The sequence below is a fragment of the Mercenaria mercenaria genome, chromosome 5 (assembly GCF_021730395.1).
Source record: "Mercenaria mercenaria strain notata chromosome 5, MADL_Memer_1, whole genome shotgun sequence".
Classification (NCBI taxonomy): domain Eukaryota; kingdom Metazoa; phylum Mollusca; class Bivalvia; order Venerida; family Veneridae; genus Mercenaria; species Mercenaria mercenaria.
The window spans coordinates 95,976,016-96,048,104 of NC_069365.1; the positions used below are offsets into that span (position 1 = coordinate 95,976,016).

A 72,089-nucleotide genomic window follows, 5' to 3' on the forward strand; every position below is an offset into this window, starting at 1 on the left:
TCAGAATTTGTTTTTATAACATTTAACTGAAACAAACTTATTTTATTCTTAACTTTATCCAGACGACTGATGCAGGTAGGTGTTTGACGCTGCCTAACAAACAGAGTATCTAGAGTATATCAAACGCCAAATGAAAACTCACACTGGTATTGATCCATCCAACATCCACCGTCAAAAGCCAAAATGTACGCACCATGAACTGACACGTGCCCTGTGGAAACAAAGACATGAAAGTTTTCAGGTACAATATCAAATCAGTTATTTTTTACTAATATAGGCGCATTTTTAGCTTGGCATCCTTTAGTGTTTTAGTGTTTCAGGATTTCCTCTTAACAGTTTGATCAATACGTTGAAATTTTATATTTTTAGCCATTGTAACAATTTCAATTACTAGAATGTTTTATAATATATAAATAATTCACCGCTATCTGCATCTCTTTTTTAGGGGATGAAGATCCAATCTATTTCTCTGTCGTCATCAGAACACCTGTTGTCAAGTATCAATCGTTTCTCCATGATCAAATCAAATTGGAAAAAAAAAGCTTAACAATTTGATACAAGCAACAGTAGCAACGCAGATCTACCTGAGCTTTGGTTCGGAAAGCGTATAAGAAGCACCTCTGGCTAAAAAAGGACATGTCAAAAGATACTGGAAAAAGGCGTTCATGAAACTCATGCCTTTTATGTGACAGAACACAGAAATGTAAATTCTCCAAATAACCGTTCCTGCTCTCTCTAATGTCCAACAGAAATCAGGTTCAAATCTGTTCGCAACGTTTCCAACAATTAGTGTCCAGGCTATCACTGCTGTTAATTCAAGCAATCAAAATGTCTCAAACTGCATAAAAATATTCATTTAGTCCGTTTTCTAACACAACTATTACCGGAGGCACTTTCAACATATCACTGACACGATAAATCCTCGAATAAAAGTTTTGTTGTTTCTTGTTCACAAATATGAAGACAATTAGGTCATGTCATGTGACCTATGTTAAATTTGTTTTCAAATAATTTGTTAGTCTTTAAAGGAGTTTTTATTGTACAGCTCAGAACGTTCTTCCGTCAAATGAGTTTTCCAACTAAATTGGAAATAAAGTGATTAATTTCTTGGAATAATTGGGGAATTAATCTCAAGGGTGCAACGTTATCAAAGACTAATTTCAACATCTTCAAATATATAACAAATATTTCCCTATTTTGTGTCGCATCGCTATTACTTTTCCATGACAAAATAATTGTGACGTACAAACAGAGCATTTGTTGCAAAATAACACACAGTGTTCAGTCTGGAAATATTTGTTTTTACTGTTGTTTATTTTGTCCGAGTTCATAATGCTATCCTGTGTGTCTTATCTAACCTTTTAAGAAGGTGCCCTTGTTCTCAAACATGTGTTTGTGTAAACTGATAAATAAGTGTTGTTTTGGGAGGCTGCGTTTTTAGAACGTGGCTTTCCCTGTTAGATATTCTTCCTTGTTTTTATAATATACCCAATTATATTATTAAACGACGGGATCTTGTAATTTTGCAAAAGTCAAAAGAGTGCACAATAAACTGTTAGTTTCACGCCACATGACAAACCAATAACCAGATATCAAGTTCTCAATTAACAATAACACTACTTCATTGGTTATTGTCACTCCCAAATGGGCATTTTATGTTGAGTTCTGAAAATTACCACTGAGGGCATGTCATTACCATTTGATAATTACATAATAAAGCTGTGATATATGTAATTGCACACATAGAATTGGTAATATTTTCTGTGATAGGGAAAACTGTTAGTGATTACCCAGCTTCTCATAAGTTCTTATGCCATAGTGACATACTCTTCAAGAACATTAAATAGTCTCGGACACGACTTGTGATCTATTACATTTGCCAGTATTTTTGAAGCGTTTATTTATAATGAACACCAACTGAATTCAATTCAGTCAGGCTGATACCGAGATTGTTGTAATGGTTTGGTAAAATATCAGAATAATATTTGTGTTAACACTGCTAAGAATGCATACTTACTAGTCGGAAGAGATGAAAATGTGTTTGCTTGCCTTGCGTTTCACAACTGTTTTACAACATTATTTCAGTTATTTAATGGCGGTCAGTTAACCTATTCACGCAAGTAACTGCAAATATCTCCATATCAGTAAGAAGTGGTGGCCAAAATAAATTCATAATCTCGTTGATCAGTTCGTCGCGGAGAACATGACCTAGCCCAGATTTCAAACTCACGTCTTCAAGATCCATAGATTTGTGCTCTCCAACTTGAGCTGAGGAGTCGGACGAAAATACGTTCAAAAATGGTGAGGTAAAAATATGATATACATGTCGCAATAGCCTTTGTTTATGATAAATGTCATTATCTTATTTAACGCCAATACGCTGTTATGTTTGGGAAAACTGTGTCATTTATTTAGACAAGTTATGTCAGACTTTGCGTGCGCGCGTGTGTGTATGCTTATTGTTCGTCTTGTCCTTATATGTTGGCTTTTGGTGTGTGTGTGTGTGTGTGTGTGTTGTTCGTTTTGTCCTGATGTGTAAGCTTTGAGTGTGTGTGTGGTGCACGCGTTTGCGTGCTGGGGGTTCGTTTTGAGGAGGCTGCGCTTTTGGTGCGTGGCACTCCCTGTTTGATATTTTTCTTTGTTTTTACCAGACGGTATCTTACACAGAACAGTCTTGACTGAATAATCCTTTCTGACAATAAACCATCAGACAGTTTTGAAAAGGGTTTTATGTACCTAATGTAATTACCTGTTGATATAGCACTGCTTTCTGAGATAAGAAACAGACAGATGGTGAAGTGACAGCAGCACGGTGTACCAGTCACATTAATTCCTGTATTTTATGGATATTTCTCCAGACAAAGCTATATTGCTTGTACAGGTCAAAGTCCTTTCGTGTATGTATTGTTTCTAATGCTTACTCAGTTCACTGTATTTTCCTCTTACACTACAAAAATCCTCTACATTTCTAATTGTTGTCATTGACAAGAAGTCCTGATACCTGATCAAATACACACAGTTATTGTGGGATCAATTATAAGAAAACATAGAATAGATGTTTGAGTTAAAGTCAAAATTGTCAAAATACCAAATATATTAGTTTTCGAACTTCAACCTGACAAAATCTTTGTTTTACAATGCTAAGTTGGTATAAATAGCGGATTGATTTGTTCTAAGTCATTCTGTCTCAAACTTGATATCAATTTGAAACTAGAAAAGTGCAGGCCTGTGTCGATATTCACGTTCATTAGTCATATTGCAAACGTAGTAGATGCTTCTAGAGTAGCATTTAAATTAAACAGACTGCATGAAGGAAGGTCAGAAAGACATTTTGAAGTATGTTGATCAAAATTGTGACGCTTTATATGTCTGCTTCTTTTGGCACTATCAATCACCAGATATTATTACATTGCCTCAAACACCATTTCAGATTCGCATACAAAGCACATGCATGGATTTAGACAAACTGATGTAACTGCTATCAGAAAATGAGCGTTTATGAATGATGAACAACAGTGTGGCTGAGCAATTATATTACAACCGTAGAGAATGAGCTCCATTTGTTACCAGTGAAATAAAGAGTACGCACGCCTCTTTTCTTGCACTGCCAGCACGTTTCGGACCTCTCTTTTCAGCTGATACCCGTAAATTGAACCGCTTACATGCGATTACATGCTTTATTGATGTCGGAATGAATTTGTTCGCCATTCTATTTACTATCAAATTATGTATCAATTATGAGATCACTGACTTTCAGAAATCCTAGTATTTCCTTTGATGTAATAAGCCTGTAGTAAATGAAAGATTTTCCACACATATCACTTTGGGAGTAGACTGAGTACCCTGATACCTAGAACTCACCTTATCTGTACGCTTACTGTTTACGTTCTGGTATTTTGATACAAATGCTATTTACACTGTCTCGTTAAACTTGTTGACTATATTGAAAGTGTGAGGTTGACATGCCCATACGCGTTTACACTGCCAGTTTCCCTTATAACGGTTACACACTGTACTGTTCCAAGGCGGTACCCCTATTTTTAACACGCTTTTATCCATTTTATATTTCATGTAAATTATATATTTAGAACATTCCACTGTCATTTACAGAGAAAACTGATTACAGCAGTATGTATAAAATGGGTGATCAAATATTCTTCACGTCTTAAAATTATACAAATCAATTTCATAGAAGAACGAGTATAAAAGTGAAATAAAAATTGTTGTTGTTTTTCCAGTATTATTGCAGATGTTCAATCCATCCTTACTCTCTGCAAGCTCCCCGAAGATAGGACGCATTGTGCATTGATCTGATTGTATGTGAAACCCATGCATTCATCCTTCTGACTGCATTCAACTGTACACTGCAAATCAGACATCATTGTGAACTAGTACGGCAGTATTTTATTGTGAAAAGTCTTTGGTATTTGTACGATTGTTCAATAGCTGTCAAAAGATAGTTAAACGTAATTAATGGAAAATATGCATTTGAAATTAAGAAAAGAAATGCTATCATTTCAAACACTTCGAAATTAGGTTTGTAGCCTCACTGTTGGAAATATCAGATAAGAATTTTAATTTCTTAATATTGAAAGTAATATGAATAATTGATAACCGTGCTGATTTTAACATCTGCGTTTAATGTTCAACTCCAGATGGAGCAGCGCTTTCGTAACACCGTAAGGTATAGCTTTGTATAAATGCATAGTGAGAAAATGCGAAAACTTGCCGTCATTACGAATTTTTTTATCGATTATCAGAGAATATGGAGTTAAATAGACAGTTTTGCGATGTGAATGCATGACAAAGACTATCCGCCATAAGTTCAAGAAGGTACAACATTTTATACAGCCCTATGGTCATGTTTCTAAGAAATGTACCCAATGTTCTGAAGGAAATACTGCAATCGACTTCCTGTTTGATCCCATTCAGGTTCTGTTTCTTTTTTGCCCGCCTGCTTAGCTCAATAGGGAGAGCACAAATCTATGGATCGCGAAGTGTATGTTCTCCGTGACTCTTTGACAAAAGACATTGTGTCTTAAACAATTCATCCTCCATCTTTGATTCATGTGGGGAAGTTGGCAGTTACTTTCGGAGACTGTGTACAGGTATAAAATCAAGGAACACTGGTTAGGTTAACTGCCAGGCCGTAACGTAACTGAAACTGAAATGCTGTTGTAACGGCATTAAACTAAAAACAAAAAAAAAAAAAAAAAAAAAACAAATTCATGATTTCCCCCTTTTCTTCCTGATGTGTTTGTTTATACCGCATGTTTGGTGTTTAATCCTTTTACAATTGCTTTCTTGTTTGATTGTGTCTGGTGAAACAGGTCGAGGACTCCATCGGTTTTCTGTTTAGCCGAGCACTTAATGGTGTTTTTTCTTAATACTATTTCTTTTGCAAAGGTACTGAATAAAGGTTTAATGTTCTTTAGAGTAATCTTTTATGTTAATTTATATGAGTAGTTTTGAGGTTTACATGCGACTGTTACTTTAATTTACACTGGAACATGTAGGATGATAAAAGTGTGTTTGAATGCGCACCATAAACCGGTTTAAGCTCCAAGTGAGGTTTTAGCCACTTTTCTAGAACGGGGTGCCCTTCTGTGCTCTTTTAATTGTTCGTTTCGTCCCCGTTGTCTGTGTATTGATTTGCTCATGTCTTTGCGTGCACGTGTGCCTACATGCGTGCGTGTGTGCGTGATGGTCGTGCGCGTATACATGCTTGCGATGCTGTTGATTGCACTTTAAAAAGTTGCGGTCTAAAAACTATCTTTTCCTGTTGGATAATTTTAGTTGTTTTCTAACGCAACACTGCGTGTCTCGCCGATATCTTGCTCTTTTCGTGAGGTACATTTCTGAAATTTGGCATTCGTTTACTACAATTATAATTTTGACATGTTATTCTCAGTGTTGCGTATGTGTAAATTCACTTAATACCTGAATTATTGATAACTATAAGTACATATAATTAATCTAATATTTTTACAGCCGTTGTTTTTTAATGATGGCAATGTGCAATAAAGCAAATACATATTAAAACATTTTATTGGCGGGTATGAATTATGTACAAATCCAACATCTAAATACAGGCTTTTAACAACTGTCATTGCGCAGTCAGAGAACATTTATCACCTTAGCATTTCTCATTACTTTTTATTTATTATACTCAAGTTTCTTTAAACCCATCATATACTGAAGTCCCTGTTTAATTAATTTTTGTTAATCTCCAGACGGCTGGTATTGCATAAAAGTGTATGTTATTTCAGTAGGTAGTGTTACAATCAGAGTTATTTCTAAAGATCACAAGAGCTGTCGGAGGGCAGCAATGTTCGACTATTCAACAGACTTGTCAATTGAATGAAAACAGAAGTGAAAAAAGGGGCATGGTTTTGTCAGAATGCAAAATAGAGAGTTATTGAACCTGTACAGCGTATGTATGATCGTCACCTTGAACAAGTGTGTGAAGTTTCAATCCATTCCCATTAAGTTGGTAACGAGATACCAGCTTACATACAAACACTTAACCAAAAATTGCTAAGCCGGAAAAGGGGCATTATTTAGTAAAAGGCAAAGTAGAGTTATGGAACCAGTGTATTGAAAGTCAGTTCATCACAGTTAATAAGTTTGTGAAGTGTCAATCTGTTCATATAAGTGGTTACTTAGATACTAGCCTACATACTAAAACTTATCAAAATTGGGACGCCAACGACGGCGAGTGGGCGAGCCCAACAGCAATACCCATTATTCGTATAGTCAAGTTAAAAAGACATGTAGCAACTATAAACTGTTGGAAGTTTCTTTTTTATTTGCATATGACAAAACCATTCTCAAAAAGTAGTGTACTTGTATAATTGTAGTGTGTGTAGGTTTGTGTGTTGAAATCACTACCCCAGATGATAGAGAGGGTCAGATCCGTAGATTGTGCTATAGGCCAACCAATAGTCAAGTGAAACTATTCCGGTCTACGAATGAACTTTTGAAACTGCTCAATGTAACTGTAAACCTTGCTCAGAAAAAAAGAAAAAAAAAGAATAGATATCAAAACGTTCCAAAGCTTGGAAAAATTTTAAACAAGCCGGAGCGCGGTTCTTTTATACACAGTCCTAAGTCATTCATTTACGTAATTACGGCATTTAAAACTAATCAAATCACGTGATTATACTAAAACGGTATGAACTGTCAAACACAATTTGTCCATACCATAGAAACATAATGTCCAATGAATCATTAGGTTTATCAACTTATATTTCAGATATTTTCTAATACTATTAATAAAATGTGTTTCCTACTAAAACTCAAACCAATATTTATAAAATTATTTTCCGGTGAATATTATTATTAAAAAACATCTACGCACGTATAATTAATTACGTGCGCGCGTATTAGTAGATCTATATCTCATTTTCTGCGCAAGGATTAATTAATACGTACGCAGATGCTTTTTATACTATTACGTGCGCACTTACTAATATGTGCGCTGATGTTTTATGATAATCATGCTAATTAGTGCGCACGTATAAAACATCGTCATTAATTTTGATTGCATACTTTTTAACTAGTTTATTTTTCCAATACATGTAGTACATTAACAAGGGCCAATCTTTGTATGTCGCCGAAGGTGCCTATACTCATTATACTATTGTATGTACAGCAATGCATGTGTTTAATATTTTCACAATAATTCAACTCGACTTGCAGACAAAAATGTATTTTTGAGTTAAGTTTCCTGTCCTATTGTTAGCATGTCACATTATCAATGGTGGAGTCAGTATGTCACACAGTCTGTCATAGGGTTAGCATGCCACATAGTCTATCGTTGGGGTTAGTATGTCACATTTAACATGTCACATAGTCTATCGTAGGGGGTTGGCATGTCACAAGGTCTATCGTAGGATTAGCATGTCACATAATATATCGTAGGGCTATCATGTCATATAGTCTATAATTTGATAAGCATGTCATGTTGTCTGTCGTAGAGTTAGCAGGTCACATAGCCTATTGGAGGTTTAGCTTGTCACTTAGTCTTGTGAATCCTTGAGAAATCTTATCTACTTGTTTAGTGCAATATACAAAGCCCGTTGTACAATAGGTTTGTCAAGTGAAAATGATCTCAATAAAGAAAGATAGACTACGGCTTCTGGCCACTTATTAGCATAATTGAACAAAAAGTTTGTACCAGATGCTGAAACATTAGTTCTATACAAATGTTTTCATAAGAATGTTTTGTGTTAGTGGATGTTCATAGTCAAGAGACATTTAAAAGTATACAATTTTCAAATCCTACATTACATGCTGCAATAAACAGTAGTTCTATGCGAAAAAGGAGTCAAATTACAAGAGGGCCAAGATGGCCCTAGGTCGCTCACCTAAGAAACACACCATAACAGTGTAAAACATGTCTGACCTAGTGATTTCATGGAAACAAATATTCTGACCAATTTTCATTAAGATTGGACCAAAAAATTGGCCTCTTGGGATTAAACAAGCATTTTCTTAGATATGATCTAGTGACCTAATTTTTGACCCTAGATGACCCATGTTCAAATTTGACCTAGATTTTATCAAGGCAATCATTCTGACCAAAATTCATGAAGATCAATTGAAAAATACAGCCTCTATCACATACACAAGGTTTTTCTTTGATTTGATCAAATGACCTAGTTTCTGACCCCAAATGACCCATATTCAAAGTCGACCTAGATTCAATAAGGCAATCATCCTAACCAAATTTCATAAAAATCGATTGAAAAATACAGTCTCTATTGCATACACAAGATTTTTCTTTACTTTGACCTAGTGACCTAGTTTTTTACCCTAGATGACCCATGTTAAAACTCGACCTAGATTTTATCAAGGCAATCATTCTGACCAAATTTAATGAAGATCAATTGAAAAATACAGCCTCTATCGCATACACAAGGTTTTTCTTTAATTTGACCTAGTGACCTAGTTTTTGATCTCAGATAACCATATTCACACTCGATCTAGATTTCATCAAGGCAATCACTCTGAACAAATTTCATGAAGAGCAATTGAAAAATACAGCCTCTACTGCATACACAATGTTTTTCTTCGATTTGACCTAGTGACCTAGTTTTTGACTCTAGATGACCCATTTTCAAATTCTGCCTAGATTTTATCAATGTAATTATTCTGACTAAATTTCATGAAGATCAGTTGAAAAATACAGCCTCTTTCGCATACACAAGGTTTTTCTTTGATTTGACCTAGTGACCTAGATTTTAACCCCAGATGACCCATTTTCGAACTCGGCCTAGATTCCATCAAGGTTATCATTCTGGCTAAAATTCATAAAGATCAATTGAAAAATGCAGCCTTTATCGCATACACAAGGTTTTTCCTTGATTTGACCTAGTGACCTAGTTTTTGACCTCAGATGACCCATTTTCGAACTCGTCCTAGATTTTATCAAAGTTATCATTCTGACCAAATTTCATGAAGATCAACTGAAAAATACAGCCTCTATCGCATACACAAGGTTTTTCCTTGATTTGACCTAGTGACCTAGTTTTTGATCCCAGATGACTTATTTTCGAAATCGGCCTAGATTTTATTAAGGTAATCATTCTGACCAAATTTTATGAAGATCAGTTGAAAAATACAGCCTCTATCGCATACACAAAGTTTTTCCTTGATTTGACCTAGTGACCTAGTTTTTGACCCCAGATAACCCATTTTCAAACTCGGCCTGGATTTTATCAAGATTATCATTCTGACCAAATTTCATGAAGATCAGTTGAAAAATACAGCCTCTATCGCATACACAAGCTGTATGTTGACGGACGACAGACAGACGACAGACGGACGACAGACAGACGACAGACGACGGACGCCGGACATCGAGCGATCAGAAAAATTTACCTGAGCATTGCTCAGGTGAGCTAAAAAGCGATAAGTTTACGTACTGTCCTTTATTTATTTATTTTTTTTTTTTTTTTGACTATTTATTTTTTGTTTATAGCCTATAATTACTATCATTAGCATAGCTGGACTAAAGTGTTTTGTGCACACTTGCATATGTATGAAAATATATATCACGAAAGTACGGAACAATTTGGCTTCTGTTGCATTTTTGGGTCTAGATTTTGAGAAATATTATTCCTTTGCTATAGTTGTGTGCAATCTCGATGTGTATAGGCCACTTCTTAGCCCGCTGTGTTCTAGCCATCCGGTCACCGGACGCTTAGCCTGTCCTATTAAATGGGGTTTTCTAAACGTCCGGTAATCAATTTATTTATCATTTAAAATATTGTATTAGATACTATTTCAAAGTTAATAAGTTTCTAAGCTGCACGTACATCCGGTCAATATTCTGTGTTAAATACGCTGCTACTCCTGAAGTTACAGCGTTCTGATGATGTTGTTGTTGTTGTTGTACGTTTCAAAGATAACGTAAAATCAAGTTTCGTTAGAAAATTAGCTACGTACACTGAAAGTAATGAGAAATGTCCTTTTAAAATGCTAATGACATGCCCTAAACATGATTTTAAAAATAAGACCTCCAGCAAATTACTACAATATTTATTCAACTACGCATTTTCATAGAAGATATTATTTAAAAAATCGCGTATTTTGTCTACAAATATTTATCAAACCAATTATTTGTATAAATGTAGTTTCAGTTTATTAAAATATTCACGGGACAAGTCAGATAATTTATTTATACATTTAAATCTTTCACCAGTAGATCTATTAGATTTGTAACACTTCCGCTTTCTTTTAAACTTATATTCTAAATCAGTTTTAGGTTTGTATTTGTGTGCAGGTAAATATTGCTATCTTGGCCAAATCAAATTAAATTCATAACACTATTCCTAAAAGCTACCGGACGCCTAGAAAAACCTTAGTAAGTTGGTGCGAAATAGCCTAGAATCTGATAATAAAATCTGTAAGAATATCATTTGGAAGCATAGACTGCAACCAAGCAAATTAAGAACAGACTAGGTTTGATTGAGTATGTTATCAGAAATAATGAAAAATGAAACACCCCTTACGCCAACTAGCATCGACTTAATAAAGTCCTGTAACCGGACAGCTAGACACTTCTAAAAGCTGCATCGCTGATTATATTGCAAACGACAAAAATGTAAGAGTAAAATCACTGGAACCATTAGCACAGCAAACACAAAAGCGGCTGTGTCATCATTTTATCAATAGAACGTGTCGTCACTATTTTCGTCAGGGCGTCAATATGAACGCACTACACTGGTGTACACAATGATTGTGCCATATGGTAGCATGTCTATCTTACCAGTTTTTTAGTTATTAAGTGTCCAGTACAGACATGTTCTCCGCGAGTCTAACTGTCAACTTCCCCACATGTATGAATCAGAGGCCTCGCCGCAGGATCGAAATTACGACACCGCGATCCGTAGATCTGCGCTCTCCCTTTTGAACTAAGCAGGCGGGCTGCTAAAAATGAATTCAGCATTTTTCATGTTGTCCTTTAACTTTAATTATAAAATTTTATTGCGCAGTTCTTCCCTAGGGAAAATTTTTCTACAGGAATTCCCATGGGAGACTCTTCCCATGGGAACAATTTCCTATGGGATTCCAAAAGGAATTCTTTCCCATGGGAAAACTAAATAATCTTTTTAAACAAAAAAAACTAGCATGTACCCTAAATGTATTTTTAAGACAGCTGTTATGTTTTCTGATAGTTTAAATGAAAATGAAAAAGTAAGTATTTCCAATGGGAAAGTTTTCCCAAATGTTTCCCATGGGAAAACACAGTTCCATAGGAAAGCCATTTTCCAATAGGAAATCGGCAATTTCCCATGGGAAACGTAATATTAGAATAGCAATATCTACCAAAATAATAAAACTAGAATAGTGAAAGTTGTTGGTTGGTATATGGTACGTATGGGCTATCATTCAGTACCATTTCTAAGTTCAAAGACTTTGTAGAAGTACTAGGCGTTTTTGCCAAATATTGTCCGTGCAAATTAAAATTGGCGGTCATTTATAAAAGAATTTACTTCCCACTCATGAACGATGCTGACCAACCCACATCACACCAACACTTGGTTACGTCCATCATGTTAGTACAACAACAAGTTGCAGCACCATTCCAAATTTAGTATTACCTTAGCAACTGTGCATCATTGCCAGATTCCCTATGAATCATGTAATCTTGCTTACATAAGATCTAACCTTGAATTTTTATCTTTTATATTCAGTTCTCTTTTGTTTTTTAGGCAAACTTATTCATTAGCTTGGTTCCTAGATAAGAATTTTCTACGTTTGCTTCTTTTTGTCTTTATGATACCTTTTGTATTGTAACCTTATTCTAAACACATTTCAAAGTAATACATATTATTTTAATAAGCAGTCAGAATATATTTAACAAAATATATATTTAATGTTAAACAAGTAGTTTTGTTCTGGGCTTCAAAGTCACTGACAACTGACAACACATCAACTATTTGAAATTCAAGTTCAATGTATTATTAAGATTTTTTTACCTTTCTCCCATTTGTTGCGAACTCTGAATACTAAACCTTTATGACAAAGGAACGAAACAAAACAATCGCAAAAACTTGGAGCATTTCAAATCAAATGAAGCTATGTTTCACTATACTTTTTAAAATGTCTGCCTGTCCACTCCCTATGTAAAATAATCTCCAAACTCTTGACAACATACTGACCGCACTCTGTCAATGTCCTAGCTATACTAGTAATAGTCTCTTAACCTGTCATTAGTGGTTGGCAACACACTGACAATGAATTTGCAATACACTGACAACTGACAACACATCAACAATAAAATAGCTGTTTTCATTTAGAAGTCAGACCGCTTCATGTATGTTTCAGGTTAATGGTTTTGTCATTTTGAAGTCCGGAGTATTTTTCTTGTCATTTTAAAACCATATCTTTGTCATAGTCATGTTAGATGTCAAATTTATTACCAGCAGTAGTACAGAGTGTTGCCAGTGTGAATCCAGTGTGATGTCATAAGAATATGGCATAGATCTAGCGTTATACGCTAGTTTGGTACTTCAAGACAATTGCGTATATTTTTGTGATGACTAAATTTATATACTGGCAGAGTTTGATTCTGTTGAAACTTTATTGTCAGCAGATCTTCATAGAATACGCTAAATTTCAGAAATGTTCTTTTAGTAATTTTTAAGATATGGCCAACATGACAAATGGCTGGTAAGCATGTTGTTTGCAACATTACCAAGCAATTAATGCACCCGCTGTGTCTTTAATATACACCAGCATATCATTATCAAGTCCTTGAAATGTCAACTCATGGTGCAGTATTAAACTTTATGAATACTCGTCTTACTTTAAGTATTAAGAATCGTGTTAGTTAAAGACCCATGATGTTAAAAGTTTCTCCTTACATTGTACTACAAGACTGTTCCCTGCACTCATCTTGGCGCAATTATCTTACATCCACAAAAAGTAAGTAGCACGTTAAGAACACACACGCATGCAAAATATTATCATGTTAAAAGGAAATTGCTCTGTTTGTTTTTTCTATTCATTTATGAAGTCACAATGTCTATCACGAATGTATGAGGGTTGTTAATACAGTTCTAGAAGTGGAAATAATAAATGGTTGAAAGTAAACACACGTGTCTAGAACCATAGTAGCACTACAAACCTAGTCTGTTTATTTGAAGTAATAAATGTATAACACTACTTACGTCTTCCACAACAACTTAAGCGTCACTCAATTTAACAGGCTTATAAAGAATTCAAAAAGTGTGTTTAGATATCAATATGCAATGTATTTTGTTTAGTACTGTTAGAGTATTTACTTTCTCCATTTGATATTTTCAGAGGCTTATTAGAATTTAAAAACCTCACAAATGAACGTTATTAATTCCAACAGTGAAATTTTCACAATATAAATCAACGGGTATGGAACTACTCTTGAACACGGAAGAATATGAATTACAAATCACTGAAAATTCTTACCAAAAATATACTCCAATAAAAACGCAATATACTATTGAGAATATAAAAAGATACATCAATTATGTTAAATATGATTTTCTTTTATAAATCTCATAAAATATGATCATTCTGGCATCCAGACGTTTTGTATGACGTTTGGTGGTTCGCTAGACGTTGCATTGCTGTACTGGGTGACATTTTGTAAAAACCATTAAATAGACTTGAAATAAAAAAAAAACTGTGTGTACTTTACAATTTTTCACTCGTGAAATTATTCCATTAGGTGTCCACGCGGAGAAAGATATTCCGTTCGTACAATTCACACAAATAATATGTAGTTCTAGCTTCTCGTCACATATTGTCCTTTTAAAATATAGATATTTAAAATATTCTTGTGACCTGGCAAGCAGATCTGACTACCACCTTAAAGTAGTTTTTAGATAGTTTGGAAATAATTTCGTCATCGTGCCATGTTATTATAATTAAAGGCATCATAATACATTTACATGATTATAACAGAAGTATAAATGTATAGAGCACCCCTTATTTGCTAATTATTTTCCAGCTGTAACTGAACGTGTTTTTTCTCTGTAGCCTGGAACATATATCAAGATACTATAAAACGTTTATGACAGGACCAACTAAAAGACAGGAGGTAAAACAATTAACTAAAGTCATAAAACCGAAAATGTATACTACAGAACTAAAATAATCAGTCACCGTTAAGGTTGTCGCTAATTCACTTCTGTCTTTGTTATCAAAAAGAACTGTTCCAGATTTGTAACGGCTAAACTCATGCTGTAGTCAGATTTCATGTATAGTATTATAATCAATATTTCTTTACCTAGGTTTTCTAGATAGTGTCTTTATTTCGCTTACCAGATGCTGAATTTTTTTTTTGACAGTAGTGTCTAAGAAAGCTTATTTTGATATCCACTGAATGCTATCAATTAAGGCGGGGGCCGAGGCATACAGTATATCTCCGAATGTTAATAATTGTTTATTGTTCAACGAAAATCTATTTGATATTTGTTTTAAAATTATCATACCAAAAGAATAGAAAGAACATTTCAAACATAAATTGAGAAACCACCACAGAAAAAGTAGACTATAGACATGCACAACGATAACTTAGCCGTTCTATATTTAAAAAAATATCCTGCAAATCGTACACAATTCTCAGTATCTCTGACAGGCGTTAAAAGTATTAATTTTGCTTCTTAATCTTCGGGATCGATCCCTCTGCGGTAACATGCGATATACCGAATGAGATATATACTATCGAGTTGAAAAACGTGCACTTCCGGCACGTGCACAGAGCGTCTGACTTCGGATTTTTTCGAATAATACGCTTTTTCCTTGTGTCTAATAAGCGTCCACATAACTTGTCCGAACCGCAACGTCTTGCACATCAGTACAAATATGGATATACGGTATATATACACGAAGTGTGCATTTGTAAATAAAATCACCTAGTAAGCACAGTTCATATATTAAATAAATATACCTCCCCGGAGGAAGCGCCTATCCATGAGGTGGAAATTACATGTAATACAACACAATATAGGCAGTGTTGTTTTTATTCCAAAGTCTACCTTTAAATTGATAGGGAATCGATCCTACACGTAGCGACGAAAATCGTGATCGATCCCTCTACGGTAACATGCGATATACCGAATGAGATATTTACTATCGAATTAAGAAATGTGTCCTTCCGTGCTGTCATTAGACAGTTCTTTTCAAATGTTATGAGATGATTTGAAGTCGAATCGATTCCCAATTGAGGCAGTGCCTTATTTCATATTAGAAATAGTTAGAATATCTTAAATTTGTTATATGGGAGATTTGAATTAGAAATAGAAATGCGGTATGATAATACCGAATATTTAGTCGGCCTTGCTGTGTCAAATGAAACGTAACATGATTTAAAATGTATGTAAATTATCTTTATAGCTTGAATGTCTAAAATTCAGCTTTACGATTAGTTTCTCTAATAAGATAAGATATGTAAAATGTCATTTAATGCTATCTATCTATCGATCGACCGATAGATAGATAGATTTCAATGTATGTTAAAACAAACGTCGAACAAACAAGTGCAATCAAAGCATGAACAGTAAGACAATAGCATACAAAATTAACTGATCTATGAAATTATTAATATCAAAATGTTACAACATATATGCGATATTTAATTTAACAAGCAAATATGGTCGTTCTTAATTCTAAACAGTGTAAGATTTACAGGTTCAGAAACTTTCCCAAGCTGTATTACATTTGCTCGGGAGAACCTAACAGTAAAGATGCATTTCTTTCTCTTTCCAACAATGTTGATAATTATAATGGCTACGATTGGGCAGTCATGTTTGATGGTAGCTGCAAATGAACCAGTATGTTCAAGATTTGACTATGAGGAAAAATTATTAGAAAAAATGGTTAGATCGGAGATAAAAGTTGAACAAATGGTAGAAGAGATGAAGAAAACAAAAGAAAGTGTAGCGACCATAGCGACAGACATTAAGCAAAGAGTTGAAAACGTGGAAAGTAATTCCATTCGATTGCAAGGACTTATTAACGAGACTTTGACAAGGTTCGGCGAAGATATATCGGAAGAGAAGAACAAACTAACAGCACTTTTTAACGAGGCTTTGACAAGGTTCACTGAGGATATAGCAGAGGAAAAGAACAAACTAACAGCATTAGCAGAGAGTAAGTATATTATAGATATATAAAATAAGTTTATTACCTTACAAATTACCTATATAACTCAATGTAACATAATCTTTTCAAGACAGTTAGTGAAGAGAATATGCTTTAGAAATAATGCATTCAAATGATATGGTTTTTCACTTATGACCGGAGTTCTAGTTATAGCCCGGCTTATAAGTCATTCGATCTTGCACTTTTTAGTAGAGACAAGTCATGAACATAAAATGATTGAAGGTTATGTCAAATAGAAATCTGGATATGGAACACTGATTTTTCGCACCTTCTCTTGTCAGGGGTAGACAACTCATATTAAGGATATTTTCAGCAAATTTCTTTATAAATCGTCATATTTCGCTCAATTTTTAATAAAACGTTAAGATTTTTGGGATTTGGGTGTTTTATGTTAGTATCGTTCTATTTATAGTTTTAAAAGCAGGTTTACTCTTAAGTTGATTCATGCGCAACGACTTCCGTTATTTTGATAAAAAAGCTCTTAGTAGTTATAACTTTTAATGAATCCTGATAAAATTGTTATATAATTTATCTTTATAGGAATGCAAAATTGAAATAATAATAAAAAAAAATTATATTTCAGAAAAAGACAAAAATATTCACTGTGGTTTATAAACAGCTATCGGTCCTTCTTTTTTTTATCAAAATAACCGTAAAATGTTTGCAATATGATATTCATTTTTCAATACAAAACACTTAAGAAAACTCTTTTTACACTTTTGTGACATTATCCGCAATCAAATGTATTATTTTCCTGAAAAAAGTCAGTTAACGCAATTAAAAGGGAGGTAATAGGTAAATGGAAATAGATTGTGCATATTTGTTGCATTACCGTGATTAATGTGTTATATAATTGGTTAGTTACAAGTAACCAGACACTTTTATATGTATTTAGATTAATAAAAGGTTTGTGGTCTCAAAAAAAAATAATTGAGTGGAATCATTCATGGTGATTTACCCGATGATTAAATAAATTGCACATTTTGACATTACTTGGATTTGGTTACAAGTTAAACAAAGAAGAAAGTAGCCAGTCTCTGTATATTTAGAAAAAAAGGATTGATATCATGGAGCGTAGTTCGAGCGATATAAAAATACGCATCAGAACGACAAAAAATGAAGAGCAAAGCACTAAATCAGATTAATATAATATCTGTCTTGTAAGATAGAAATATCCGTCCCGGGGCACCTGCGCATTGGGCGGTAATGAGGCTTGCCGAATTACCGCCCATGCGCTGGTGGCCGAGGGACGGATATTTTCCATCCGATTGGTAAATACATGACTGATATTTTTCTTGCATACCATATACATGTTAGCATTTTATTCTGGCAGATTATTTTTCTTGCATGCCGTATTTTACAAATAACCGGTAGAAAAATACTTTCTTTGTAACACTCTTTCTTATAGTAGAGAGCGAGAAATTAACGTCCGTAAGCAGAAGTGACGTCATGAAGTTTTGCGTTACGCACAATAACAAAGTTCCACTTTAGTTTTATCGTTTGTAGCGTAACGTCATGTTCTTATGGTAAACCAACGTATTTTGAATCAAGAACTATACTATAAGGAACGGACAGAAACTATCAAGGTACCTGCTTTTTTCGTATTTTTACATAAACAATATATTATCAGTGCATGAACCACTAGGTTTCATATACAGCACGAGAGTCATCTGGCATTGGGGTGCCAGATGGGTTTTGCCAGCATGGGTAAAATCACCGGAAACGCCAGTCCGGTGTGCAAGAAATATCATCTCGATTCTAACACGTTACGAAGGACTTTAAAGTACATCCTTGACGACATCCATCAAATGATAGTATATCTATTTGCCTATTTTATGTTGATTTCTTTTCCTGCGCGACTGTATGCCGTCTAACGCTTTCACGTAATAATTGTGATGTCAGGAAAATGTATTGATATAAAATAATACACCATAATCAGCTAGGAAAATGAATTCGATTGTATTAGAAACTGCGATAATCAACGGTTGATGCGCGGACCGGTAAGACAGCATTATGAAGTCCATTATGACGTAAAATAGTGGCATGACGTCCGGTTTATTACTACTTGGATGATTGAAGCCCAGAAAATTTTTTTATCATAACGTTTCAATGACCATGTAAGAATAAAAATAAAGAAGGCCGTAGAGTGTTTGTTCATCTGATTTATTATAGTTCAGGGCTCACATGCGCAGGAATAGAACCAAAATGTTTTTAATATATCTAATCAAAATGCGATACTTTTAACAATGTGATTTTTGAAGTGAAATGTTTCTATAAATTTAACAAAGCTGATCTACTCTTTGTAACGGCATGATGTGTGTATCATTCTGTATAATTTTGCAAACTAACGTAATAAAAGATATACTCAAATGAACAGTACGAAGTCGCGATTTATTTTTTACGTTAATCAAACTGTATTTATATCTGATATATGAATATTTTTAGATTAAAAGAAAATTGACATCAGAACACAATTTAATCACACAAAGCATGAAAAAGTCTTTCAGAGAAATTATCTATGGCCATAGAGTAAAATAAAAATCAGCTCTGAAAAAAAACAACATATTCGTGTTTTAAATGTAAAGTACATACCAAAATGGAAACCGCAAATTTGCTATTTATATTAGCTTTATAAGTACATTTTTATTTGTCTTTCTTTAACACTTTGTTTACACTGATTCAGTTTTGCAGTACTTAAACATTTTTTATAGATAAACTTTTCAACTTGCGGCATATTTTTATACTAGCATGCATCATCATGAAAGTGTCTTATGACTGTCCAGTGTAATCACAAAAGAATGACGACGCGACGTCTGTAAGCATCATCCAAACGTTCTGATATTTGTAGCCCCGTTTTGGAAAGCCACTGATTAATTTCGGTAGAACTATTTATTTCATTTCATTTCATCAAATGCAATTGTACTAGAGTACTAAGTTGTGTAAAAATGCTTGCTTATGTTCATCTTACATTCCCTTTCATTAAGAAATAGACTGTGGTTTAGTGGTTCACATATGGGTATGAAACATATGGACGTGTTTAGTTTATAGAGGCCGGTAGTCTTCACCCGCGCTTTAAATGAAACTCAAACTTCATACCAAAATATAAATTTCTAAACCTCGATAGTAATGTAATGTGTATCTTATAACTACTACTTGACATGTCAGATTGTATATATTTTAGAGTTATATTTCTCGGGAACCATACAGCAAATGTATTAATGTGGTGTCACAATGCAGTTTTCCCATTGGTCACATCCGATAACATACACATTTTCAATACCGCAATTGTTCCATCTTTACGTAAAGTCGTAGTAATGGTACATAGGTTCATCGTTTATAATGCAGAAGCAATTTTAACATAAACACTAATGAGGTAGCCTGTCCAAATTGTAATGTACTTCTTTGACTTGGAAACAAATGTAAAAGTACATTTATAAAAATGTTTGTCTACAGTCATACGACAGACTAGCACAGTGTATCATCTCACAGGAGAAATACAGTTTGATATAAATATGTTAGGTCAAAGTTGCCACACTATAAGAAAAACATTTAAGCAATCATACATTTTTTCTCATTGATTTATATAATAGAATAATGTATCTCTGACATGTAAAAACACCTCAGAAATGAAATTTAGTAAGGAAATTGTTTCAAACATGCGCAAGTGTTAATTTTTATCCATCAGTTAAAAAGTATATTCGGATGAGTACCCCCCTATCTCTCTCCCCACTCCCCTCCCCCACACACACACATTCTTTCCGGATATTTTACCTTACCGGGATCAACTTGCATTAGTTCGTGTCAAAACATTATCTCACATGCCACTTTTAAAAATGGAGTTCTAAAAGATGTTTTAAATGACTACAATAAACAATGAAATATGAGCTAGATACTTAAATAAATATATTATGTTTTTTTTTTTTTGGTTTTTATTGAGCCGCTTCTAAATGGGTTAAAGCATTGATCAAAATAAAAGTATATGATATTGCTTATGTCAATTAGCTGTAATTTTTACAATTTACTAACAATATACTTTTCTAAATGAGTAAACATATGTGCATGTAGTAGTTTGAAAGGTATTTGAAAAAGTCAAAGTATTACGCTAGAAAATTTGGTACGTGCATGTTTTCATACAGTTTACACCTATATGCAACATCGCGGTACAAATAAAATTTCTCTGTAATATCCCAACAGGTATTATTTATGGGAATATTTCTTCTTTCAGTTTTATATACCTTCCTTGATTTTTTAACAATTAGAAAGGGTCTGTTTTTCTTAGAATTTTTATGTCATTCCTTACCCTAGCTCTGTTGCGAAATAGTCATGGAATTAACAACTCTACATTGTTCTTCATTATGCTATATCAAGTAATATATCGCTGCAAAAGTATTTAATTTGAATTAAGATCTACGTATGAACTGATTATTATATAGTTACGAGGTGTAGTTCGTATCCACAAGAAAGAAATATACAACATTTAGAATGAGCAAAATATGCGGCTTCTCTCCCGTATGTGTGGACAAGTTTAAAATGACCCAAAAAGGCATTTATAGTCAGAAGAATTCTAAAGCGATACAATCTAATTATGATCACATGCTTCCTCATTTTTATAACACTGTTTCATAAAAAGTTTGTCTTTGTTTGAAAACAGGAGGTAAAGTTTACGATTTGTGATACGTCGTTTTAGATCATTTATCCCTGTTCATACAAATTATTCCAAAAGTAACCTTTCTTTGAAATTTGTTAAAATAATGTAACTTTGAGATGCTCTACATAGCCCAATTCTTTTGTCACCAGATTATTAGAAACTTCGAAAAGGGTGATAAAATTTTATATGTTGCTGAACATGATCAAATTATTTTTACGAATTCAATTGTCCTAATGATGACGTCATAAAACAGTTTACCCAGGCTTTCATGGTTGACTGATTCGAGTGTTCCATATCCAAAATTTATCTTCTGATATTGTTCTTTAAGAAATGTATTATCTTAAGTCTCTACTAAAATGTGCAAGGTTCGGCCATATTTTAGAATTTATAAGCCGGACTATTACTTGGGTTGGCTGTATAACTGTGTCATGTTATATGAAATACACTGAACTGCTTTGAAAATGCACAGTTTCTAAGGGTGTGCCAAAACGTATTGGGAATATCAAGGCATACGGTAACACTATTTATATACACAGTATTGTACATGTCAAGGAAATTTTATTGAAAAAAAAAACAGGAGCTGCCCGAGAAAATGGAAATATAAATTATTGTATTGGAAAGTTTTAACTGATCAAATGTATGTATACATAATATGATACTGCACTGTATGTATACAAACTAATTCCATATAAACATACACGGCTACCCTAAGCAACCCTTATTTCTACAATGAAAAAATCAATATGAATAATCAGCCTAAGGTCAACCATCGCTGTCAATTGCCTGATTTACTGAGAAAATTACGTTTCTCGATTTACGTTGAATAATTTGTAATACTAGTATGTAAAGTAAAAATTATGAAAGCTACTTTTCATACAACTGCCGGATTGAAAACAATCATTTCACAGATATTTTATTAATGTCAACATTTTTCAAAATCAAGGCACTATTAGAAATAAATGACGTAGCAATCATTCAAATGGGCCAATTATGTATACATTTCACATGTTTAGAACGATACAATAAGCATTTGTTTTGTTCTATGAAATTGTTTAAAAAGTCCTGTAATTAAATCCTCTTTCACTAAACTGATATAACAAATCAGGTTCCGTGACAGCTCTTTGATTCACATCTAAACTTCAAAATTAATATGCACCATATAGGCTGCCTGCAGTGACACTAACACAGGTATCAAATATTATAAGATAAAACATTTTGACTATAGGCAAAGTAAAATATATTTAAAGTTTTTGCTTCAAGCTGGAGTTATACACAGCTATGTTAGATTAGATGTGCGTTTTCAAAGCTGTTCAGTTTATGATAAAAATAATACCATTATCACTAGTAGTAATGTAAAATAAGGGTGCGAAAACAGTATGACCTCACTTGACCCCATATCCCTATTTTATAAGTGGACTTTAACCTTACCCTAAACTTAAAATACAACTTGGTACCTGAAAATTTTTTAAATCTTTATTTAAAACCGAATGAAAACCTCTGATTTAACTAAAGATTGATTTAAAATGAAGAAACATATATTTTTATTCAAAATATTTTCCCACTTAAAAACTTTAAACACTACACCGAGAGATTAAAATGTAAAATGGGTTTTGGGCCCTTTAATATAACATACAGGAAGTGAAATATAGTGTGGTTGAATTTAGACCACTTTTTATTTTCTGTTTAATCACTCTTCTATTTCCCTTTGTTTTGTAATCCTTCTACATAGATAAAACAACTGTTAAAGACATTAGAAATGACACAAAATGTACACAGTTCCAATAATACATTAATAATTTCCATGAAACAAGAAAATTTCAAACTAAAAATAAAAACAGACCGGGAAAACCAAATTGCTAAATATAACAATTATTAACAAGGTCGGTTATTTACAAATCTATCTCCCTTTAATTAATTGAATTAAAAAAAACAAAAAAATATCTCTCTTTGATAACTGAAATTCATAAATTATCTTAATTAAAATTTCAAGAATAAAATTACTTAAGGAGGTTGTTATTATTTAAAAAAAAAAAAAGTAATTGAAAAAATTATAACACATGAAAAATAAAATTATGATAATTTCAAAACCATAACATTATTATAATAAAGAAATACACTATATAAAACCGGTTTCAACTTTTATATCATTTTAGTCGAGTTGTGTTCGGTTACGCTTAGTTCCGGAAGTTTATCTGACGTTTCCTTGTCGTTTAAAGGTAGCTTGCAGTATGGTTTGTTTACTGGGTCGTCTTGTCTGTTAAAGGTTACGGCCTGCTGTTATGACATTTACTGCTTGTGCACATAAAGAATTCTTCCGTCAATGTCGTAATAGCACTGAATTGCCTTACTTCGTTCTTGTCTCTATTTTTGAAGGTTTCGAGAGGCAACGAACAATGGGGTTGAAGGTGATTCTGGCTGCAAAACCGGGCAGGTTTGATGATTTTGGAAAAACCGCTGTATGGTGAGCCTACAGATGAGGTCTCTTAGGAAAGACTAATGGTTCCCCCGGCGTCGGGTGTGCACGTAATAAATTCTACCTGGCGTCGGGGTTAAAATAAATGTACACAACCCCCCTTTTGAAATTTTTTTAATAAATATGTTAACCGGGCGTATGCCATGCCATACTAAAAGGGTTGGGAGTTTTTTCCCGTTGTTTTTTTAAAACTTTTTAGAAAATAGTTTTTAAGGGTTAAAAAACATAAGGGTTTAAGGGTATAGAGATTTAGGTATTATCATTATTCTGTGTTAATCACAATTTTAGGAGGGTGTAGGTTCGAGTCCTCCCGGGAAACCCTTTTTTTTAGAAAAATGCTTTTAAAAAATTTTAAATACATATAATATAAATAATCAAAAAAAAAAATTTAATTGTGTAAAAAAAAGGGGAAATTTTAAGATAGTATAAAACCTTTCCAATATGTTACATAAAAAAAGGGTTTTAGACTTATTTTTTAAGAGTCAGTGGGGATCCTGTGGTAATATAAAAACACAATTTTTTAAAAAGGGTTTCTGGGGGTTTTGGGCAATTGATTTCCCACAAAGAAATTTTAACCTTTATTACCAAAAAAGAGGGGTTAAAAATTCCCGGGGTTTTTCGTTATTGGGGGCGGGGGGAAAACCCGCTTTAGTAATGGACCCCCTGTCAATGAACTGGATGCGGGTAGGTATGGACCATGACTTTTGCTATGCCCAGGGGTTTTTTTAAAAAAAGGGTAAATGCGACAAAAAAATTTTTTCCAAAAAAAAATAAACCAAAATCAAAAAAATTTGGGGGGAAAAAATTGAAAAAACATTTAGTTGTGAAACCTTTTTTTTAAAAACGAAATACAAACTTGGGTTTGGGAAACGGGAAAAAAACAGCCCCCCCTTAGGGGTTTAACCCCCGCCCAAAAGTAAAAAAAACGGGAAAAGGGGGGGTGGGAGTATACCCGGAAAACTTTTCCAAGTTTACCGCGGGGAGCGATGAATTACCCGAAAAAAAATTACAAAAACCAATTAAAAAAAAATTTAGTAAAAGAAGAGGGGATAGTTAAGGGACTTGGTGATACTTGGTCAGCTGATTTCGTTGCCCATGAAAGCTTTTTCAAAATAAAAAAAAAGGGTAAAGTACTTGTTAACCGCTATTGATTTTTTTGGGAAATAGGTTTGGGGTTTATTCCATTAAAAAATAAACTGGGAATCTTTACAGAAGCATTTAAAAAAATAATTTCTGAAGTTTAAAATTTCAGGGACGAAAGTCCCAGAAGATTTGAAAGGTTCCAAAAATTTTTTGGGGTGATAAAGGAAAAATTTTATAAAAAAAAAGGTTTGAATCTTTTTTTAAAAAAATAAAAGTTTAAAATTTGTTCAAAACATTTAATAAAGGGAAAGGGTAGTTTTTTGAAAGTTTTAATAGAATTTTAAAAAAATTAATGGGGAAAATTTTTTTTACAAAAATTTAATACTTTTATTTATTTAGAAAAAAATTTGAGGTTATGGTTGAAAAAAATTTAACAAAACAAAACATTTCTGGGGGAAAAAAATTAAAAATGACACCAACCGAAGCTAGAAAAAAGTTAAATAAAGGTACTGTTTATTTTAATTTAATGGTCTTTTAAATGATACCAAAGGGGTTTAAAAGCAAAATTTAAAAGGGGTTGATCGAGTTCGTTAAGTAAATTTAAAAAAAGGGACATTTTAAAAAAAGGAAAAATACCCAAACTGGAAGGGGAAATATTTAAAATTTTATGGAATTAAAAAATTACAAACCCCAGAACATACACTTTTTAAAGTTTTTTTAAATTTGATGAAATAATTCAAGGTTTTCATTTTTTTGAACAAAAATTTTTCCCTCCCACAAAGGGGGGTTTTTAAAAATTGGGAAAAAGTTATTAGAGAGACTTAAAAAAAAACAAAAGCTTTAGTAAAATGGAAAGGTTACAAAAAAAATTTTTTAAAGTTGGGAAACCTTTGGGGGAAATTTGGAAAAATTTTTAAATTTTAAAAAAAATTTTAAATTTTAATTTATTTAAATGAGAAATTAAAAATCAAATTTTATAAAAATAAGGAATGGGAAACAATAGATCAATTAATTTTTCCCAATTAAAAAACTAGCGCTGTTTAACAAAAAAAAGTTTTAAAATTTTGTGGTAGAGTAAGTACGGGGTTTATTTATTAAAACCCCCCGGGTATTTTTTTTTTTGCTCATTTTGCATTAGAAACTTTTTTCCACCCTATTCCTTTTATTTGGGAAGTTGCCGGCGTTTGTTAAAAAATAATTACCATATTTACTAATGGGGACTAAAAACTTGACGAAAAAAAAAATTTTAAATTTTTTAAAAAAACCCCCATTTCAAAAAATTTAAAAACAACTTATAACAAAAGCAGGTTTCGCAGTTTTAGTTTTCATGACCCTAATGACCCGGGAAAAAAATTTAAAAAAAAAAAAAAAGGAAAAAAAAGAAAAAAAAGTTATTAAGGTTTAGTTTTTTTATACTATTAGAAATGCAGAAAAAAAAAAAAAATTTATTCAAAACCTCTTAAAATGCTATAAAGGGAAATTTAAAATTTAAAACGATAAAAAAGAAAAAAAAGAAAAAAGAGTTGTTTTAAAAGGTTTAATAAAGATTATTAAAGAATAAAAGTTTTTATTAAAGTTTTTATTAAAGTTTTGCTTTAAGTATTTTATAAAATGAAAAAAAATTATATAAGTTGAAAAGGGGTAAATTGGGGTTTCATCAGGAAAAAAAAAACTTTTTTTGGATTTTTATTAAAGAATTTTAATTTCCTAATTTTAATTAATTCCAGAAACCAATTCACAAATTTGGCAAAATGTTAGGGACTCGATTATAATTCATAAAACCCTTTTTGAACTTGCTGCTCAAAAAACCTTTTAAAATATTTTTTTCCCTTTTTTCAGTTTAAAAAATTTTAAAAACAGAAATAAAAAAACCTTATCTTCTGAAAACAGTTTGATGGTGTTTTGCCTTTGGGAACGTTTTTATTTAACTAACAGAAAACTTTTTTACAAAAAAACATCACAAAAACCGGTGTTAAAAATTGCCCCCCGAGGGGGGCAGTATAAAATCTTTTCTTAACGGATCATTTTCATAAAACCATACGGGGGGAAAACCCCTTTGATGGATTTTTTTATGTTAAAAACCGACCCAAAAATATGCCCTTAAAAAAGCCCCCCCCCCCAAAAAAAAAAACGGAAAAAGAAAAAAAAGAAAAATAATTTGGGTTTTTTAGATTTTAAAAAAAAACTCAAAAATTTTAACGAAGAAGGGTTTAAAAACAAAAGGGTCTCAAAAAGGGTATTACAATTTTAACAGTTGATAACAATTTAAAAAAAAATTTGATTTTTTCAAATCTTTATTCAAAAAATACAGTTTAATAAAAAAAAATTTTAAATAAATTTAAAATTTCATTAGGTGGTTTTTAAAGATTTTTTTTCTTTAAGTATATTATAATAGATTGTTAATAAAAAGATAGTTTAGAATGATTATCCCAAAAAATTATCTGATTTAGGAGAAATAAGGAATCAGACAAAAATTTCATATAAAAAAGTTCTTAAAGAAAAAAAAATTTTATTAAATAAAACAAAACAAATAGTTAGCGGATGAATATAAAAATAAATGTCATTGAAAAATTAAAAAAATTTTTATGGGTTCCTTACTTTTAAAAAATTTTTATTTGAAGGGAAAACTGTGGGTTCCCCTAAAATGAAGAAGAAAATTGTGAAAGATTATGTGATTGCCCAAGCCCAAAATAAAAAAATTTCGAAAAAACCCCAAAAAAAATTTTTTTGGAAACCCCAATTTGGGATACAAGGGAAGAAAAAAAAATTTTAAAAGAAACCTTATGCAGCTTTCCAAAGCCCTTTAATATTAATTCGGGTTTTTAAAAAACAATGTGCTGCAAAGGAAAAAAACCAAAGGGGTTAAATGGTGGAATAAAAACCAGTAGAAAAAGTTTAAAAATTTTAAATTTTTTAAATTTCATCTTAAATTTTATTTTTTTTATTTTTTTTTAAATTTCCTTTTTTTCCCTTAGTGATTTTTTTTAAATAAAATTTTATAGATGGAAAATTGGTTTTTAAAAAAATTCAATTTTAAAAAAATTTAAAATTTAAAATTACATATAACAAGATCCAAAAAATCAATTTTTTTAACTATAAAAAAAAAATTAAACGTTTTTTTAAAAATTAACTTTTGTAAAAGGGTTTTGCAACTTTTAAAATTTAATTAAACCCGCTTATTTTCAATAAAAGGGTTTTTTTTAGAAAATAATTAATAAAAACAAAAAAAAAAAACCCTTTAAAATAAAACCCTTTGATGAAAAAATAAATAAAATTGGAAAGGGGATTCTGGGGAAAAGTGGCGGGAAAGTTTAGATTTCAGTTGAGGCTCATTATAAAAATAGTATAAGTTAGCCCAATTGGCGCTTCAATTTATTTAGAATTACCAAAACCTTTAAAAAATTTAAATTTGAAAGGATTGATATATAAAAGAAGGGATGATAACGAATGTTTTAGAGGGTTTTGCCCTTTTAGCTTATAAATTTCCGTTAAAAAAACCCCTCATAAGTTTAAAAATATAAAAAAAATATAAAACTTTTGATTATTGGAAAAATTTTTCCCGGGTTACTTAAATCAAATACTAAAATAGAATTTTTAAATGAAATTTTTTTTAATAAAATTTGGTTTTTTAAAAACCCCTCAGGTTTTTATCCATTTTTACATAAAAAATTTAATCAACAAAGGGAACACGGTGACATGTGCAAATTACAAAGGATAGAAAAATGATGATGTTTGTAAAGGGGGTTTTTAATTTTTGCCACTGTAGGCCAAAAATTATGTTTGGAAAAAAAGATTTTAAATGTTTTAATGTTTAAAAAAACAAAATGTAAAAACAAAAAACATTTTTCCCAAATCATGTTTAAAAAATTTTTTCAAAAAGGGAAGAAAAAATAAATTTTTAAAATTTAAAATTTTCCCAAAAACTTTTTACCCTTATTAATGGTCTCAAGGTTTAAAAATCCCAAAAAGGGGGCCCTTTTAAAGAAACAATTTAAAAATTATCATAAAGGTTTAGCAGTCCCCTTTTGAAATTTATGCTGTTTTTGGAATCAATAAAAAAAAAAAAAGTTTTAAAACTGCTTTACCATAAACTGAATCTTCTTTTACTGAACCATTAAAAAGCATAAAGATTGGGGTTTAGGGGTTTAAAAAGTTTTTTGTTGTTTTTGAAAACCCATTTATACTAAAAAAAACCCAGTTTTAATGGGGGTTTCCAATGCAGTTTATAAGTTTATTAAAAAAATTGTTGGGGGAGGGAAAATATTGTAAAAAAATATTTAAAGAACATTTTAACAAGTTTTGAGAATTTTCAAAAAAAAGTTTAAAAAAGGGGAATTTAAAAAAAAAAGTTTGTCCATTTTTCTGTGGTTGAAAAAAAATATTGGGTGAAAGTTCCATTTACGTATTCATTCTTTAAACAAAAAACCCAAAAAGGAATTTCCCCCTCCTCAAAATTTGTAATAAAATTTAAAATAAACACACAAAAATTCCCTGTTTTTTTTCTTTAAATTTAAGAGGTTATGATGGTTTTATTATGAAAACAAATAGGAAATTCAAAAAAAAAATTTTAAAGTTATTTCCCAAAATATGGAAAGATAATGGGATTTTTTGATTTCCGACTTTTGGGCTTTATTGATTCATTCCAATTTTTGTCCAATATTTGGGGTAACTTAGTAAAAAATAACCAGAATTTTAAAAACCATCAAAGGGAATTTTTGATTTAAAAAAATTGGAATTTTTAAAAAGTAAAGGTGTTTTTTCCATATGATTACAAGGGGTTCATTTAAAAAAATTTTAAAAAAAAAAAAAATTACCTTTTTAAAGAAGATTTTTATTTAAATTTTTAAAAGAAACCACAAAACTGACAACGAATATGAAAATGGGTAAAAAAAAGTTTGGAATAAAATTTTTAAAATTTTAAAAAAAGGGGGGGAATTTTCATTTATCTATATTTAAAAAAAGACGTATTAATTTTTATGATTTTATTCGAAAATTTTTGGGGAAAAATTTTTTTTTGGGGTCCCCACAAATTAGATCCATGTCATTATTTAGTAGCCCTGGTTTTGTTGGGGTGCAATGTTTAAAAAAGACTGGAATTAAGTTAGGGTTTTAAAAAATGAATTGATATGTATCTTTTATTTAAAAAGGGGCTGAGGGGAGGAAAAGTTATATTTCAAACAGGTTTCAGTAAAGCAAAAAATTAAAAAATAGGAAAAAGGGTTTTGATCCTAAAATTTACAGAAATAAAATTTTTGTACCTCGGAGCCCCAAAAACCTTTACGGTTGGGCCAGGGGTCAACCCTTTGCCTTGGAAAACTTTAAATTTATATCCCAAAAAACAATTCAAGAAATTAATTTCAAAAGGTTTAAAAAGGAAAATTTATTGTTTAATGGATCTTGAATATCCAAAAAAAATTAATACTGTACATAATGATTAAACCTTTAAAACCCCACTAAAAAAAATTTTAAAAAAACCAGATCAAGGTTTTCCCAAATTTTAGTAAAATAAATTTAAAAAAGAATTTGAAATAGGAAAAAAATGTAAAAAATTGTTCCAACTTTTATTTAAAAAGCAAAAAATTTTTGTAGTTCATTTTAAAAATTTTTGAACAATTTCACAGTTAGGGTTAAAAGTAACAAAAATACACCCAAAAAATTTAAACCCTTTTCCCAAAATCCTTTGGTTAAAAAAAAATTTTTTATTTTAAAACCCAAAAAAAATCTAAAGCAAAAAATTCTTTTTAAAAGGGGCTTTTTTAAATTAAAGAAACAAATCTGGTTTTGGTTTAAAACGATTTGGAAAAATTTTCGCAAAAAAAGGGTTTTTATTAAAAAACTCCCTGATGAAAAAATTTTATTTAAAAAATATAGCAAAAAACCCTTAAATTTTTAGTTAAAAGATGTTTAACAAGAATTTTTTTTGGGGATTCTTTGAAAAAAAAAGGGAAAATTTGTTATTAAACAGGGCCTTTTTATGTTTTGGGAAAGTGCATTCTAGTTTATCAAAAAAAATTTAATGTAGGGTTTTTATTTAATTACATTATGGAAAAATACGAGGGAATTGTAAATTACATTTTACTGAAAACCGGGTTCTTTTGTTTTGAAATAAAAAGCAAGAGATTTGAGGATTTATATAAGGACAAAAATTTATTTGTTTTTTTTGTTACGATTTAAAAACCCCAAAATTTTTTTCGGGCCCAAAATAAAAAAGTAATTTGGGAAAAATTTAAAAAAAATTTAAGCTTGGCCCGGGATTCCCATTGTTGAAAATTTTTTTGGGTTAAGAAGGGAAATGTATTTATTTTTTATTAGGGAAAAAGAAGTAAAGTTTTAAAAGGAAAATTTTAAAAAAATTTTTTTTTAAAGGGGGAAAAAATAGTTTTTAAAAATTAAAAAAATACTTTTTTTTTAAATTTTAACCCAAAAAAAACACACCTTTTAAAATTAAATTTGGGTTTTCATTTTTAAAACCCCAATCTTTCCAGGGTTTTGTTATAAATAAAAAAACCCCTTTTTCTTTTTATGACGATAAAAGATTTTATTTTGATTAAAGGTTTGATAATTAGCTTTTTCTTAAATTTTTTTTTTTAAATTAATTCTTAAAAATTAAAATCTTAAATTAATTTTTAAATAACTCTTTAAAATTTTAGAACCATAAATTGTTAAAGAAATTCATAAGTTTAAAAAATTTTTTTTAAATTAAATTCATTTTTTTTAAATTAATTAGCATTTTTTTTTTTTAATAGAAATGATTCATTTTTTCTGTTATTTTTTACATTGAAACTTTGAAGAATTACATTTTCTTTAATTTTTTTTGTTGTAATGTACCTTCTCCCTTTTTCTTTTAATTTCATCAAAAAAGAATAATTAAAATGCAATTAAAAAAAATTCTTAATTTTTGCTTTTTTAACTAAACCAGGAAATAGCATTTACAGTTTTCCATTTTAAAAAAAATCCCCCTACCGGTTTCTTGGTAAACATGGGTTTGAAAAACAATGGAGGTTTTTTTTTAATTGTCTTTTATTTTTTTTTTATTTGTTTTTTTTATTTTTTTTATTTTTTCATTTATATTATTAAATTTTTCCCATTATTTAAAAAAAATTTCCGTTAAAAAAAAAAAAAACGTAATTTTAAAAAAAATAAAGATAACTCAAAGTTTGTTTCCATCATAAAATCAATTCATTTGATTGTAGGAAAATTTATTTAATATCCGTTTTAAAAGCGTAAAATTTATTTCTGTAGAGGGGTGAAATGTCATTAAGGTTTAATGTCAAAAAATTGGGCCCCTTTTTTTAGAAAATTTTAAATTTTTTTTATAAATTTTGATATTGTTTTTTCCGAAACCAATGGGCAAAGTCCTCGGCTACTATATTTTTCATTTTGGTAAATTTTACTAAAAAAAAAAGAATCAAAACCAGCATTCCAACCCCCCAAATATAAAATTTTCGATATTGGGTTTTTTCCCAAATTTATCTTTAAAACCCGGGGCCCCCGCTAATAAAATCTTAAATCTATTTTATAAATTCCGGCTTTTTTTTGATTTTAAACCACACCTTTTAAAAATATATCTGGTACAGCTATTTTTTTTTTTTGGTTTATTTTCGTTTTTAAAATCTTTATAATCATGATATTTCCAAATCCTAAAATGAAATGAAATTTTGATAGTTTCAGGGCCGGTCATATTTCATACGTTTTAAGGGTTTAAAAGGGACCCAGACGGGGCAAAAACTTTTTTATTTTTTTGGTTTTTAAGAGGGGTGTATTTTAAAAATTGGGTCTGTTTCATAAAACTGTTATATTAAAAAAAAGAAACACTTCAAGTTTTTCTTTTTCTATTCCCTTTTCCAATTTTCTCTATCTTTTTTATATTTTTTTTTAGTCTAAAAATTATTTCAGTAAATCATCAAGTGTTTTTTTTGGGAGCAACTTCAAAAGCAGATAAAATATAAAAAACACCCTTTTTTTCTAGCTAATTTTGTTTCTTGTTTTTGAAAAACATTTTTTTCTTTTTTTTAAATTTTTTGGGGGGGTTTGTAGGGAAAATTTTTGGTATTGAAATAATTGATTCCCTTGTTTTGTTGATATTTCAACTACAGAGTCCAGATAAATTTTTTTACTTTTTTTTAAAATTTTTTTATTATATTCGGTGTAAACTTTTTCTAACTTTTTGGAAGCCTACTTTAATTTCCAAGTACTTTAAAAAATTTTGACGCGTTTTAAAAAGTTAAACAAATTCAAGTTGGTTTCTTAAAAATTTTTAAATTTATTAAATTAAAATTTTGTTAATTGCTTTAGCTTAGCTTTAATTTTTTCTCCTTGTTTAACTGATTTTTCAAATACAAAGTCCCCTTCATTTTTTTGTTTTTAAAATTTAGCATTAAAAACATTAATTCTTTTTGTAATTTTTTTTTTAAATTACTTAAGTCTGCCCCCCTTTTAAATTTTGACGGTTTTCAACAGGACTAAACCAAATTGAAATTTTTTTTTTTAAAATCATTTTTTAGAAATTTAGTCTTTTTTCAGGTTATCTTTTTGCTGTGTCATGGTTAAAACCTTTTGGGGAAGCGGCCTTTTTCCCGTTCAGATTTATTTTTCTGCAAGTTTATTTGGGAAAAAGTTTTCGAGTAAATCTTTATTTCTTTTTCCATTTTCAGTAAATTTTGTTTTTTTACTTCCCGTTTTGATTTTTAACTGATTCAGTTTTGTAACTTTTTCTTTAGCTTCAAAAATCTTGTCTTTTTGTTCTTCATGTTTAATCATACTGTCCCTTTGTTTTTTATTTTACCCTGAACTATAGCAATGTTTTGCTTAAAAATTTATTTTTTGGGTCATTTTTTTGTGTCAGATTTTTTCCTAAGTTTTTTTAATTTTTTTATCTTAAAAATTTCCATTTTTTTTTCAATTTTTTTTGGAGTGAAATTATTACCCTTTGGGTTTCTTTTTAAAATCTTTTAATAATTCTTCAATATTTTTTAAATTGTGCTTTTTTTGTGGGCTGGTTTTATCTTTTTAAAATCTTCAAGATTATAGGGCATTATTACCTTTTGGGAACCCTTTTTTTTTACATTAAAAAAGTCTTGAAACTGCATTTGTTGGGTTTATCTTTGGGTCTCCTAGGTTGGTTCATTAAACCCCCCATATCTAATGCCTGTTATTGTGGGTTTTCAAGTTCCCTTTTTTCGGGGAAGTTATGATTTCCCTTTCCTTTTTTTAAATTTTGAATTGGGTTTTTAGTAGCATAATCATTAAAAAATTAAAAATTTAACTTTACAAAACTGTTTAGGTTCACTTATTTGTTCTATATTATTAAAAACTCCCATTATTAATTATTATATATTACAGTAAAGTTTTTCAAAAAAAACTTCCTTGGTTTGTCAATATATTAAGAAATCTTTATTTTTGATTTGTTGCATTAGAAAAAGATTTAGGGTTAATATTTTTTCATTACAAATCATATCATTTCTCGTTTACCTGGACTTTCAAATAAAAATATAATGTGAACAGTTAATTCAAATTTATCTTTTGGTGTTTTTAGGTAAGACTGACTTAAAAAAATTTAACACAACATTTTTTTGGACGTCCTTGAATAAGTATTTTGTTATTTCAATTTTGAACCTTTTTACTTCACATACAAAATCATCAATATTACTACTTTTTGTTTTTCTGATTCAAGATTCTCACAAGGTTCAATTTGGTTGGAATCAGCCGAATATTCAAGAATTTCATTTGGATCAATTTTTAATTTTTTTTTGCAATTTGACTTAAGTGGTTAATTAAATCTTGATATTTATTGTTCTAGGTTTTTTACATATAAGTATAATTTATCATAATATAAAAGAGGTTTTCGAAGTATATGCATTAATGTATTTGTTTTTCCGATCCAGAAGATCCACATATTAATTTTTCTAAAACATGAATCGGGAAATTAAAGGAAATGTTGTTTAAAGTTATTAAATTTTCATTTTTTGTATCATAATTTGGAATTTCCATTTATATATAATAATACATTTGCTTACATTATTTTACATTATATTACATTATTTTACATTATTTTACATTATCTTACATTATTATATAAATGCAATCAAAACTTAATGAAGTAAGAATAAGAAAAAACTTAGTCGGGCAAAAGATGAGAGCTCTTAGAGAAAGAAATAATGAGAGAAAAAATTAAGAAAGCTACAAATCGGGACATGTACACTGAAATTTATAAGCCAATAACTGAAGGAATAGAAAGTCAAAAAGAAAAAATATCAAGTCAGTTAAAAGCATTACCTGCAATAAAACAACAATTAGAGTCATTTGGTGATGAAATAAAAGATATACAAACATATCAGGGTTTATCACAGCTATTCCAAGAACCAATACGATTATTACCACCGAAAGATCATATGGGTTTGGATGATGAAGATGATGAGTTTGAAGACACTAAAGAATTTCCTGAAGAATCAGAAGAATTAGAAGAATAATTGGGAGCAAGACCAAAAGAAAAGAAAATACCTAGAGTAGACTGAGATGCTTTTCTGGATGATTATGTTTTAAATAAATATGGATATTACAAACCGTCTAAAATGTTTGGCATTTTAACTGCAGATAAATCTAATCCAGATAAAATAGATAAAGACGGACTTAAAAATACAATAAATGATGTTACTACGGATATCAAAAAATTTAATGGTCCAATAACAAGTAAATCAAGATCAAAAGATTCAAATAAACAAAAAGAAGCAAAAGAATTAAAACATGCCCAAGGCGAATTATTAAAGTACAAAGACCGGTAAAATCATATTCTTGGTATGTCTTCTACATATGGACAAGGAATAAAACATCATAACCCATATAAAGTGTCACCAAATTGTCAATATGGAAATTTAATTATTCATTTAAATAAACTTTATGGTCAAAACAAATTAATTGCTAAAGATAGAATAACTGGAAAAGAAGTAATAAACACTAAAGTAGATAATGATTTGATTGATTTGATTAATGAAAGATATAACAATAATAAAAAACATTCAATTCATTCTAGAAAAATATTTAAAGAATTAACAGAAAAATCAGGATTACCTATAAATAAAAGATCTATGGAATTTAAAAAAGTAATTAGAGGACAAGGTTATGACGTTTGTCCATGTAATCCAGAAGAATTGATTAATGACTTGGAGTTAATTTGTGGTTCGATTGATGCTGGAAATAATAATGAAGAACTAACAAATGAAGGTATTAGCATAATTGATAAACTATTAAAAATGAATTCACTCTTACCAAAAGAACATGAAATGTTATATAAAAATTATTTTTCTTGAATTTAAATTTTAATTATATATAAATGGAATAAAAAATAGTATTAAGTTCTGAAGCAGTTAAAGATAATAACAAAAATACTTTTTAAGTAAGTTTTAAAGTAAATAAGCTTGCTAACGGTAATAATTATGCTGATGGAGATCAAATTGCTTTAATTAATAATGCAGCTTCATTAATTGATCAGTTAGTGGTTAAACAAAATGGAAAAATTGTTTATGATTGTAATAATTTATACAAAGTAACAAATGTAAGGAGTTTGGTTGAACTATCTGAAGATTATGCAAGAACAACTGGATCAAACGAATATATTCACTTAGATACTACTGATACTGCTGCCGCTGATAATAATTCAGGTTTCAAATTTAGAAAGGAATTAATCCAAAGTGGTAAAGAGGTAAATGCTAAAATTCCATTAAATAATTATTCATTTTTTCAGGGTTTAGAAACTAATATTATACCTCCAAGTCAAATTCAAATAACACTGCAGCTGACAGATGATGATGAATTAAGTTTTAGAGCTAATGCTGCTGATGCTGGTAGAGTAATTGTAACAAAATTAATCCTATGGGTTCCACGTTTGGTTTTTAATGAATCTGGACTTAATTTAATTTCTGCAAGATTTACAAAAGCAAGATGGTCATACCTACGGGAAATGGTGACGCAATCAACTGATACACAACAGATTAATACAACTTTTAGAATAACGGCTGGTGTAACAAAACCACAACATGTATTTGTTTATTTACAACGACCTGATAAAAGTAATTCACAAGAACATTACCCACATTTATTAGATACATTTAAAGTTAATGCAGTAGGTAATGGTTGCACTTTGAGTTCTTGTCGTCTTGAAGTTGGTAATGGTGTTTTTTATCCAGAAACAGAATACACAAGTATATCAAGAATATATGACGATGTAATTAATTATTATTATAAACAAAATAACAAAACTACTGGAAGTCTCTTAAATAGATTTAATTTTCAAAGTTTGTATGGATTTGTTCATTTTAACTTGGAATATAAAAAGGAAGTAATAACAGAAGATCCTAAACAAATTACATTAACAATTAAATTAAATACACTTCCCACTGCAAGATATCGTATCTACGCAATTGTATTGTATGAGGAAACAGTTGAAATAAATACTATTGGAAAGGAACTTGTTATTGTTTAAATAAAATAAATATAAATTATATATAATGACATCAACTTATATTGAATATAAAGTTAACCTAACAGATGGACAAAAGAAAAATTTAGCACAAGCCTATAAAAATAAAATTCCACATACTTTTAGATGAAAACATGAACAATTACATGGAAACTTCCCTTTACTATTAACAAAAACACAAATTAATCAAATTAAAAAAGCTGTTGCAAATAAGAAGGGATTAGAAATTAAAATTTCAAAAAAATCAAATGTCCAGTCAAGGTCAAAATGGTGGATTTTTAGGAGCTTTGGCTGGTTTGTTAGGAAAAACAATTCTTCCAATGGCAGCGAAAATAGTTCCAAAAATATTAGCCCCTCTAGGCATCGGAGCCCTTTCCGGACTGGCCAGTACTGGTGTTAGTAAAATACTTGGAAATGGTATGATTTCAGTAGCTAATGATAAGAGAAATATAATATCACCATATCTTACACCTAATCAAAGAAAGCAACTAGTAGGATCTGGAGTGATTAAATTAACACAAAAACAGAAACAAAATGGCGGTTTCCTGGGTATGTTGGCTGCTAGTCTAGGAATACCTTTGATTACATCTTTGTTAAGTGGTAAGGGACATGGCCAGGGTATACAGATTGATTCTCAGAGAAGGCCTTACAGACGAATTCCTATAGTAAAAAAAAAATAAAATTTATAAACAAACCTATTTCTAACTTTGAAATTGAACAATGGGTAAAACAATTAAAAATTAAAAACTTTAGGGGTGTATTTAGTAGAAATAATTTACCAAGAGTGAAACTCTCGGAGACCACAGGTTTACCAAAAACGAAAGTAAAGGACGAGTGTGGAATTATAAATTTGGACGACTCTGTTGGTCCTGGAACACATTGGGTTTGTTACTTAAATAATATGTACTTTGATTCATTTGGACTTCCTCCACCAAAGGAAGTAATTAATTATATACCTGGGGTTAAGTATAACAACATACAATATCAAGACAAAACAAGTACACTCTGTGGTTATTATTGTTTATTTTTCATAAAAATGTTACAAGATAAAATACCGTTGTATGATTTATTGTATAAAATACTAAAAATTAATAATGTAAAACAAAATGAACAAACTATTAAACTTTATTATAAATTATTTTAATAAATAAGGACAAAACTATTAAACTTTATTGTAAATTGTTTTTAGTGTGGAGTATAAATATAGAATCTCTGATACTCTTAAAGTTTCTTTTTTTTTTTTTTTTTCATTTTTAAATATAAATTATGCTTTCTTCATTTTAAATCATCTTTAGTTAAATCAGAGGTTTTCATTCGGTTTAACTAAAGATTTAAAAGATTTTCAGGGTACCAAGTTAGTATTTTAAGTTTAGGGTAAGGTTAAAGTCCACTTATAAAATAGGGATATGGGGTCAAATGAGGTCATACTGTTTTCACACCCTTATTTTACATTACTACTATCACTAGTAACCAAACCCATCATGATATTGTATGATATTTAAGAAATTATTTATAGCAAAAGAGTATTTTAACACTACATTGTATTTATGCACGATGGGCGGTTATAAGTCGGTGATAATTTTTTCACGAGGGCTCAGCCCGAGTGAAATTATTTGTACGACCTATATTCGCCTGAGTGTATAAATAGTATTAAAACACTCTTTTGCTCTTTTTAAATTATTTCGATTCTAATATGCCCTTAATCTGAAACAGTAGATAAAATATAGTAGAGCTCTTTCTTGATCGCAACAAAAATTTTCTCGTCACCGAAAGTTAACATGACTTCATTCTAGCGTAAGAGTGTTTTAACAGAGACAAGCATATTAGAATACGTATTCAAATATGACTAACAATGCTTTAATCATCACAACGATATTATGTTGACGTCACGTCGATCGACGTGAAATTTGGCCCCATGTACACATCGAGAAATAGCGCTTTAAAATTGGATCAAATATTTTACTTCAAAACATGTTTAAAACGAAATATCACATAGCATAACTATCTTAAGTAATTCACACACTCACGGAGTTTGTTATTAGCTGTGCAGAATAACATTCGCCATCTTTGACGCCCTAATGGAACTATTCCGCAAGATGTAATATAATGATCAGTCACTGCTTTTAGATCCAGGTGGGAAACTGTTTTTCTGTTGGCGGTAACTAGGCTCTGCCTTATTTTGTGATTTATATAACATTTGTAGCGGATATATTATTATTCAAATTATGATCGACGTCGAACAACCCTTGTATTTACGTATTTACTTAATATCAGCGTTAAACTACATTATAGTTTTTTTTTGCCTTTTTGATGGACATACACCAGTGTTATTCTCCTGTTAGAAATAAAGTTTTTGTTGTTTATATACAATAAGCTTTGTCACAAACTTTTGGAAGTTTAAAATGATGTTCATTGAAGGATTAGTGTGATCGCTCCAATTAAAATAAATAATACCTAAGTTCAAATTCTTTTTCAAAATAATGGAAAATTGAAACAATAACGAAGTTAAGAACTGAAAAGATAGATTAATACTTAACAGCTTCCTTATTTCCTGAAATGAAATGGTCAACTCTTGCATTCAATTTCAAAGAATACAAAGATTCAACAACGATCGTTGAAAGACAATTGAATAAACAAACCCAAGAAAAATCATAATCACCGTATTTTACGAACTAACCTGATGAATATGCCTTTTTTAAACATACCTTTGAATGTTTCATGTAAATTTTGGAAAGATCGAATTATTGAAGACGATAAAAACATGTTTTACATTTAGACCAACTTATTTTATTTTAGAAATGACACCTGTTCCTGTCGTGGCATTCCACGCTCGTCGCTCGTCTTCTGCCACAGTGAGCACTGGTGGAACTCTCGTTTTTGATACCGTCTTAATAAATGAAGGTGAAGGTTACGACAGGGCTACAGGTATATTCACTGCACCATACAATGGACTTTATTACTTTGCAGCTCATGTATGTAATCCCGCGTATTATGCTGTACATTACGCAATAGTTGTCGATAATAATCAGATAGCATCTAGCACACAGTACGATAGTGATAATGTGTACAGCTGTAGCTCTGTAAACGCCGTCGTGATGATGAAGTCTGCAGACCGTGCGTGGATCAAATGTACGATTGGTTCAACCTTTTACCATGACAGTTCCAGATGGAATTCATTTACTGGAACACTTTTAAACAGATAAATCGTAGATCTTTCGTCAAAGAAATGTGTTTATAGTGCTTTCTTTATATCCGAGCGCTTGAACTGAAGCTGAAATGGCATTGACCTATATAGCTATCAGTCTGAGAGTGTATTAAAAAATCCATCTTTCAAATTTATATTAACAAGTACAGTATAAGTTTATACTAGATGCTGAACGTTTAGCTTCTGCAGACTTTTGGATGGATAGTTACAAATGCAATTCAGTCATGGATGCTCTACTGAACAGAAAAACGCTAAAGCCCAAGAACTAAGTAGAGACAATTTTTATACGGATTGTTAAAAAAACTAACATAGCATTCAAACAAATTCACCCTTGTAATTGAAACAAAATAACGCCCTTATGTTAATCATTCGCATTAACCAAATGTTTCAACATTTATCACTTTTTTACGTTTTAATAAATGAATATTGTCATTATGCTAGGAATTATAAAAAGCGCAAATGTCGATTCTTTGTCACGTGATATTAGCTATATATATTATTAATAGCGGACAATCCTACAGTACATTAAGGGCCATTAAGTGGTACGAATATACTGTTACATGAGCGTAAATGTGAACACCAACATTGGAAGAAAGACTTTCCCAGCTTAGGAGATACAAACTTTTGGTGAAAATAATATGCCGCCATGTTAAAAAGAGATTTCTGATATGTATACAATACAGAAAGTTTAAAGGTTGAAAAATTAGTCTTTAATTGTCATAACGTTTTTTTTCATGCATAGACAAATTAGATTTTCAAGAATTTTGTAAATTAAGATTACTTATATATAAAATAATTCTTTTTGATTTCATCTTACGTATTCATTGATGCAGGACTGATTTTGTGTATTTTAGATATTCTCCTGTTGCAGTATAATGAAGCTATTTCAGTTTTTTAAAAGGCATGCGTGAAACATGTTAAAATATATTTTACAATGTTCGCTTTAGTTTTTGCAATTATGACAGTGTGCAGCATGAGTAAAATCTTTATGCACTAACTAGTTTGATTTTATTGTCACACAGACACAGTTACAGAAGAAAAAGGTAAGGGTAGATTTCCCGGAAGCACAGAGCGCTCCAAACACAGCCACAAGGCCATATGGCGACGTTGCAGCTTCTGATGGTTGGGGAAAACCCAGGTGCCCCTCCCTGCATTATTTCATCACTTGACCTTTTGTGATAGTATCACTACATTAAACTAGAAACTATTAAAAACTTACCAATTCTGCATTTAAAGCTGCTATATTCAATCTTTTTAAAATTAATTCTCTGAAAGGACCAAATAATTTAAGGAGGGCCGGAAACTAATAATCACAAAATTATTTCATATTTGCACCCTTTTTGTTTATTGTTTTTTGCACTGGTATCAACGTAAATTTGTGTAATTTTCAGATTTACTGTCCCTTGCCCCCGTTAATATACAGGGATAACAAATGGGTACTTATATTATATAGTACTTATCCCTACTCTATGTAGGTGTCATAAGTTTGGATAATGCCTACAGTGTTCTTCTCTTGTTTTCCATTAAAAAATATATAGACTTTAAAATGCAACACTTTATGCCAGTGTTGATGACAAACACAATGCTGATAAAATTCTTCTAAAACATGCAACATTGTTTCGAGGTCGTTTCTGTGTATGTTTAATATCACGTACGAACAACCAGGATTTGTTCGTACGTACGAACAAAATTCCAAATTGCATTTAAAAATGTGAGAAATGAACAAGAATTTGTAAATTTTATTTGGAATTTTGTTCGTACGTACGAACAAATTTTGATTTTCTGTTGCTGTGGTCTGCGATTTCTTCCATTTTTGCTGTGATTTTCACCGGTAAAAACTCCATATAGCGGCAAAAAAGAGGGACAGACCGGAAGATCCTTTTTTATTCCGGAAGCAGATTAATGTATATTACCTGATATATTGGTGGTATTACTTTCCTTAAACCCTCCCAAACTCCACTTTAACGCCCCTCTCCTTTTTACTATGGGTGTTGTAAGGTTCTCATATTTCGTGTTGTTTTGTAAAACTCTTCGACTGAAGATATTCAAATCATGTAAGATTGTTTTGAAAAACACTTGTGACAACAGACTATAAAGCCAAAAAGTTCGTTAATAAACTTATGATATGATTGCGCACAATAGAGGCAGGCATGATTTATATAAATACGTTGTTAAATAACGTTTGAATGTGTTACATTTTTAAACTCTTTACTAGTCTAGAACTTTTATCCAATCTGTCATATTCCAAACGTAAATTTATACCAAAAACATTCGTATAATGCTCCTTACATTATGCGGGAATTCATTTATGTCTTCTGCGTATTTGTGTTGTGATTAAGCCTGTAAATAAAACTGTTTACGTGTGATTACATGATCTATCATTGTCTGAAATCTTATCTACTATCTGACCTATTATCGTCGACAAAGACTACTTTTAAATTGATCAAGGGTGGACAAAACGGTCAGGTTTTACTGTAAATAATGACAGTACCAGAAAAATGTTTTCAGACTTGCTGCCAAGTATTTCATTTTGTCTCTAAAGTAAGAGTACATTAAACAACATAATAGTCTTTCCTATAAATCTAGAATTTATTCATTATTATGGGATGTGTTAGCAGAGGGTAAATAATGGCGAGCGTTAAGTCTAACGAAAAGATTTTTTCTCAAAAATACCGTACTATAAAAGATAAAATCCAATAACATATATATATTTTATTTGTGAGCTATCGAATTATTTTGTCTTCTGATATTAGTACATTTGATTCAAGACATTATTGAAAAATTACCATAGTAACCATTTAGAGATTCATATTAGTGTTCGCACATGCTGGATGTGGTTCATGTTTCGCTTCTTTGAAAATTACTGTTTAAGTCATAAATTTCATGTAATTGTCCGTTACAGTTAGTGAAGCCTAGATAATATTGTACTTTGCACTATGCAAACAAAACACATATTTAGTAAGTTTAGTATATAAATTGTATACTGACGAATTAAAGTCATATCTGAAAATTTCGAAAAACACAAGTTTATGCTAATCAATTTGGCTCGGTTGTGAAGCAATTTCTACAGCTTATATAAATCACTCTTGGCACCTCATTTCTGATGAAATTTATCGCCACGAGTGTAAGAGAAGGGAAGTCAGTCTCCCTGTGATGCTAAATGCCAATCAAGGGAGCTGTTGGTTACATTTTTTCACGTCTTTTATATGACGCTGTTGTCAATCGAACCCAGTATCTCCCACACTCTAAGCAGACGCTATGCCACAAGGCTGTCGGTGCAGTGCAACGCTGTTTATATGTTATATCTATGACTGAGATCAGTATTACATATGAGCCGTGCTATGAGAAAACCATCATAGTGCATTGCAACCGCATGGATCCAGACCAGCCAGCGCATCCGCGCAGTCTGGCCAGAATCCATGCTGTTCGCTTTCAAAGCCTATTGCAATTAGAGAAATTGTTTGCGAACAGCATTGATCCTGACCAGACTGCGACTGCGCGGATGCGCAGGCTGGTCTTGATCCATGCTAGTTACAATCACTCTATGCTGGTTTTCTCATGGTGCGGCTCATATGTATGTTTTATAATACTGATATTTTACTGTCTTACATTTTATATGCATTAATTCATTAGAATGATCAACCATCTGAAAACAAAATAACTTCAGTTCGACAAGTCTATTCCGCCGTTGAACATAAAACCAGAACTCTGGAGATGTTTTATCATCAATTTTATATACACGCTGGTGTAGGTAGGAACAATAAACATCAATAAAAACAAATTTAATGTATTACTTTTAGCATAAATAACGATATCTATTTCAAATTATTTTAATTGCAAATTGTTCCGAATGTGTTACTTTGTTCTTGATTTTTTATGCATAGTTAGGGTGGGCAGATAAGATAAAAGATGTTACATGTTTATCTTAGTTTTATTGAACATCATACACGCTTAGAATTTCCGGCAGGTAATTTGTACTCCAATGTAAATTACTACGCATATACCTTGATAATGTTATGATGAACCTTTTCCAAATACACAGGAGCATATTATATTACTACATTTAGAAATATATCTCATCGGATGATATTCTCTGCATGAGTAATCCGGTTTTTTTTTGTTCCAGTCGTGGATACTTCTTCTGAACGGTCATTCAAATTGATTTGTGGAAACTACTGAATCGGATTTGGTTGCATTTGCAAATAAAAAACTGTTTTAATGTTTTATACAGAACAGGACAGAACATACACTTTAATAGAGATAAGACACAAATTACAAAATAAAAGTATTATGTAATAACATGTGAACAGAACAAAATGACAAAAATATACAATTATATTCATAGCTGGATTCTAGAAGATTTTGTCTGAAAGAATAGCATAAATAAATGACAAAATATTCAGTCAATAGTATATCATGTAAAACTCTGGTTTACTTCCTTGAATTGTCATCATTTCGATATGAAACAATATACGGCTTGTCGACAAAGCATTGTTTTATTTGAACAGATGTATCTTGGTAAAAAATGGTAGCTTCGTTCTGATTTCGATTGATGGTTTAAAAGAACCTGCAACATTTTCATTTATGTCGTGTTGGGCGACCTGTGGTGTTCCACTTTTTTTATTTTAATTCATTGATTCATCTTAGTCTAACGTAAAGTGAGTGCTTGGAAACAATTATATTTATAGAATTATTGCAGTGTTTAATGAGCGACGTGATACATAACCAATGTTACAGTAATTATAATTGGCGTCTGTCAATAGAACGACCATCTCTGTAAACAAAGGCGAGCTGAGGTATTTGAATCTGTGGTTAGCTTTAAGTCATTGAGTGATTGGAATCAAATTAGAGCCGGTTGTAGGGTAATAAAGAACCTTGCAAATATCCACAGACTTGGAATCAGTGTTGTTAGTTTTAATCCTTCAGGTTAACAGGGAACATTCAATTGTTCTATAATGAAAGTGTTGGTTGGAAGGGTTGGTGCTTGGGGCGCGAGGGGTTTTGCACATTTCGTAGCTTTTCATGAAATGGCCCATTCAAACGGAGTCTGCTATAGTGTTGCCATGTTGCGCGTTCTATGCTTCCTAAAGATCTTTTTTTACAGATATTATTTCTGAACAATAACATAGCAAGGGAGCCTTTAGTGTTTTAAAATAAGGTGCTCGTTTAGAATGACTATACATAATACATTTTGAGTTACAAATGTGATGCATTAAATTGAAATCTAACGTTCAAACAAGTAAACAAATGAACAAAATATACAAAAACAATTTTTTTATGTAAGCGCCTTGTTAAAAATAATGTGAAAAGCAACGTCTATCAGCATTAATAAGACTTGGATGTTTATCTTTAGTTTTGCATAAATAGTATTTAAGAGCCTTTGATTTTTTGCAGACATATTCATGAGAAAAAACTGTTAAAAATAGATAATCATAATGTGAATACCTCTTATTTGTAAACATCACACCGGTTTAAAGTGTTGGCATGTCGACTTTCACAAGGTCGGAAGAAGCAAAGAAAAAGCCACTTGTGACATCTACATTTATGTATTGATGTGTCCGATACTTGTTAATTTGATCTTCCTTTAATACCAGCTATAATGTTAAATTGTTTTGCACGCTTCCTCGCTATCCAAGACATAGTAAAATATCTATTTATTAGAGCAACTTCTGATCTTTAACAATTATCGTAACGGCTTTTATAGTTTACTCAAACGCTATACAAGGAGGTGCATTGCAATAACATGTAAATCAACACAATGGAATAACGATATGTTTGTGTGCAAAGAAACCATATCTAAAAATATAAAAGCTTGCACTGTTGACATAAAATGAAATTTTATATAAACGAACTGAAGCTTAGTTATTTATTCTAAAAAATCTTTAGCTTTCAAAACGGTTAAAAATTGTTTTGTAATACCTGACAAATGACCCTTCAACTTTTGCCAATCACATTATACTACAGATATTAAATCTATTAAATGTATTGAATAAAGCATCATATTAACTTCAACAGTTTGTTTCAAGTGATAAGATTTTTTGATCTACCTAGATCCTGAAGGAAATGAATACGATACGATAAAAATGCAATTACTACGTTATTGGTTTATACGAAGGCGATACCACTCCTTTGTATAGCCCAGTACATCTTTTATTTGAAATTGACTGTTGAGCTTTAGAGGTCATTCGTCAATCAACCATACTTATATTCTGATGCCCAGTACCCTTAACGCGTCCAGACAGTGATTAAGCCATAAGTTATGCATAATCAATATAAACACAGTGCACGCTAGTATTGTCAAAACCACGTTGCGTAACAACTTATTTTCCCGTAAGGCCTAAAACAATCTCATCGATAACATGCTAAAACAAATTAGGGTTGGTAGGTCGGAATTTTTTTTTTTCGGATTTTTTTTTTGTGTCAAAAAATGAATACAAATAAGGGGGCTATGTCTTTAGAACATCACTAAGTTGATTCATAACATCACTGGCCAAGTTTAAAGCATTAAAAGTGCAATTATTCTCCAAGGCCATAAAAATATTTAGGGTCGGGCCAAAAATTTAGGGTAGGTGGGGATACCGGAAACAAACAATTTTTTTACGCCTAATGAATAATCTATTGACCCGCTAAATCTAAAGGCTGTCACTAGAGAAGGAGGTAATTTTCAAATTGCGATCAATTGGTTTGGTACTCTTCGCTCGAAAAATTTTGTACAGAGAATTTTGCATTAATATAGACTAGAGACTTACCTTAACTCACTTTCTTTGAAGGAAACAACCCCTGTTTAAAGGTAAATATTTGAGTTAACATCGCTTGTTCACATTAACCATATCAATTCTATTTCAAAGTAATAATGTACTTGCACTACAGAACAAAGAATAAATAAAATAAAAATAACATTATCAAAACAGTACTCTTTGATTTTTTCATATTTGTAGTGTTTTATTCCAAAGTTTGTCAAGATATTTCATATACGTTTAGCTTTTTTAAACCAATTGTCTGTCGATAAATGTCACTGCAGAATATGTTACAATGTAGACTTTGCGCAAATCAATATGCATTAACTATGCATTCCTTTGCCATACCTAGAGGTAAAAAGAACAATATTATGTAGGAAATGAAAATAACGTACGCAGCCGCCAAGTTTTTGTGGTGTTGTTTTAATTTGTCTCAAATATTTTACCCACGATAATTTTTCGGCTCAAATAACTCTTAATGTTAAGAAAATGATCCTTTTTGTTTCAGATTATGAATACTGAACATAGTAAATACACATATATCTAAAATAATTATGTAGTGTCTACTTTGTTTTTTCAGTTCCAGTGTCAGTACAATTCTATCATTTGTTAAGATGAAAATACGATGTATCATGTCTATTGAGATAATCGTCAGACAAAAGTTAGAGAAAATGTTTCTTTTGAAGCTGGGTTTAAATTTCTATCACCCGTATATTTACCAACATCCTTAAACATGCACTAAGACACGAATTGACGCAAACGTTGGTTTAGTTTTAATTTAGATTAAATAAACTGAAACCTGCAGTATAATTTAAGGTGTAACAAGAAATACTTGTATTGCAGGTTCAATCTAACACATAAAACAGGTTTAAGTAATCTGTTGTCCCTAAAACATAAAATACACAAACATGAAGCAGCTATAAATATAAGAATGGCCAGATATTTAATATGCGTAAAGAGAAGATGTCTAATATTTCTCCTGGTCATGGGAAGTATAAACAGCAATTCTGACACGGAATGTAGTAACATTATTTTCGAGAACATCTCTAGTCCCTTTCCTTAGTTCCAAATGTGCGGTGTGTGTTTCTTATTTTATATGACATGAACGGGCGGCGTGACGTAAACTGTAACGACATTACACATTAACACTGTAAACGGAAATATATGTAATGCATTTGCAACATTTAGGCTTGCATGAATTAGATGGTTATATTTAAGTTATTTCCTATGTCAATTAACATTGAATATCAGCAAAATCGGTAACAACAAGGAACTATTTATTTGATTTTTTTTCATTTCAAATATGCATGCCGTTCGACTTCTAATAACATTTTTCAATATCTGAACCTTACAATAGGTATCTCATTTAACGTTTAACATGTACAAAACCCACATGAGGTGAGAGGCAAGTGAGTTAACCACTCAACCCAGGAGGCACTCTTTTATTTAAGTTCTAGACAATAAAGATTCATTAAGGAGCTCTATAAGTTCTCTTTTTCTATATTTACAGTAAGGCATATGAACACAAAATGAAACGTTTTAAATCCGAAATCATTATATTTATTTTAACCAAGTGCCCGCATGTGATGCACGGAGGGGCACCTGGATTTTTCTACACCGTCAAAGCTGGAAATATGACCATATTACCTGAATTGTGTCGTTGCTACGTTCAAACTAACAAAATCAAACACGCTTGACTGTAACTGAGCTAGATCTACATAAAATTCTGTTTTCTCTTTATTTTTGTGTATTACTAAATTCTCCCCATTCCAAGACCTTATAATGTTTTCGTTCTTTTCGAGACTGTGTTTGCCGGAGGAAATTATATAGACCGAGAAATTATCTTGCAGCAGAAATACTCAATCATCTACAGCGGTGACATTCATTAATTGTGACATTATGAAATATTCATGCAGGTACCATGTTGTTACGCACTGGAGTGTCCGACAAGTAAGATAGATCCTGAAATAGATCGTTTTAACGAAAGATATGATGAAATTTGCTGTAAACGGTTCTCAATGTAAATATGTGTCCCCAGGGAGCACATTTTGAAGTAAACATCCGTTTATGCTGCATGACAAATCAGTTTAAATAAAAGACATTGTAAGGATATTGCATTTCTAGTGACGTTTCTGTTTAAAACCAAAATGTTTTGTTGGTGAACAAGACGGATAATGAAGCAGGAGAAAATGACTGAAGGAAATGTAGTTTTGGTGTCACATACTTATTACTGTAAAAATGATTTTAAAAATGGTTCCTCCCCTTCCCTTTACCATAGCCCTCCCTTACCCTTAACCTGGAACAGAATGGAATGCCCTTGGTGTATACGATTCATCCGCACCAATTTTGTTAAGAAAAATCACTAAGCTATGATACAAATTTAATTTATCGTTGACTCTTCTTAGAATATTTTATGTCCAAAGAATTGTTTTAAATATTTTATTTGTTCTTTGTATTAGCTCAACGTAATTCAGTCTGGCTGAAATCAATATTAAATCGTTAGTCAAAATATCAGAATTATCCTTGCCAAATTTCTGCTAAGACTGCTAAGAATACAAACGTACTAAAAAAAATATCTATTTACGTGTAGCGACGCGTCTCTACATTATTTCAGTATGTAAGGCGGACAGTTAACCTGAAGAGGGTTTCTAAATTCTGTACCAGTACTTAACTGTTCCCCGCTAATAACTGCCAACCTCTTGATATGAGTCCGAAAAGGAGCACGCAATGATTTCAGACAAGTCATAATGTCGTTTGTCAAATTGTCGCGGAGAACATACATAGGCCTATCGCCAAACGCACGGTCCCAAGATACGTGGAGATGTGCTCTCTCATTTGAGCTATGCGGTCGGGCAAGAAATGCATTCAAAATGGTGGAAAAACAATATGCTAGCATTTGTTATGATAAATATTATTAATCTAAATAATCAAGACCTTCAAGTGGTTTGTCGGCTGATACACTAGATCAGAGTTCAGATGCGCAGAAACTAAACCCGAGTGGTTAGGTATCTTATGCATCTAAATGACGAACCGTAATAAATTAGTCGATATAAAAACTGTTTTCGTATTAACGTGGTCATTGATATATTTTAATAAAATATTCACTGGGCTTTATTTATCCAAGTAGTAATACACCGGACGTCATGCGGCAATTTGACGTCATAACTGACGTCATATTACTTTCTTACTTTTCCGCACACCAACCGTTGTTGACTGCAGAATATATAGGGCTTGATATGACTTTCTTCTTTGTTTAAACGGCAATAACATCGAACCGTGTTAGAATGTTATATTTTACACCAGTACACTGTTATATTTTTGAAAACACTGTTGTTTATTTAGAATTTACTATGTCTAGTAGACGGTATGATATAAAGGACAATCTTGAATAATACAATCTGACAATATGCCGTCAGACTATGTTGATCAGAGCTTTATGTGATTACTTGTTGATATAGTATTGCTTTTTTAGATAAGAAACAGACAAGGGATAAAACGACAATAGCACGATCTGACTGCAGAAATGTGCAAATCACATTGAATTGTGTATCATACAGATATTTCTCCAGACAAAGCTATATAACTAAGCATATCTCTTCTTTAAATATTGCTTCTGTTGCTTACTCTGTTCAATGTATTTTCATCTCACTGTAGAATAAGAAATACTTTTAAAAAAGCGTTCGGTGCAGTTTAAAACAAGTGACCGAGTATTGCAGTGGCAATGCATAAGTCCCCTACCGGTGGAAAACTTTGTTAGTGGTCATCCCTTGTTGTTGCTGTAAAAACAAACATTCATAATGCGAATACCGTTTTCACCTCAAACACAAAATACCGATTGCGCGAATGCGCCCTTGGATATTCATCCTAACCATTACAATTTTAATAGCTAAATAATGTTTCTTTCCCGGGTAAACAAAATTCTAGAATAATTAAATGAAACTAAAAATCGATATTTTCGCTTACAATTATTTGCTTGTGAGATGTGTATTTACTGTTTACATTCTGTAGCGAGTAAGATATGGAACAAAAAATGGCAAAGATGTTCCCCTTTGTGAAGAAAGCACCAAAGTTTGCATGAAATTACTTTAAGGTATCCCAAATCCTACAAAAGGAGGAGACACGCTATATCTGCCCTGGAACCTCCTTTTAAATCAGTTTAAAAAAGGGAGGTAAAAATGTCTTGAAAATAATAATATTTTTTCCTTTAAATTGAAATTTATCTATAAAGTAATGTTTCATATGATCTAAACATGGATAATATATCACTAGCATAGCCAAACAACCATTTGGTATTGACAATATACAAAGTTTACTACAAAATACTTTTATTTCTCAAGATACATACTAAAAAGGGAGGCAATCAGATTTTACTGTATGTTTAATTTCAAAACTGCATGTGAAAAGATGTTTCTTATGAAGAAAGAATGAAAGTTGTATTATAAAGTGCTATAAAGTATACTGGATCAGAAATGGACTACATATACGATTTGTTGGCTTGAATAGACCAAAACATGAGGCCCCAAAGGGGAACTACCTTTTATTTATTTCAATTAAATATTTCAAACGATTAAACGATTTCAAAATTTCAATTCATTACCTTAACCAATTATAACCCTTGACACAAAATGTATTCAATTACATTTTATACACACTCAATATACATGACTCAGGAAAAATAATATGAGGTCCTTAAAGGGGAAATAGTTAAAACATCACATTTTAAGGGCAAATTGTTTTATTTCAATCGTTGAAATATCATATTTCTGAACTTAACATAAGTAAAAAAAAAAACAGAATTCATGGATCAAATGTATAACATATAAAAAAAAGTAAAAAATATTCACATGTTTAGGTCCATGAGTTAACCTATATATCTGTATTTTTATTAGGGCAATAGATTTATATAAAAAGAGAGGCCCTTCAATGGATCATTTTTGTATGTTACATAACAGTATAGTATGACATAATCATGTTTTCAAATCAAATGACTCATCCAAACACCAAAATAAAAGAAACTGATATTTACACCCATTCAATAGATATCTAAGAGTTGTAACAGGTTTCCCAGTACTTCTCTAATACATTTGTTTGACAAATTTATATTTCTTATACATGAATGTGTTATTGCACTGGCATTTAATTGGTTCTATGAAGTGTACATAGTAATGAAAGTCAAGTGTCATTACTGGTCAATCCAGATTCAACAGAATTAAGCAATGCAAGGGTCACAATTAAGGTATACAGACACTAAACAGAAAACTGGCACGGAAAAAGTCATGGTAGTTGCAAAATGGCGTATTCAAAAAATCCTCCTTCTTTGCTCTGTAGAGCTTTTTTTCTTCCTTTTTTACATTTTGTTTGCTGAAATCACATAACAGATCTATACTTGACAAGAAGGAAGCCTTTTTGCAATAATATGATAGCATGACAGATTAATTATGGAAATGTAGGTCATACAATTTGGGGTATCATTTTTAGTTGATATTGTAGTTTGTTTGACTGAAGTACATGACTCCCATTTGATGTTTTTTACAGCACTGACAATATTCTTTAAGAAAATGTAATCAAAGCCTTGAAATGTCTGATGGTTGCGGGTTTTTGGTAGATTTATTTTCTGTTTAAATGCCAGTCTATGAATATACATGAATGAGAAATAAATACAAATTTAATGTGCCTCATATCTAAGATGAACTCTGCCTGACCCAGCTTGTGATGTAACCATGGGCTGGAATACCTTATCATTGATAGATCTTATATAATCTAAACGGTCAGTGTGAGTGGATACAGGTTGAATAAGAACTATTTGTTCATTGATAATTCATCCGCATTGTTCATGAATGGGACTATTTTGTTTAGCATATGAACATCCTTTGGATGTGATTCGGAATAAAATAAAGATGCTATGATTGTCAGAATGTAAGCTACAGACATTTAAAACAGGTCCTGCTCTGTGCTGTAGTCATTTGAAATTTGTCAATTTTATCTAGAATAAAGATATTTAGTATGTCCATACCTTAAAGTCTCTCAACAAACCTGGCTTCATATATAAATATTAGAAATATGAACATCAGGTAATTTAGATGTTTTCATGGTGTCTTTTTCCTTTAGGAACTAGAATTTTATCTGGCACCATTTACTGACTTGTATTGTTCTATAAGTTTGAAGTCACAACATACGGTGCACTAACTGTTATGCAAAATGGTACACATTTGTTTGCCGTAAATGCATAAAAACAAAACCACAAAGGCATAATGTTACGAGCAACCAACACTGATACACACTGTTACTTTCTATAGTAAAACAGTTTGCTAGTTGTTAGATGTAGCTTCATTTGGCCGCTTCAAACAGTTCTGGTACATGCTGACTAATTCCGTAGTAAGCCGTCTTTTTGGCATAAAAACAAAAATCCAACAGGAAAAGACACATGAAAGAACATAGACTTAAAGCTAACATTCTTTATAATGCATTATCTGGTTGTGATACTGTCTCAATACGTTTGCAGAAATATCAAAATGAAGCCAGAGAATATATTTTCTTAAGCAATTAGACGTATTGAAAGCACCCCCTGAGAGATGTTCACGTATGTAGCAAATATCATTGTATCAAGCAGGTTGTAGACAGGCATTTATAGTAAACATTGACATTGCTAATCCTGTCAACTAGAAATGGTCAAAAGAACTGGTACTTTGCTTTAATTATGTAATACACTTCATAATTAGCTGCTATAGGTTGGAGGAAACTCATCAATGTAACTACAATAATACATACAAAGGCAGATATAAATGTATCAAGCCAATCCTGTGTACTTAGACATTTTGAAGACATATGTGCTAGAGAGTGAAATACTGGCTAACCTATTACAGTTTTAGTTAAATATTGAAAGGGTTGTTACGCCCAAAATTAAAAGTTGTTTGTTTAAGGTAACCTGATTTCAACTTTTGTAAGTTCACTAAAAATGCTTGGGACATTACCCTAAACAAGCAATTATTCTAGGGCTTATACCTGCGCTACTGAGAGGTATTCCTAACATTGTACTGGACAAAGAGCACATATCAGCTATGATTATAACTAGGACGGCTAGTATATTTTAAGGAGACATTGTTTATAAACTAATTGATTAATCTTTACCTTAAAAAATTTACATCTAACTCTATTTGGTATAACCCTCTTTATTTCTGTATCATATTTTCATCTTAAACCATTTTATATGTAACTATTTGCGTTCTTGGGGTATCTGCTGTAAATCACTGCACTTTAGGAATGTTTATAGTTACAAGCTCTGTGGAGGGGTTCAGTGAGAGAGACCGTCTAGTGGTAAAGGTGTTGTCAGATCAATAGGAAGGTCATTGGTTCAAACCGTACAAAGGTTAATCTATCATACAATATCAGTGCTATTTTCAAGAAAGCGGAATTTATACTGATTCTAAAACTTGAAATCTTTATCTAACTCAAATAAATTAGTATTGAATATAGTATAAATTAATAATAAATACAACAATACATTTAGTTCACATTCCATTTTCTTTTGTTCTAAAGAAAGCATTAGGATGATCATATGCTTTAGCTTGAAGTCATTAATTGTCTTGAAAAACATATAAATTATGTTTTGTATAATACGTTTTACATGAATTTAAATTAGATATAGAATTACAAGAAAAACACAAAATAAGCCCTTCTGTAGCTGCTCTTTTGAATGCTTAATAATATGCATCGGGAAATCAAACTATCGGTACCCCATGTAAGTATAAGTACTGTAAAATCGATTATATAAATTACAGTATGTAGTACTATGTATATGTGAACTTGTTTTATAAAATACCCTTAATGAACCTCAAGATGTAAAGAATGTTTAAATAATATTTTGATATAATTAAATACTAAAATTAGTTTTGTTTACCTGAGTGATATAATATTCACACTTGAAAATAAAGTCATCCTGTATATGAAATTTTTAAACAATTTTCACCCTTTTAGGGCCTCATCTATGTCATTTGTTAGTGTCCTATATATCAAATGTGTATAAAATGTAACTAAATAAATATTATGTCAATAATAGTTACTTATTTTGGTTTTAAATTAACCTTTTGGACATTGCTTTCAAAAATATATGATTAAAATAAATAGAATATAGGTACCTTTTTGGGGCCTCATTTTAAGCTTATTAAGGATAGCGAACTGCGTGTCTCCTCCTTTTTTGGATTCAGCATACTTCAGAATAGTTGCATATAAAGTTTTGTGCTTTCTTCACAAAAGGAAACATCTTTTTCCTATAACCTACTCACTATCTGATATTGTACAGCTTCACACAACGAAAAATTATATTATTTACGTCGTCTTGTTTAACTTTGTTGCGAATATTGTAAGTGTGGGTTTGGCATCCCCCAAACGCGTTTACATTCTCCAGTTTTGTTTATATAGGCTACTTACCGTTCCAAAGCAGTGCCCCGATTTTCACACCCACTTTTACGCCCCTCTCTTTTTTACTATGGATGATGTAATGTTCCCATTATTTCGTTTTGTTTGTAAAACTCGCCAATACTAATCACTCACAATTGTATTTTCGTACCATATAAACAATTTATACATACTCGACTGAAGATATTGAAATTTCGTAAGATTAAAAGAGTTAACACACTCTTTGACAACAGAGTATACAGCCAAGAAGTTCATTTATAAATTTTGAAAGGATGGCGCTCAAAAGAGGAATGATCTAGGAAAGAACGGTATTCAATAACGTTTGAAAATCATACGTTCACACAGTTAACTCTTGACTAGAATGTTTATCCAAAATGTCATATTCCACATGTTCAGCTGTTTTAAAGTTAAACTATAACCCGTATGTCAAGTTATATTTAAAGCATGTAACACTACAGAACTGAATTATAAACCAACGTTTGAGGCGATTGTTCTCTGTGCCGATTTGACCAAAGAAATTGTTTAGACGTCTATGGAAGGTGAACGTTTTAGTGCACTCCTTATATAAATTCGCCTGTCGATGAGTTTGTAATAGCACCTGTCTGTATTTATAATAACATTTCTGATGTCAAGTTCCTGACCACAGATCCCTTCTCTAAATTCCAGTTTGTTTAGTTCTGCCTATTGTTTTTATTTCGTGTGGGGGCCATACGCCGCTTTTCATGGAATTGCTTATAACATTATGTAAATATTGAGTTCTGCTCAACCCGGGGCTAGAGGGCGTGGACGGTAGCTTTTATTTCTAATACCGTCCATGAATAGGCTCAATGAAACCGAATCTGCAACATTTTTGTTTATGTCGTGTTGGGCAATCTGTGGTTTTCCACTTTTCATTTTATAGACCAATTGTTGATTGGTTTGCCAGTCAATAGTCAAAATTATTTTCAAATATTTCAATACATTTATATTGTTTTGATTATTGACCGGCAAGCCAGTCAATAAGTGAATATTCGTTAGATTGTTTAGTAGGGAGCATACGCGTAATTCTTCTTACATCAAAATAATTTATTTTACTTCTTTTAACCTTGTTTCGTCTTTTAAGAACAGGCTGGTTTTTAGGTTTTAGATAAATGTTTTCTTTTTCTCATTAACGTTTGTACTCAGATATTGCGAAAACAGGGTAGGAGAAGGAATTTTCTCGAACAGAATATTTATGCAAAAAGCACGTTTTGGCAGAAGTATACAAAATGTACACAAGATTGTTAATTTACTAAAACATTCGTATAATGGTTTTTACATAATGAGGCAGTGCCTTTATTTTTATTTGCATATTTGTGTTGTTATTAAGCCAGTAAAAACTGCTTACGTGTGATTACATGATTTATCGTTGTCTGAATGAATTTGTTCTCCATCTTATTTACTATCTAATTATTTGCCTTTTACGAGAGCAATGACTTAGAAATTATATCACATTTCCCTGACGTTTTAAGACTAACAGTAAAGAAAGATTTTCCACATAAACTAGTTAGTCAGACTTGCAGCAGGGAATTCCTGACACAATAATTTAATATGTACAGCCAAACCCACGCTAAAAATAAATTCTGTATCAAGTCCAAACCTATCAAACCTTGTAACAGCTACCTTTTTTCTTAACCTTGCCATGGAAAGAGACTCCTTTTACTATTGATCAAGGTGGTGGAGGGAGGTTTTCGATACGGTTTCTCTTTACTTAAATTTGAAAAGAAGCTACTCTCTTAGCAGTAACGGTAAAAGATCTGTAGGCGTATGCTGCTTTCCTCTAAAGTAAGGACACATTAAACAGCGTTTTCCCTAGATCTAGAATTTATTCCAATATACAATTTTTTAGAATTATGAGATATGTTAGCACATTGTAAACAACGCTGTACTTAAAGCTTAACGTAAGTTAATTTATCCATTGATTAGAATTACCGAACTTGTATTTCTGTTTATTGTGTTTCTTACTTTAAGTTTCCTCATATAAACTGGATGTGTGACGCAAAACATGCATGAATTATTAACGGAAATAATAATTGTACACGTTGACATTGTAACAGGAAATACATGTTATGCATAGACAGCATTAAGGCTTGAGTAAATTAATTGTTTATATAATTATACAAATACGAACATTTTATTAAGCATAAAACGTCCTTTTCACACTGTATTGTACAGTTATATTGGCTATAAACATTGCAACATGTTTTATGCTCATTTATATAAACTGTTTCCTTACAGCCAGTCTCTGCTAAATCACAAATAACAAGGAAATATTAATTCCATACTGCATGCATTTCACATACACATACTGTGTAACTTTCGGCACTTTCTTGTAATTCCAGCAACATCAAACATTCAATGTTTAGTTAACGTTTTATAAATTTAAATATAATAACATTTTGTTTATATTCATTAAGAATATTTTATTTAACATTCTTACGAAAGAAAAACGACTTACTTCATGTATCACAGGCTTAAACCGGTTTAAGATCCCCAGCGGTGTTTTTGCCACTGACCGTTCCAAGGCGGTGCCCCACTGTGCTCCTTTGTTTGTTCGTTTTGTCCTCATGTGTTGGCTTTGTGTGTGTGTGTTCCTTTGTTTGTTCGTTTTGTCCTAATGTGTTGGCTGGGTGTGTGTGTGTGTGTGTGTGTGCGTGTGTGTGTGTGTGTGTGGTGCACGCGTGTGCGTGCTGTGGGTTTCGTTTAGAGGAGGCTGCGTTTTTGGTGCGTGGCATTCCCTGTTTGATATTTGTGTTTGTTTTTTATCTTGTGTGTAATTTGTTCTTGCGTGTTATTATTTCGCTATTTCAGGTAATTGTTCATTCCAAGTAGCAAATGTATTTTAGATTCACAACCATATAGATATTTTTATCAGTCTTAAATGTCTGTAAATATATTAAAAGAACAATTAAGTACATAAACCTTATCCTATCCTAGATGTTCCTGTAGTTCTCTTTTTTTGTCATAAAAAAGCAATCACAGCGTAAATGTACAAGTAATAAAGGTGGCATATACCTATTAAACAAGATTACATTCTTGAAGAAATGTGCTTCGTGTAAAGTTGCAAATGCGATTACTTACTGATTTCTGTTCATTACCTCACTTTGAACTAAATGAAACTCGACAACCACTTTACAGCTTGTTTCATTAACGTTTAAACTGCAAATATATTTTCCTAAAAGTGTGCTGAAACGTTTTTTGGTCATTCTTTAATTACCCGCCGCCAGAAGGCGGTGGGTTTATTGGTATGCTAAAAATTTTCGTGTGTGGGACATGGAGCAAGTCACGTGACAGGTTTTCGATTCTGTACAGATTTTTTTTGTTCGTAGATGTGTGATACACTAATACTTTATTTAAATGATGAAATATTCTATTTATATATATATATATATATTATTATTTTAAAAAAGAAAAAATAAGAAAAAAACTTGGGTCACGTGACACGTTTCGACCATCTTCGTAACACACCGTAAGTTTCAACCATCTCGGATGACCGTGACCTAATTCACACGATCCTTTTGTTTACATTTTTATTTCTACAATTTTCGCATTTCATGTGGTACATTTGACTCAGATACAAGAATTCTATAATTTGGTGGTGATGTAGGATTACCACGATTATCGGAGATTGGTGGAATATTGCTTTTTCTTAATATTGAATTGTAAAAACAGGTTGTGCATGACGTCATCAATATCCGCGTACAAAACAAGTAAACAAATAATCAGCTGTTCAGTGAGCTGATAACCTTTGATAGAGATGAGTAAATGGAAATGTGTTTACATTACTTCTGTTAGGATTCTGGTTAGGACAGTGCGGTTAGTTTGCATAAATTATAGATATTAGATTTTTTAGGATATAATTTAATATATTTAGATTGCCATGACCTACAGATGACCCCAATTATTTTTGAGATAATTAAAAGAACATTCATTATGACTGATCTGAATATACATTTCTTGCGGCGGAAAAACTTTTGACTTGTAACAAAGATTAACTTTGTAACATTTACATACCAACAATGTATCTTGGTACATTGTAAAAATGCGTGATCAACACTCCTAATGTCGTATGGGTTTATCTTTTGTTTCAAGCAATAACAATAAATTACATACAACCGCAGCATGAAATCATGAAATGTTTGTATGTTATTTAGCCTGCTGGTTCAGACACAAATGTGTCAAAGTAGTGGCATTACATAACGCTCTATTATTTATACATGTTGAATATGTTGTGTCGGGAAGTTTCGAATTTGATTTGTTTGAAAAGGTCCCTTCAATCTGGAATTCAGTCCATTCTTATATTGTTAACTTAACACTTAACTTAACACTTAAAGGAACAAACACATATAATTATTTCTAATTGAAATAGTTTCAGTTTGTATTGATATGTCTTAGTGCAAATATAGAAAAGAGAACTAATAGAAATCCTGTCTAACACTTGAATTAAACTGGAAAATTTGTGCAGCATAAAATCCTATTCTCTATTACTGTGCATTGCTATATTCGCCCCAGTTCTAAGAGCTTATTAGATTCGTTCTTTTCTAGACTCTATCCTACGGAGAAAATTACATCGACTGAGAAATTGTCTTGCAGCAGAAATACTCAATCATCTATAGTGGTGACATTCTTCATTAATTGTGACTGACTAGATGAAATATTTATAAAGGTACCATGTTGTTATGCACGGGAGGATCCGACAAGAAATATAGATCCTAAAATAACTCCTTCTAACTGAATATATCGTTAAATCTCGTTGCAAAGATGTTCGATGCGAATATGTATCGCTAGAGAGCAAACTTGTAAGTAAATATCTGTTTCTGCTATAGGTCAAATCCGTTTGAGTTACAAACTATCTGAGAATATTGCATTTCTAGTTTAGAATTCAGCAAAAAGCCAGATACGGATGATGAGGCAGAAGAAATCGATTGAAAGATATATTGTTTTGTTGTCACATAAGTATTTCTGTTAAAGTGATTTATATACAACACTCTTGAACATGAGAGAGAGTTCCACTATAAAACAACGTGATTTATCTTTTATCATTTTTTTTTTCAATTAATTTGAGTCTATTAAACGTTACCTTTTATTACTATATATTTTGTTCACATCACAAATTTCGTGAAATGCAAAATAAATTTCATTTATGACTTATCATAAATGACTCCTAATCAGAAGTTTTAGTAATTCTTTAACTTAAATTTAACTTAAGATTTGCAATGCAATCAGGTCTGTCTTTTTGCAAAACGTGTATGTCTGTATGCTAGCAGTAACATCAAAATTGGGTGTACAGTTGCCCCTTCTCGGCGGTTTTTACCGGCATACAAAGCGAAGTGTGCCTCTTTGGGAATGATAATTTCATTCACCGAAACACGGAATCAAGCTATTTGATTTTCGCTTCTAAAGTATATGCTGAATCAGACAGAACTCGCGTAATTCAGACAATTTTTGACAGGATGCAAATAATTTGAAAGGATCCAGAGAATAAAATTTATGTAGCGATTGCAACATGAGGCTTAAACACTGATCTCCATCTCCGGTAATTCTGTATTTATTCATAGACTGAGTTTTATATTGATTAGGCGGATTTAAGTGTGGTTTTATTTTGTTATAAATGTCTCTTGTGAAAAAGAACAGTAAGGGTATTGTTACTGTGACAACATAACTTCGAACTTCATTGATAACTATATGTGTATGCCGAAACAAATCATTACTTTCAGGTAGGTCTTATAGATGCGATGTCGGGCCATTCAAGTGCAGAAGCATGTTTAGTAAAATATTTTGGTGCTATTGTGCAGTCCACATATTCAATTAAAAGGTTAATTAGATACAAACGTTAACAAATCCTTCATATAGTTTATGTAAGCATAAAATTAACAGGTTTATGTGTATTAACAGTACTATGCATTAGTTTTAAAATAGTACATATTGTGTACAAGTATAGATAAACACAGTATAAATGTGTTCTACTATTACAAATGGCTATTTTTTAACAATCAGTTGTTACTTATGGATGTAGCTATATATGCACATTTAATTTATATATTTAGTAAACTTAAATACATTTGATGAGGGTTTTTGTTACATTTGAAGTAAATACCTAATGTATTTTAGTGAAAGATGGCCAGTGGATATCATAAAAATACTTAGTTTTTGATGGGACACAAACACTGCACCGAGACATTTAGTGTTAATTAGAAAACGAATGGTAGGTTTATTACGGATTAGATTAATTTGAAAGTTAACAAGACACATTTTTATGATATTATTTTTAGATTTGACAAAATTTAATGCTGTAGTAGAAGTTGCCATTTGCAGATTTTTTTGTTATACATGTAGCTCTGTTGGCACTATATGCGCCCAAGCGGAAGTGTGCGAACTACTTTAGACGACAAAATCCATTCAATAAACATCAAGATCAATCGCCATCAATTTCCAACTAGTGATTTCAGAGGACATTTCTTCGAAGATAATGTTGAAAGACGACGCATGAAGGCCAATCTGGCTGAAGTACTTTACCTAGGTAAAATCTGATGAATATTCTCTTTCATCTTCTTGATAACCAGATTTCCAATATCGCGGTTATGATCGATTTCAACAACTCAGAGTACTGCTTTCAACAGCCAAGCTTCGGTAGCTTCCTTACAAGATCAATACTTAGTTATTTCTAGGAAATCCATAGAAATTAAAAATCAAATCATCTGGATCACTTCATTAACTGTAATAAGCGCTACAGGTCTTGCAAAAAATGTCTTGATGTTACAGCGCATTTCTTCTAAACTCCAGGTATGTTTGTACTATCTATGTTCTGTTTGTTATTCCATACGTTTTTTAATGTTGATCTTCTTCAGGGTCATGAACCTGTTCCTAGTGTCCTAACTAATTTCAGGTTTATGAGTTTAACGAGTTTAATATATACTTCTACTTTGGCTTTCAAACCCTTGAAAGCTAAGTTTCGATTTGCTGGAAGACAGGTCCTCTGAATATGACCTTCCGTGGGCTGTTCTCACATCCTATGCGTAGCTTTTAATCAGATAAGAAGACGGGCTACGAGTTATCACAAAAGCTCACATTGAGCACAGACTGGCTTTAGAAATGTTCTTCCTTTATGTAGCAATAGATTCTTTATGTCATTGTTGAAATCGAGAATGGTAACTCTCAATTTTTTTTATTTAATAGCGATTTCCAAATACCAAGCGATTAATATCATTTTTTTTTGTTCTTTGGATGGGTAATGCACTGTTCATGTGTTTGTTATTGCCAATCAACGGAGTCTGCATTACTTACTATGTTTGTCTTTAACACTTCCAAAGGATCATATAGAGCGTATAGATTCATATGAACCACTGCATAGTGCTAAGAGCCTCTATAAATTCTTTGGTTTAAGCTCCCCAGTGGTGTTTTTGCCACTGACCGTTCCAAGGCGGTGCCCCACTGTGTTCCTTTGTTTGTTCGTTTCGTCTTATGTGTTGGCTTTGTCCTTATGTGTTGGCTTTGTGTGTTTTGTGTGTGTGTGTGTGTGTGTGTGTGCGCGCGTCTGCGTGCTGGGGGTTTCGTTTTGAGGAGGCTACGTTTTTGGTGCGTGGCATTCCCTGTTTGATATTTTTCTTTGTTTTTTTTTTGTATTTTCCAGACGGTATTCTAGGTAATAATCTCTACAGATACCCATATTACTTAAAACAGGCATGCACATATTTCAAAGACAGTGACATTTTTCAGTAATTGCGGCTCGATGAACTACTAACTTCCCTAAACAGCTGACATTATTCGTTTCTCAATCCGTAAACTTATTATTATCTACATTAAATAAAATATCGAATTTTTAACCTACAAAAGCATATTTTCAGCGTGTGTAACAACCATTCTTAATGTGTTTTTATTATGTTACTCTCTGCAGAATATGAAAGGATGTTTGACAATCAATATTTCAAAGCGAATGGCTTTTATAAAGAAATGTAATTAATTTGGGATTGATAAAATTTTATTTCCATTGTTCAGAATAAGTAGCCCATTTTAGATCACAAGTCCTAACGTAATGTAAATTGAGTCTTTCTAATTGAGGTTTTCAGACTTATTTCTCTTTTTGTCGTTGTCACTCTTTAAAACGTAGCAAAGATTTTACTTACCATTGTTTACCATTGAATTAAAATATTGAAATGAATTGAAGTATGTCAATCTAATCTTCAATGAAAGAAAACACTTAAAGAAAGACATAAAGAACGTGTGCTTGCTACAATGGGTCAATAAACAGGACTTCCTTTATTTGCTACTTTAACCTACGTTGCTAACGAAGTATGAGGAAGGTATTCTAGTATGTAAAACTTAAACAGAATATTTATAACACTAATTATGCTGCATAGTTTATCATAAAGATGAAACGAGTAAGAATGTGTAACAATGACTTAGTAATTAAGGTTGTTTGCCTTTTAAATGTTTGCAAGTATTCATTTATTTAATCAGTTAATGTTCACATAAGTAATGTTTAATTGAAAGTAGACAAACTAAATGATAGAAATCGACATTTTCTTGACCGCTCCGGGGCATTGCACTGTGTTGTATTATTTGTTGATTTTTGCTTTCTTTGTGTTGTCATATTGTTCTACATTGCCCATGTATTTGTGTGTAAACGTAAACCATTGCCGCAATCAGACATTCATTGACGCAGTTTTCGTTTCTTGAACGCAGCGTGTTTAAAAAAAAAGATACTTCCTTATAAACACTTGCCCCTGGGTTTGCTTTACGTTTCGAAAAGGACATGGGGTCGAGTACAGTGGTCTAGATCATTATCATTCCGTTTCTGTTGTATTTACGTCCACCCTCGTAGTTAATTAGGTATTTGTCCATTTCGTCAGACGTGTGGAATTTTGAAATCGTTCTAGAACATTACAATTGTTGTTCTCTTCCTACGTCTACACTATTTCATTCCCATCTCCAGTTTAGTGCATGACATCATAGCTTCACAAAACAGGATTACTCCGCGGCTAACAAAAATGTGAAAGCGATTTTTACTTTTATTAGGTAAGTCATACAAAAGACTACATAATACAGAAACGACAAACGTAATTTGAATCATACATTACTAGCCCTTTAAAGGAGGATATCTAACATATTAGTAGTAAATAAACGTTATCTAACCTTAATTTAGAAAAAAAACACTTTATAGTGTTTTTTTTTCTAAGAACGTAAAGTTAAAATTATCCTATGGAAAGTGTTAATTACTAGGTAAAAGGGCCTTTTATAATTTATATACTTACAGCAGCAACACCACGAAAACTATACATGTAAGTAATGCAACATTTTTCTAGCTATAACTATTGCTCTAGTAAAATCCCAAATCGTTAATTGAAAGATTTGATAGCGGAAATACGGACAAAAATGAACCATATAAAAAGATATGTGACCATTGCTGATCTTAGAAAGCATGCCCTTAATTAGGAGCGGTAATCGAGACAATCATGTGAATCTATTTATGTCTGACTGTTAGACATGTTATAAATATTTTCAAGACAATAGCCTTGGCAGAAAAACACACCAGTGAAAATATATTGGCAATTGTAAATGTTTATAAAAATCAATATAAGTCACATCCATTAAATACGTTCTTTTATTGTTCGGAAGATACAAAAAAAAACATATTTTTCAGAAAATCGTACCCTTGTGCATATTACTACACAAAATTAATTCGTGTATGAGCTGAAAAAGTGATTACATTTGTAGTTAAAAGTTTGGCTTCTGTTCATCACTTGTAATAGAATTTGACGAAAGCCAAGGGCCTACTTCACTTGTTGCTTAATTAACTGTCTTACATTTGCTAGCAGTCGTATATTTCTAGAGGAAGCATGTTCTAAAAACAAGATTTACCACATGTGTTAACAACCGTTAAGTTCAGTATAGGTATAATTAGTTGATACCCTGAAATAATAAAGCATTGACATGTTCTATAGTAAGCAAACATTATTTTAAACATTCTAAAGCATGTATAAATCTCATATACATTTTGGTTTAAACAGTATTTATTTTAATCAAGTAAACATAACATAACCTGCACTGTAACAATTACAGTTAGGATTAGGAAAAAAGTTACATTTTGTTAAATGACTTTACTGTGGTTCACCAGGTTGAATACATTGTCAAGACATTCGTATAATGCCCGTTTTGTAATGCCAAATATGAGAATAACTGAAATTGAATAAGTCTGGGGATACTTACAACTTTGGTGGATCTGTACTTTGGTTGTGTTTGCTTTGTGCAATGCATCCTGTTGAGTGTACTTTTACATATTCTATATATACTTATTACGGTGCGACAATAAACCCAACAAAATAAATAAATAAATTGACGTAATCATTCATATATCTATTAGAACATTATGAAAAAATACGTTAATGGAGTTTCCGTGGTTCTAATTTTGGGTATATCAAATTATGTACAAAAGTCTAGTTGTTCAAATGTATTATCTTTTACAGTTTTATATAGCGCCTTGACCATGATAAACATATAAAAACTCACTTACGTACTACATGTCACCTAAATTCACTACCTGAATCCTTTAGTACAGACAAAGAGCGATCCAGTCAGAGGGTCAGAGTAATATAAGAGAAAGTCCCCGGAAAACAGAGAGTAGAAGAATATGTCTAGCTGACGTAACCTAGCCATTTGATAATAGAAAGTCTGGCTGTATAGCGCAGAAGAACGTAAGTCTGGAAATAACAAGTAATGGCCTCTTATTTAGATGGGTTACACTGAATAGCATCTCAGACATTTCCAGACTCCTAACACAGAACTGTTATAATTTCTTTTTGCTCAAGACTGCAAGGCTGTATGAAACGGGCTCCAATACAGTGTGCTGTGTTGTTTTTAATATAATCCATATTTATTTCACATATCGATACAAATGGAACTTGCAATAGATATAATAAACGCAAACGATTTTTACAGCAAGTTGATACTTTCGTACCGTAGAGTTTTAATTTCCATCCTGTTTAATTGATACAGTGAACGATTAATGAGCAATTCAGTGATATTCCTTTCCTTCCATTTCCTGTGAAGTTATTATTACAGATTTGTGAAATCAAACGCATGTTTATATTGACGAAAGAGAGTGCTTATTCAATTCAATTTGTTATTTGCATCCGCATCATATAATAGGTCTCAAGTCAAACATGTTTCCGTCGAGTTTTAAAGACTGGTGACTTATGATTAATATGTAATTTCGTTTTTGCTTTCATGCATACAACGTGGCTTCACAATTAGTAAATAATTAATGCCTGAGGAAAATAATACTTTTAATTTTGTATTTCAGGTTAAACAAGGAGGCTCTTCACTGACAGATTTATTTCTCGTCACACATTATAATAGATAAAGGTTGTGTTTTAAGGAAGAACTACATCAAACGATATTTTTACCAAAGGCCTAGTATGTTTTAAAAGATACAATTGTTTACAAACAATAGAAATGCTGTTATAAAAAAACTATCAAACTATGTTTAAGCTGCTATGTCTGTAAGATTTTCACTGTTAAATATATGACGAGAAAGTTGGTTACTTATTCCTTATTCCTTAATCCTTTTTCGAATAAGGAATAAGTAACTACACACATTTTGTTACTTATTCCTTATTCAAATGCGAATAAGTAACAGACACATTAACACCGGAATAAGTCTCATCTCCTATAAAACGTGTTCTGAACACATATCTATTTCGCAAAGAAATGATAAAAGTCGAATAAGGAATAAGTAACCAACTTTCTCGTCATGTTAAATATTTGAAATTGTTGTTCATCCTCTACACTTTGTACCATTAACGTTGTTATACTGTATAAAATATTTTCTGCAACTAAACACATGATCACGTGATACAAACAATTTGTATTTATGTTCTTATTCTATGACGATATACTATGTACAAGTCTTAAATAAAATAATTGTTCTGTTCTGTTCTGACGTGCCACTGATATGTATACGATGCCACAGATGAAAGTTGATTCCGTTCCGTTATGGTATAAAAATGTATAATGTCCAGCTACATTTCAAACGATAAGATGGCCGCAACCATATGTGGATTTAACAGCGTTTGTATTGCTGTGGAATAATGCAGCACTGAGTATACGATGTGCTCTTCAGCTTTTCATAACCCACATCAAAAGACCTAAACAACTTGAAAGCTTAACTTAGTCAAGCTGCGAAACGCTATGCCATCAGTTGCTTAAATTATATCAAACAAGATCTTAGAAAAAAATGAAGCTTTTTCAGATTTCTGTTTAAATAATCAGCTTGAGATTCAAGCTTCTTTAAATGTAAACATAAGGATTATATCAGTTTGATTTAACATTTAGATGGATAAACTATACATTGGTTCTTCTTGGAATGTGTTTTATGTTGGGCGACCTGTGTTTTTTCCACTTTTTATTTTATACCTGTCCAAACGTACAAAAATTCCATTTAATCCTTAATTAGAGAAAGTCTCTCCTTACAACAACCCCATTGTTTTTCCTTAACGACAGCTTTAGGTTGCAGTGGGTAAATCAATTATCCAGGATAGTTCATGATTTTTGATAGTGTTGTTTCGGATTTGAATACTAGTAATCAAAACAGCCTGTATAGTGTAATATGTAGAATTCAGACATAAATCTCTGACGGTTACCGACCACTCAGACTGTGTTTTTTTATCAAAACTGTGTCCTCTGATTAATTATGATTAATGTTTGGACTACTTTGAGTTTTATCAAAATATTTACACAGGTGTGCACTACATTATTGTGTAAATAAGTGCTGTATTCTAAATGATATAGAACGAAGGACGATTAGCGTGTTTTGTTTAAAGTAATAAAGCATCGTATACATGAAACAGAAGTGTTTGTATACAAAGGAATACAAAATCGCGTTGTACCGGTATAATAAATCAAAACAGCTTGCTTACCCTGAAAAGCAAATTATTTTTACGTTTTATCAAATTTAAACGACCGTATAAGATAAACTGCGATTGATAGCGATACTGTAAGGGATTTGGAAGTTTATCAAATTTGATTGACAATTCTTTTTATAATAATGAAATAATTAATGGGAGAGGAATTCCCAGTTAGCTAGTTTGAAACTTCTAAAATCTAAACTCAAAAGAAAAAAATCAAGAAGAAATGATATTTCAGAGAAAGTCTGAAACAACATACGTGTACGGCTAAGAATTTGAAACCCGGCCTATATTTATTTATACATTCCATCCGATTGCAGTATACATACAAGCACTAATGGTTATTGCCAAATAACCTAAAATGTTCGGGTTACCAGACAAAAAAATTGGTAGCCCAATGTGCTACCATTTAATTTGCAGATTTCTGAAATCCTGCTTTAAGGCAGGCCAGTTCCGTCCAATCATAAAAACATCTGATGCTTCTTGTATCAAAATCACTCCCGGTCCGCATGTTAATAGATTTCTCCAAACTCAAACTTCCTCTGCATTTAATTTGCACAAGAACATGTAACAAAAACACTAGTGAAATCTAGGAAGAATTCACAGTTAAAAAGTGTTTCTTCGAACAATCATCAATTTTCCGTAACACTAGCACAACTTAATTATTTCTTTATCAATAAATCTTGTTCAGCACATTATGATCCAAATATCTTTAATTGAAAAAATACTTTTAGAAAATAAAAGAATAGTTAATAAAGGTTTTTGCAATTGCATGTTTAAAATAATTGTGTGTCTCAGATGGCAGTAAAGTAACCTTTAAAGGCAAAATAATTGTTCATAATTCACTCCCACTTATGCGAGGGCGATCAAAGTTTCGTGTATATGTGTTAATAAAATCTGGAAAATAGATCCCTAAAAACATAAAAATCATTTTCATAAAGGTTCAAAATACGCGACAGCGGCTGTGTTTCAGAAAGAAAATCATATCATGATTTATACTTGCATCAGTGGTTCTTACTATTATCATAGGCAATATACATGAATAAAAGTGTATATTTTTCAAGACCTACCTTTGTACTAGCTACAGATATGATTTTGAACAATCTATTATTCTCTGTTTGTTACATGACTTCTTTTTCCTCAAATAACTTTTCTTTTCTTCTATCCCTGAAATTAACAATCTTATAAAACTTTCTCATTGTCTTGAGAAAGAGAAATATATATGAGCCGCGCCATGAGAAAACCAACATAGTGCATTTGCGCAGGCTGGTCTGGATCCATGCTTATATGTTTATTTAGAATATATACAATATATATGTTTCGGTTTTCATGCATTTGAGAATAGCTATAATAAATAATGTCTTGTCTTTTCAGACAAAGTCCAAAAAAATGCAAAGTCGTTCTGTTCAAGACAATATCACATATTTTCTCAACTAAAACTTAATCTTGTAACAGAAACTAACAAAGTTAATGGCATTATTCAGTAAGAGCAGTTAAATGGATTATTCATAAACGTTCTTGTTTGCTGAGACATGCTGTTAGGCAACAAAGGACCCAATAAGGTAGACCCATTGGTATCGCGTTTTAATCGGAGAAACATTGAAAACAAAACCGTAAGAAATGTTAAAATTGTTGAAAATTATCCTTCGAAGCGACTTCATATGTTAATATATGTAATTTTGCTATGGAACAAAATCGGTGAATAGAAATTATACGAAAAGATCTGAACATTGTATTTTGAACAATATATTTTTTCCTATAAAAATAAAAGGTCTTAGGCATTGAGCGCAGCAAAGAACCTTTCTGTGATTCTTTTATTTAAGCTAACGACTTTTGTTTTGACGAAATCGTATTTGCTATATTCCTAAATGGTATGCCGTTTTTATGTCATTTTAGTAAAGTATTCTGACCTTTTATTTTGGGAAAGGTCTTATAAATTTATACAAGAGCCATGTCAGACATGGCTAATCCCCCCCCCACCGGGCATATCATAATTGAAGGATGTGGTCCGCATCAGGGGTTTCAAGATGTGGAAGAAGAATAAGTCAGTAGTGAGGTGGTTTACTGCTAAATTTTATTAATTTTCATGAAGAGTATAACTATGATGTTTTTCTATATGGCTACTGTAAAAAGAAGGAATGGAAAGCTAACAGGGAACAAGAGTGCCAGAATGTCACAATATATGCCCGTCAAAGCAAATTTCTTTACTCTAGCAGCTGTATTTGCAAATGGAATGTTAATTTTGTGGTTGTTTAGTAATCATTGTAAGTCTTTTGTTTTTTAAAGTCCACAAAAAAACTCCTTACTAGGTAGAGATACCTTATATATAATAAAATTAATAAAATACACCTAAAACTGGAGAGTAACATCTATGCTGTACCACAGAAAAGTGGTCTTGTTTTTTCCCTAGGGTCAATTATAAAAATGTTACAATATAAGTTATTTATAATACAACTAAGGGAAGTTAATCTTTAAAAAAAAAAAAAAAAAAAAAAAAAAAAAAAAAAAAAAAAAAAAAAAAAAATTGCAAGTCCACACAAAAATCTTTATCAGGAAGAGACTGGTCAAAAAACACCTCAAAATTGGATTTAGCATGTTTGTTGTACTACAGAAAAGTGGTCTCGATTTTTCCCTACGACTAGTAATGAAAAAGTTACAATAAAAGCTATTTAAAGTAACAACAAAGGGAAGTAATTCTAAAGAAGGGAACTGCGCATGACACTTCGTCTCATGATGGTGTATAATTGTGCCAAGTTACATCAAAATCCCTCCATGCATGAAGAAGAAATGCTTCGGACAAAGTCATTCTTGTATCTGACCTTTGGCCTCTAAGTGTGACCTTGACCTTAGGCCTTGTGACCTGGATCTTGCGCATGACACTCCGTCTCGTGTTGGTAAACATTTGTGCCATGTTATATCAAAATCCCTCAATGCATGAAGAAGAAATGCTCCGGACAAGGTTTTTATTCTTGTATCCTTTGACCTCTAAGTGTGACCTTGACCTTAGACCTAGGGACCTAGTTCTTGCGTATGACACTCCGCATCGTGGTGGTAAACATTTGTGCCAAGATATATCAAAATCCCTCCATGCATGAAGAAGATATGCTCCGGACAAATTTCTTTAAGAAAATATGATAAAGGGGAATAACTCAAAAAATAGGCAAGGTAGAGTTATTGTTCTTGCACACTGCACTTCCTCCCAATGTGTTCTATCAGTGTATGAAGTTTGAAGAAAATCCCTCTAGTACTTTTGGGGTTATGCTCCGGACAAAATGTTTTAGGAAAATATGATAAAGGGGAATAACTCAAAAAATAGGCAAGGTAGAGTAATTGTTCTTGCACACTGCACTTCCTCCCAATGTGTTCTATCAGTGTATGAAGTTTGAAGAAAATCCCTCCAGTACTTTTGGAGTTATGCTCCGGACAAATTTTTTTAAGAAAATAAGATAAAGGGGAATAACTCAAAAAATAGGTAAG

At 31.6% G+C, this 72,089-nt stretch overlaps 1 protein-coding gene across 1 annotated transcript; it reads left to right on the forward strand.

The window, feature by feature from the left end:
* The first annotated feature begins 16,225 nt into the window (after positions 1–16,225).
* On the forward strand, positions 16,226–41,633 carry LOC123559256 (uncharacterized). Its single transcript, XM_045351055.2, has 2 exons — positions 16,226–16,644; positions 40,132–41,633. Exons 1-2 carry the CDS (start codon positions 16,239–16,241, stop codon positions 40,536–40,538), a joined length of 813 nt encoding a protein of 270 aa, XP_045206990.2. The 5' UTR covers positions 16,226–16,238; the 3' UTR covers positions 40,539–41,633.
* The last annotated feature ends 30,456 nt before the right edge of the window (positions 41,634–72,089 follow it).

What these genes read in the sequence shown, in the direction of transcription:
- LOC123559256 (XM_045351055.2), top strand. Translation starts at nt 16,239, where the DNA reads ATGCATTTCTTTCTCTTTCCAACAATGTTGATAATTATAATGGCTACG. An exon ending in ACTAACAGCATTAGCAGAGA is followed by an intron (nt 16,645 to 40,131) that starts GTAAGTATATTA and finishes ATTTTATTTTAG; the next exon opens with AAATGACACCTGTTCCTGTC.